Raw genomic sequence first — 72,089 nt, 5'->3', positions numbered from 1 at the left:
AGCTCCCATCCAGCAATATTGGATGAGCATTAAAGGACATGGCTTTTCTGTGGTCCACAACAGATTCAAACTGGTACATATAGGTTTATATTTCTTTGATACTCAAAGCTGTTTCAAGAATAAGATTTTGGACCTGTAGGATGGATGATTTTTGTTTCATTCCATTTGGACTATTTATATAGAGATAAATAAGGTATATGTACCCAACTTAGGAAAACTTTGTGTGACATGATGTATAAATGAATATGAAAGGATATTGTTCCTATTGGCCCAGAGATTTTCTTTAATGCCTCAAATCTGAAGACGAGTCCTGCACAAGGCATAGTCCTCCAAAGACTTGCTAATACATAAATATAGACTAATTTGTCCTTCAACTATCCACTCAATTTCCAGAATACATATGAGAAGGTCAGAGAGTCACTAGTATCATGTTTGGATGGAATTTTCTGAAAGAAAATGGCATTTCCTCCTTTTGTGGATTGAGATGGAGCTTCTCTCCTGCCCAATCAAATTTTGAGTGAGTCCCAGGAGAAGCACTCTTAAAAGGAGAGCCACAGAATCACACAGACATGCTTGATGTTGTTTCTGGAGATTTTAAGCAATGTTGTAATAGTGTTTAACACCTAGCTCTGGTGGGTGGGGTGTGTGTGCTGATTTGTAACACTTACTAATTTCTGTGGTGTATATATGCCCATCATGGCCAATTTCAATTACAAGCCTAAAGTCACTCAGTGTGGAGTTGGGAAGAGATGTAAATTATCAACTCTCATGGGACAGTCTGGCCTGGCTCCAGAACCCCATTGGTTTTAGGTAAACTCCATGTTGTTATAGTAATAGCCCCTAAGGAAAGCTTCCCTGAATCCATGCATTTTTGTAGACTCTCGGACCCTGACTCTGGGCTTGACTATGCAACTTGCTTTCAACCATGAAAAATCAGCAAACATGAAAAAGTATAGGCTTAAAAAGTGCTTGTACTTTGATACTTTCCCTTTTGAAATGTTGCATCTTGTGAAGAAGACTGATATAGCCTGCTGGAGGATGAAAGGTCATTTGCAGATATGTGGTCCAACCAACACACAGCATCAACTGCCAGACATGTGAATGAGGTCATCTTAAGACCGACCAGTTTCAATCAAAATACCAGATGCCTCCAGCTGTAGCTATATGACATACAACAGACCGGAACAGCAGAAAAAAATGCCTATCTGAACCCATCCTAAAGTGTTGAGCCATAGAATTTAAACAAAATGATCATTGTTTTAACCTACTAAACTTTGGAGTGTTTGAGGATTGGTGCTGGTACTGTATCCCATGATGGCCTGACAAGAAAGAAGGGCTGGTATTGGATAAAGCTACACTGTTATTTTTTGGAGGGCCATGTCAAGTCCTTGCTATGAATGTTTTTCTTGAAGAAGACCCCATTAAAAAAAAATACCCACTTGGATGAAGGGTCCCTACAAGAAAAGAGGCTGTGAGCAGTTCCCTTGAAGCAGGATTGAAAGGGTGTTGCACTGAGACATCTGCTAGACAACTTATTGCCCATATCTGAAGGAAGGTATACTCTGGTAGCTTCCACCAATGCACCTCATGAAAGAGTTAGAGTTTGGCTGCCTACCATTCAACACTCAAGAGAAATATGAACACTCCAACTCTAAGCTTTCTCCATTCCTTACTTAGAGGAGCCACTAAAGCTATTTCCTTTTTGTATTCTACCAGATACATCCAGTTTCACAACTTGGTAACATTTACATTTAAAGAATTCTGAAATAATATTCTATGCATAATCAATGGGTTATGAATATCAAGCAAAAATTAAATAATACTACCTCATTCATTTACTAGATACAAATTGAGGGTTAATTTCTGCCGGATAAATTGTAGTACCTAAAAATTCAACAATGAATAATGCAAAGTTTTTATGCTGAGAGAATTTGCATTCTACTGTGGGAGACAGATAAAAAAGTTAAATATATAATCAAGTATCATTAGGAAGTGCTAAGATGCAAATAAAGCAGAGTGATGGATCAAGAATGACTAGTTGTGGGAGAGCTATTTTAGATGGGGTGGCCAGGCAAGGTTTCTCTATAGAAATAACATTTGTACAGAGATATATATTCTGAACATTTATAATTGCATTTATTCATTCATTCATTCATTTATTTTTGTACGGGCAGGCACCAGGAATCAAACCTGGGTCTCTAGCATGGTAGGTGAGAACTCTGCCACTGAGCCACTGTTGCCACCTCTATAATTGCATTTATATGGCAAATCTTAGGTGACACAAGTTTTCATGTACATTGCTCATGTATTTCACATATATTGTTGCTTCTTGCAACAAACATCCCCTCAAGACAGGCAGGACTAAAGGCCTCAGAGCTGTTTTTTCTTTTTAAGATAAAGGAAATTCAGGTCCAAAAACATCTCTAACTTGGATAAATCAGTTGACTAGGAAATGATGAAGCCAGTATTGAAATCCAAGCTCTTAGTCCACTACTCTTTAAACTATTGAGAGTGGAGAGATTCCCAAAGAACTACTGTCAAGTAAAGGCATGATTACTGAATGTTGATTGTAGGATTCAGATATCTAATCTCCTAGGCCCAACTCTTAACTTAGCATTCATCTGTTATTTAGGGACCAACACACATCTTTTGTCTTGGTTGCTCTAAGGATGTTAAGGTCATGCAATTAAAACCAGGGAAACATCAACCCACTAATTAAGTGGTAGGGGAACAGGCCTGTAAAATCACTTGAAAAATACAGTTCCATGCTGGGACAGCTTTGTTTTATCTTTGAAATTTTAGGTAAATCTGATTTCAACTCATTATAACAATATGGAATCTAATTGGCTATGAACATTACAAAAACCTTTTGTCTAAGTGTGTAAGTCTCCTGGTGATGTTGGCAGGTGTATATAAAACCCTTCTGAAATTATCCCTAAATTGAACACATCTCTGTCATGGAATGATGCCCAGTCAATATGTGGGTGGCCTCCAACAGCTCAAATAATGAACTTCATTTTGATGTTCCTCATTTCACAGTTATTTCAATACCTTGTATAAGCAAGCTATTTTTTTTAAGTTTTAAAAATTGATTCTAAGATGCTCTGCCATACGAATACTTCAGTTTTGTAATCTGAATGCTATTTCCCATATGTCAGATTTTATTTTTTACTTGCTTACATTTTAGAGGGAAGGAACAAATGATAAATAATTGATAATTGGTCATTCAAATACACACACAAACATGCAAACTCTAACAACTTCCAGTAGTGTGCTGGAACTGATTATTAATGTTCCAACAATATTATAAGCAAGTTAAAGGTCACATTGGTAGCCTGAAATTGGCCATGCTGAAAGTAATTACACTACAGAAATCAGCAAACACTACAATCAGATATTATTACTCCCTAGAAAGATCGTCATCAAACATTTACCAGCAGACAACCGGTTATGATCTTAGGTTAATATCAGGGTCTGCAAAATCCTCTCTATATATGTTTTTTTTTAATTTCTAAAAAACTGAGCAGTGAAAACAAACATACAGAATAATTGCAGGAAGGTATTGTGATATAATCGGCAATTAAAGAAATGTTATTTATTTTCTATACTTACTAAAGCAAGATGATTCATGCAATAAAGGTTTTTTTTTTACATTTTTAACTTTTTATTTTGAAATAATTACAGATTCACAGAAGGCTGAAAATATAATGCAGAGAGGTCTCATGTAGCCTTCAACCACTTTCTCCCAATGGTTAAATTTTACATAATTATAGTGTTAAATCAAAATCAGGAATATGACACCAGCCCAATTTGTATGTATAAACTTAGTGATTTTGATCATATGTATAGATTTGTGTTACCATAACTGCAAAAACCCTCAAGCTAATCACACTTATCTTCCATACCCTGTAGCATCACTAACTTCTGGCAACCATTGACCTGTTTTCCATTCTTGACAATTTTGCCACTTTTAGAATATTATATAAATGGAACATATATGTGATCTTTTGAGATTATTTTTTTATTCAGCAAAATGTCCTTGTGATCCATTCAAGTGGTTGTGTGTATAAATAGTGTTTATTTTCCTTTTAATTGCTAAGTAATATTCCATGATATGGATGTACCACAATTCATCTAAACATTCATCTATTGAAGGATATTTTTGTTGTTTCCAGTTTTTAGATATTACAAATAAAACTGCTATGAATATTCGTGTACTGATTTTTGTGAGGACAGGAGTTTTCATTTCTCTTGGATCAATGCCCTGGATTGAAATTGCTGGATTATATGATAAATTTATATTTTAATTAAGAAACTACCTAACTACTTCCCAGAGCAGCTGAACCATTTTACAAGCATGTATAAGGGATCCAGCTTCTTTGCACCATTTGGGCATCTGAAATTGTCACACATTTTTATTTTTGCTCTTTGAAGAGCTGTGTCAGGATATTTCAATGTGGTCTTGATTTGCATTTCCCTAATGGCTAGTGATGTTGAACAACACTATTTGTCATCCATATATTTACTTCAGTGAAATGTTTTTTACCCATTTTCTAATTGGATTTCTTAAATGTTGAGTTTAGAGAGTTTTTTTTTTATATTTTCTAGATATTAGCCTGTTACCAGAATGTGGTTTGTAAATATTTTCTTTCATTCTGAATCTTGTCTTTTTACCCACCTTGTCAAAGTCAATTTTGATGAGATCTTTACCTAGATCTAGACACAGAAGATTTTCTCCTATCTTATCTTCTAAAAATTTTATAGTTCACAGCTTACATTTAAATCTATAGTTCATTTTTAATATATTTTTGCATAAGGTATAAGCCTCAGCTTTAGGTTTATTATTTTTTTATCTGTGTATATCCAATTGCTCTAGGACTATTTGTTGAACAGACTTTCCCTCCTCCATTAAAATACTTTTTTAAATTTGTCAAAAATCTGTTGATCTTACCTGTGTTTCTAGTTTGCAAGCTGTGAGAATGAGATATACCAGAAACAGAACAGCTTTTATAAGGGGGAATATATTAAGTTGCAAGTTTACATCCTAAGGCCATGAAAATGTCCAAATTAAAGCAAGTCTATAAAAATGTCCAAATTAAGGCAACCAACAAGAGGTTACTGTCACTCAAGAAAGGCCAATGAAATTCAGGGTTTTTCTCTCAACTGGAAAGGCACATGGTGAACATGGTGATGTCTGGTAACTTTCTTTTCAGAGAAAGTTTTCTCTTCATGAAGCAAGAAGTTTCATGAAATTCCCCTGGAGATGTATTCCTTCCTCATCTCCAAAGGTCTCTGGCTGTGTTGGCTTTCATGGTTCTTATGACTCTTTTGTGGCTCTCAATCTTTTTCCAAAATGCTTCCACTTTTAAAGGATTCCAGTAAACTAATCAAGACCCACCCGGAATGGGTGGAGTCATATCTTCCTCTAATCAAAAGTTAATGCCCACAATTGGGCATGTTACATTTATGTGGTGATAATCTAATCAAGTTCCCAACATACAGTACTGAATAGAGTTTAAAAGAAATGGCTGTCTCCACAAGATTGGATTAGGATTTGGATGAGGCTTTTCTGGGAGTATATAATCCTTTCAAACCAGCACATTGTGTAACTCAATATTTCTGGGTTATCTATTATGCTGCATTGCTTTATGTGTCAATCCTGCATATTTCACTAAGTCATTATTACTGTAACTATATTATAACCTCTAATATTGAGCAGAGTGATTCCTTGCACTTTATTCTTCTTTTCTAAAATTGTTTGGCTATTCTAATTCTTTAGGCTTTCTATAAAAATTTTAGAATAATCTTCTCTACATCCACAAAAATCTTGCTAGGATTTTGGTAATTCAGGGGAAATTGAAATCTTTTACGATATTGTATCTTCCAAACCATGAATGTGGTATTCTTCTCCATTTATTAGATCTTTTCTATCAGTGTTTTGCAGTTTTCAGCATACAAGTCTTCTGCATGTTTTGTTAGATTTACACATAAGTATTTTATTTTTTAAGTGATTGCAGCTGGTATTTTATTTCTAGTTTTAGTTTCCACACGTTCATTCCTGGAATTCAGAAATAAAATTGATTTTATATGTTAATATATCCTGTGACCTTGCTGAATTCATTTATTAGTTCTAGGAAGTTGTTTATTTATTTTGTAGATTATTTGGGTTTCTCTACATAGAAAGTCATGCTATCTGCAATAAGGAACAATTTTATTTATTTATGATCTTTGTGACTTTTATTTCATTTTCTTGCCTTACTGTATTAGAACTTCCAGTTCTGTGTTGAAGAGCACTGGTGAGAGTAAACATCCATTCTTTTTTCCAATATTAAGGAGAAAGCATTCAGTTTTTCAGCATTAAGTATAATATTAGCTGTAGGGGTTTTTTTTTGTGGATGCTTTTTTACAAGTTGATAAAGTTCCCTCTATTCTTAATTTTCTGTGAGTTTTTATAATTAATGTGAATTGAATTCTGTCACATGCTTTTTTGCAACAATGGATATGATGATGTGATTTTTCTATTTTATCCTATTAAATGGAAGATTACATTGAATTTGCATCTCTGAAATAAACCTCACTCCATCACGGTATATAATTTGTTATATATATTGCTGAATTCTACCTTCTAGTATTTTGTCAAAACAACTTTTTGCATCTAGATTGATGAGGGATAATGGTATGCAGTTTTCTCTTTTGTACTTTGGTTTTGGTATCAGAGTAATATTGGCTTCATAGGATGAGTTGGGAAGTGTTCTCTTTTTTTAAATTTTCTGTACAAAATTATGTAGAACTGGTGTTAATTCTTCTTTGATTATTTCATAGAATTCTCCAGTGAACCCATCTGGGCCTGAAGATATCTTTTATGGAATATATTAAATTCCAAATACAATTTCATTTCCTTAATTATTATAAGGCCATTTAAATCATTTTCTTCATATTGGATGAGTTATGGTAGTTTGCACTTTTTGATGAACGGATTCATTTCATTCAAATTGTCACAATTTTGTATATAGTATTAGTCTTAGTATTCCTTTGTGATGTCTTTTTTTCCATTTGATGTCTGTGGGGGTCTATAGTGATATTTCCCATTTCATTTGTGATATAGTAGTTTTTGTTTTCTGCCTTTTTTTCTTTGTCAGTCTTACAAGAAATTTGTTAATTTTATTGATTTTTTTTTTGACCTGTCACTTGTATTTATTGTTTACTCAGTAGGAAGCATTTACACACTATTTCACTGAAACTCTCAATGCTCCTAATGTATTTTTTTATGCAAGAACTTATTTATATTTGAAGTGTTAATCAGTGGAACACATAGGTTTATACAACCTCTTTCAATCATGTTCACCTTGAATATGGTAATATTACTTACAGACCCAGTAGTTAACTGTCTTCACTTCCATCTATTTCCTTACATTTGAGTTCAATCTCATTACCTAACTGTTCACCATCTCTAGCTTCTATGTGTCTCTAAGACCCCTATATTTTAAGACTAGATTTTGGGGTTTTTAAATTGTTTTTCTGTTTGCAATTTCATTAATTTCTGCTCTTATACTTATTATTTTCTTCTTTCTGCTTGCTTTGTTTTATTTCTTATTCTAGATTTTTGAGCTAGTAGCTTAGATGATTGATTTAAGACTTTTCTAATGTTAACTTTCAGAGTTATAAGTTTCCCTCTCAGCACTGCTTTAGCTGCATTCCACAAATTTTGGTATGTTGTGTTTTCATTTTCATTCATTAAATTTATTTTTTTATTTCCCTTGAGATTTTTTATTTGATCCATGAAATATCTGGAAGTGTGTTGTTTAGTTGTCAAGTGTTTGGAGATTTTTCTGTTATCTTTCTGTTACTGAGTTCTAGTTTGACTTCCCTGGAGTCAGAGAACAAGACCCTGCATGATTTCAAATATTTTCAATTTGCTGAGGTTTGTTTTTATGGCCCAGGATATTGTCTCTCTTGATATATGTTTCATAGGCACTTGAAAAGAACTGTTTCTTATTATCATTGGGTGGGGTGTTTTATAAATGTTGATTAATTTTTTTTTAGTTGTGATAGTTTTGTTCTGTTCTTCTATATATTTACTGATTCACTATTTCTTCTATCAATTTCTGAAAGTGTGGTATCAAAGTCTCCAGCTATAATTATGGATTAGTCTATTTTTTCTTTCCACTTTTGCTTCACATATTTTGTAGCTTTGTTGGTTGGTTTTGCATACACAATTAGGATAAAATGGTGGATTGACCCCTTCATCATTTTGTAATATTTCTTTCTGTCTCTGGTAGTATTTCTTTGCTCTGAAGTCTACTTTATCAGACATTAATATAGTCACTCCTGCTTTCTTTTGGTTAATGGTTACCTGTTACACTTTTTCCATCATTTTGCTTTCAGCTTATATATAAAGTTTAATTTGATGTGAGGTTCTTTTAGTTGGGACATGACTTTTCTAAATCCACATTGCCAATATCTGTCTTTCAGTTGGTGTATTTTAGAAAGTTTATATTTAACATGATCATTGATATTTTAAGAATTAGGTATGAAATTTTATTTATTGTTTTCTGTTTGTTCTCCCTGATTTCCTTCCTTCCTATGGTTTACTTAAACATTTTTTAAGAATTATTTTGATTTAGCTATTGTTCTTTTGCGCATATCCCTTTGTATATTTTTAAAGTTTGTTCTTGTTTTTTAATTATATGTACATATTTTATCAGGCTCTACTGGAGTCAACATTTTACTAATTCAAGTAAAGTATAGAACTTAGCTTTCTTTACATTCCTTTATTCTACTCCATTTATAACAGAATTGTCTTAAATATTACCTCTGCATACATTCAAAACCACATTAAAGAGTGTTATAATTTTTCCTCAACCATCAGACATAAGCTAAAAAACTCAAAAAGAGATTAAAGGCCTAGTTTATTTACCCATATATATATATTATTTTTTTAATTTAAATCAGAGAAGTTGTGGATATACAGAATAATCATGCAGAAAACACAGAATTCTCATACACTGCATCACCACCAGCACTTACACTGGTGAGAAAAATTTCTTACAATTGATGATAACACTTTTTTTTACAATTCTACTATTTTTTAACAGTAGTTACATTTGTTACAATTGATGAAATATATTAAAATAGCACTATAACTGTTGTCCATAGTTTACATAGAGGTATTTTCCCCATATTTGCAGCCTATCATTATTATTATTTCATACACTTCTTTATTTTATTGCTCCTCTACCCATACACTGGATGAAGGGGGTATCAACCACAAAGTTTTTACAATCACATGGTCATAGGATGAAGGCTATATAGTTATACAATCATTATCAAAAATCAAGGCTGCTGGATTACAGTTCAACAATTTCAGGTCTTTCCTTCTGTCTATTCTAATACACTAGAAACTAAAAAGTAATATCTCTATAATGAGTCAATAGTCATAATCATTTGTTAAATCCCTACTTCTCAGTTACACCTACTAACTCTCATTTGATCATTCTCTCAATATTCGAGGATACACGGGCAATGACCATTCTAACTTCTTTGTGCTGAAAAGGGATGTCAATATTATGGACTAGAGGAATGAATCTTGTTGATGATCTTGAGAGACTTAAATCTTTGGGTTTCAGGACATCCAGAGTATGAGCCATCTGGAGGCTTTAAATTTCTTTAAAAGTAAATGTACTTGGTAAAACCTTTATAGAGTCTTATAGCACCCAGAGTGTTGTTTAGGGTTTTCAGGAATACAGTTGGTTAGGGTTTGGCATACTGTGGCAATTTGCAATATCTGGTTGAAGCTTGCATAGAGTAACCCCAAAAATGACTTCTTGACTCTATTTGAGATCTCTTAGCCACTTAAACTTTATTTTATTTTATTTCACTACCTCATTTTAATCAAGAAGGCATTGTTGGTCCCACGATGCCAGGGTCAGTCTCATCCCTGGGTGTCATTTCCCACATTGGTAGGGAGATTTACACTCCTGGGAGTCATGTTCCATGTGGGGGGAGCAGTGAATTTATTTACAGAGTTGGCTTAGAGAGAGAGGCCACATCTGACTAACAAAAGAGGTTCTTTGGGGGTGACTGTTAGGCACAATTATAAGTAGGTTTAGCTTCATCATTACAGAAATAAGCTTCATAAGGGCAAGCCTCAAAATCAAGGGCTTAGTTTATAAAACCCAGAGTCCCTAATGCTTGAGAGAATATCAAGAATTCCCCAGGTAGGGAAGTTTAATATTTATACATTTTTTTCTCCAGTCCCTCAAGGGACTTTGCAAATACTTTTTTACTTTCTGACCAAATTACTCTGAAATGTATTAGGGTATTACATTAACCTGTTCAAAATAACATGTTCTCTTTCCCCATCCTAGGTTCCATGTAATTAGGTTGTTTAAATAAACTGACCAGACAGGCTAAATTAGACAATGTGCTACAGAACATTTAAATTTTGAGCAGAATAAACATCTCTTCCCTTGGACTCACACAGAAGTTGAAATTTTAAAATGCAGACAATAGCATCCTTTACCCTGTATTCTGACTAACCTTATTCCTAACCAAGATCAGCTTCATTCATATCTCTAGTTGAAGTCTGATCTCTTTTTCAGATTCTTAAACAGTGGCTGTGGGGGTAATGCTGACTTTCAGGGCTGCAGAACTCTAGCTCTGAGTTTCAGGTGTTACAGAGATACTCAAAGTTCCAGAGAATGATAAAGTTATACACAAAGAACTCAGCATCTCAGAATTTAGAGATAATAGTTAAAACTCAGAAATAAATGTGACCAGTGTAACAGTTTATAATCTAGGAATCTTTACAACGAACCTTATTGAACATTCTGTACTCCTTAGTCATCAACTGCCCAGTCTCTGCCAATATTCCATCATATGTACACACCATAGTTCATCCTTCTGCTCATCAGTTGACATACCCTTAGGCCAAGCCATCCATTGGCAACCGTGAATAATGCTGCCATAAACACCAATATGTAAATGTCTATTTGTATCCCTGCTTTCAGTTATTCTGAGTATATACCTAGTAACTGAATTGCAGGATCATATGGCAACCCTATACTTCACCTCCTGTGGAACCACCACACTGCCTTCCAAAGGAGCTGCACCATTCTACATCCCTACCTACAGTGAATAAGTATCTCTATCTCTCTCCACATCTTCTCCAGCACTGTATGTTTCTGTTTGTTTTTAAAACCATTTTATTCACACACAGTACAATCCATCTTAAGTGTACAATTAATGGTTCCCAGTATAATCACATAGTTATACACTCACACCACACTCTAAATGAGAATATTTCCATTTCTTCCACAAAGAAAGAAGGTGGGGGGAGGGAGAAACAGAAAAATAAGAAAAGGGGAAAAAATCCCATACCCCTCCCTTATATCCTCCTCTTTCTGACATTTAGCTTTTGTATATTTCCTTTGTAATAATTAATGACAGAATATTACAGTGTTACTGTTAACTACAGACCCTAGTTTGCATTAATTGTATTTTTCTATATACCATCTCATTTTAACACCTTGCAATGGTGACATACACTTGTTCTCATGCATGTAAAAACTTTTTTTTTGTATATTTAATCACCATCATTGTCCACTCTAGGTTTCACTAAGTTTAAAGTCCCAGATTTTATCCTCTATCTTTCCTTCTAATGCAGTACATGCCCCTAGTTTTTTCATTCAGTCATACTCACATTCAGCTTTGTTTATTATACTTGCAATGTTGCACTACTATCACAAAGTATTGTGTTATCCATTTATGCATCTTTACAATCAATCTTATAAAACATTCTGTAATCCTTAAACATCAAATGCCCAATATCTACCCTCTTTCTATCTTCTATTAACCTATGTTCTTAAGTTCAACTCTCAGAGTTTGCTCATTAATGTTAGTTCATATAAATGAGATCATTAAGTATTTGTTCTCTTGTTTCTGGTTTACTTTGCTCAATGTAATGTCCTTAAGCTCATCCACATATTTGCATATGTCATGATTTTATTCCAACCTACAGCTGCATAATATTCCATTCTATGTATATACCACAGTTTGTTTATCCACTCATCAGTTGATAGACATTTGGACTGTTTCCATCTATTTATTTACTCATATTTTTGCCCTTTCTTTGTGTTTTCTTTTCTTTATTAATATTCCTTATTTTATCATTTCCCTTCTGTTTAGAGAACTTATTTTAGATATTATTTTATGGTAGGTTTTCTGTCAACAGGTTTTCCTAGTTTTTCATCATCTGAAAATGTCATTATTTGGCCTTCCTTCCTGAGGGATATTTTCACTAAAAATAGAACTCTAGATTGATATTTTCTTTCACCACTGGAAAAATGTGTCATTTCCTGCTGGCCACCATGGTTTCTGATGAGAAATCTTCTGACATTCAGATTTTTTTTCTCCACAGGTAATGGATTGTTTGTCTCTGGCTAATTTCAAGATTTTTAATTCACATTTTGTTTTCAGAAATTTGACTTTGATGTGTCTTGGCATAGATTTCTCTGGGTATATCCTCTTAAGGATACACTCAGTTTTGTGAATCTTTAGGTTTATGGGGTATTCCCCCAAATTTAGGAAATTTTAAGACACCATTTCTTAGAATACTTTTTTCAGCTCCATCCTCTATTTCTTGTCCTTTTGAACGCCAATGACATGAATGTTAGGCCTTTTGTTACCGTCACATACATCTCTGAGGCTGTATTCCTTTCATCATTCAGTCAATTTTTTATTTTTTGTTCAGATTAGATAGTTTCTATTGTTCCATCTTCCAGTTCATGAGGGTTTTTCTTTCTCCCTCAATTATGCTGTGAGTCCATCCCTTGATTATTTATTATTGTGTCTTTCAGTTTGAAAATTTCTGTTTAGTACTCCTTTATATCTTCTACATCTTAGCTAAGACTTTTTATTTATTTGCTGAGACTTTCTATTTTTTCATTTGTTTCAAACATTCATAATCTCAATCAATTTCCCATTGGCTGATTTAAAATCTTTGTTAGATAATTTCAACATCAAGTTGTCTTCTAGGTTTTGGCATCTGTTGATTGTTTTTTATCAGTCAGTTTGAGATCTTCTTGGTTCTTTGTATGGCAAGTTACTTTCAACTGAAAATTGGACATTTTAGATATTATGAAATTCTGGACCTTGTTTAAATATTGTATTTAGTAAACTTCCTCTAATACCACTCCAATGGGTTAAATGGGTGCCACCTCATTACTTTTGGGGGGGGGCTAGAAGTCCAGGTTCTCTACTCAGTCTTCTTTGACCTTTGATGGGGAAGGATTCCTTGTTACTCTTAGGCTGGGGTGGGAGTTGGATATTGCCTGCAAGGATATGATGGCAAGAAAGCAGCAAAGGGTAGAGGAGATACCTTTCATCAAGTGCTGACCCTTTCCAAGAAATCAGTGATGCTCTCAGTATATAGCTACTTGGAACAAACTAGATATTCAAAAACAGGACAGTGATAATTGTGACATTTTCATACAATGGAATACTGAGCACCAATGACCATGAATGAATGATAGCTACATGCATCAACACAGGTGAATTTCAAGAACATAATTGGGCCAGAAAAAAGCAAGTCATAGAAAAAAATATTGCATGTTTATATTTATATAAAGCTTGAAAACTGGCATAACTAGGCAAAATATTGTTTAGGGATAATTTTCTGGGTAGAATAATGAAAAACTGTTAAATAATGATTGACAAAATTTAAGATAATAGTTGGTTCTGGGAGAAGGAATGGTGTGTGATTGGGGGTAGATATACAGCATCCTTCAAAAATAATGATAATGTTCTAGTTCAGCAGTTCTAAAACTTCAATCAGCATCAGATTCAGCTAAAGAACTTGGTAAAAATAAAAATGTCCAAGTCCTATCTTACTCCCAAAAGTCTGGGACTCTGGGTTCCTTATTATAACTTACATTTATTCTGATACAGAACCACTATTTTGAAAGTTTGAGAACCACTAGCCTAGTACTTAGGCTGGGTGGTGTTTAAACAGAAGTTTAGTTTATAATGATCACTTAACTCTATATATACATTATATATACTCTTAGATATGTATGATATACTTCATTTAAAAATTCTGTGTATTTGCTTTAACAGCTTTGCCCATAATTTTTAGACATAAAAATTCTCAGAAGAGTTCCTGGAAGATGGCAGAGTAGGATAGGTTGAATTCACCCCTGCTCCAAGGAAAAGCCAGAGAAGGGATGGGAGGGTGACTGAGATGACAATTCCTGGGTGTAGGTGACCTGGGAGGGTCTTTCTACACCACATAAGGAGGTCCTGTTTGCAAAAGCTGAAGAACTGAGACACAGAGAACCAGACACCATCCAGCTGGTGCAAACAGCCTAATGTGCCCCCTTCCAAATGGAAGCCCAGAGCCCTCAGGAGTGGACAAATGGGGAAATAGGGACTAGGAAGTAAGTCAAGCCATGTTCCTCGAACAATCTACCCTCACAAGACCAACCCCATGACCTACAACTCACCCAACCCACCTGAATGCCATCACACCCCCACCCCGTGCTCCAAGTACCTCTGCCCTTCCACACCCAGCCTGCGTGTACCATCTCCACACCCCCACACCAAGCATGCACATGCTTTATCCAGCCCAACCCACCTCTCCTGCACAAGCACAGTCTTGTTACTATCCTTTGAGACCCACCTCTCCCTCCTTGTCCCCTGCAGGGGGTCACCAGTGCATAAAGACTGTGGGCACTCACCTTCATACTCAGGCTACACCTGCTCCCAGATCATACAGTCACACAATGCCCCTCTGCTTCCCCACTTGAGGTCTGTGCATGTGTACATGAGTTTATGGCCCTCCCAGAGCCACACATGCACACAGAATCCAGTCATGGCCCCCAGCTCAGGGCAAGTGCTGACCTGTGCAGCTGAGCCACACCAACCCCCAGCCCACACACACACAACCCAGCTCACTGACCCTGAGCTCAGGGCACATGCGCACAAGGGCCTCACCTGGAGACCAGTGCACACCAAGGCCCTGCCCCCCAGTCCCACAGAACCACAGAGCAACATCCTCCCTGTTGCCAGGCCCCTACACATTTATGCACTGACTTCTCAACCTTAATGCATCACCAGTTCTGCCCAACCCTGCCCTCTGAATCTTGCTCCACATCCATGCTGCAAATGCAAAGCTTTAGACAACTGAAGGAAATCAACTTCCAAATTAAATCAATCAAGATATTTACATGCCATGAAGAAAACAAAAGATCACTAAACATATAAATATGCAAATAGATATAGCCCAGTCTAATGGCCAAATTAAAACACTGGAGGAGACACAGACACGGGAACAACTAATCAAAGATGTTCATATAATTCTACTAAATAAAATAAGTGGGGTGGCTAATGACATAAAGGAGATCAAGAAGACACTAGAAGACATAAAGATGAATTTAAAAGAATAAAGAGAAAAATAGTAGATACCACAGAGATTAAAGAGGCTGAGAAAAATCAGAAATATACTAGAGACACATAAAGCAGACTTGAAGAGGCAGAAGAAAGAATAAGTGAACTAGAGGGCAGGACAACTGATATCAAACCCTCAAAAGAGAAAATGGCACAAAAGATGGAAAAATTTGAATTGGATCTTAAGGAAATGATGAACAAAACAAAGCACACAAATGTAAGAATCATTGGTGTCCCTGAAGGAGAAGAGAAGAGTAAATGGCTAGGAAGATTAGTTAAGGATATAATAAGGGGAAACATCCCAATCTTCACAAGGGACATAAATATGCAAATGAAAGAAGCCCAATGAACTCCACACAGAATAAATCCAAACAGAACCTCCTCAAGACAATAACTAATCAGTCTATCAAATGTTGAAGAAAAGCAGAAAAACCTGAAAACAGCAAGAGAAAAAAAACTGCTACATACAAGGGAAATCACATAACACTGAGTTCACACTACTCAATTGGCTTATGGAGGTGAGAAGGCAGTGGTAGGATATATCAAATGTCCTAAAAGAGAAAGATTTCCAGCCAAAAGTTCTGTACCCAGCCAAATTATCCTTCAAAATTGAGTAAGCGATTAGAATTTTCACGGAAAAACAAATCCTGAAAGAATTTGTCAACAACAGACTGGCTCTACAAGAAATACTAAAGGAAGTTCTGCCACTTGAACAAAAAAGACAGGAGAGGAAGATCTGGAGGAGGGCACAGAATTGAAGAGTACCAGTAAGGGTAACTGAAAGGATAAAAAGAGAAAGAGGGAAAAGAATATATAGATCTGCCAAATAAAATTCAAAGTATAAGATGGTGGATTAAAGAAGCATCTTTTCAAAATTATTATTTTGAATGTTAACAGACTAAATTTACCAATTAACAAATACAGATTGACAGAATGGGGTAAGAAATATAATCCAGTAATATGCTGCTTACAAGAGACTCATCTTAGACACAAGGGTGCAAAGAGATTGAAAGTGAAAGGATGGAAAAAGATGTTCCACACTAATTATAATGAAAAGAAAGCAGGAGTAGCTATATTAATATCAGACAAAATAGACTCTAAATGTAAAGACATCATAGGAGACAAAGAAAGACACTATATATTAATCAAAAGGACAATTCACCAAGAAGAAATAACAATCATAGATGTTTATGCTCCCAATCAAGGAACTCCAAAGTACATGAGACAGACACTAGGAAAACTGAAGGGAGTGATAGATGTTTCAACAATAATAGTAGGAGACTTCAATACACCACTCTCTTCTATAGACAGAACAACCAGAGAGAGAACTTACACAAATTGATAAATGAATTAAACCTAACAGACATATGTAGGTCATTGCACCCCAAAGCACCAAGATATACATTCTAATCTAGTACTCATGGAATATTCTCCAGAATAGATCATATGCAGGGGCCAAAACAGGTCTTTGTAAATTTTAAAACATTGAAATTATTCAAAGCACTTTCTCTGATCACGACGGAATGAAGCTGGATCTCAATCACTACCAAAGAATGAGAACATTCATAACTATAGGGAGATTAAATAATACACTCCTAAACAAGCAGTGAGTCAAAGAAGAAATTCCTAGAAAAATCATTAGCTATTTGGAGATGAATGAAAATGAGAATACAACTTATCAGAACTTATGGGATGTGGCAAAGGCTGTGCTGAGAGGGAAATTTATGGCCCTAAATGCCTATATTAAAAAACAAGAAAGAAGAAAACGCTAGGAATTAACTGCTCACTTGAGGAAATTTCTTTCACTTGAGAAAGAACAGCAAAATAACCACAATGAAAATAGAAGAAGAGAAATAACAAAGATCAAAACAGAGTTAAATGAATGGGGGGGACAAAAGAACAATTGAAAGAATCAGTAAAACCAAAAGTTGCTTCTTTGAGAAAATCAATAAAATTGATGGACCACTAGCAAGGCTAACAGAGAAAAAAAGAAAGAAAATGCAAATAAACAAAATCAGAAATGAGAAGGGGGTTGTTACCACAGACCCTGAAGAAATGAAAGCAGTCAGAAGATGATACTATGAACAACTATATGCCAACGAACTAGCAAACTTAGTTGAAATGGGCAAATTCCTGGAAAAGCAAAGCAAGCTACACTAACTCAGGAAGAAATAGAAGATCTCAACAAACCAATAACAAGTAAAAAGATTCAATCAGTCATCAAAAATCTTCCTACAAAGAAAAGTCCAAGACCAGATGACTTCACAGGGAAATTTTGCCAAACGCCAATCCTGCTCAAACTTTGCCAAAAAATTAAGGAAAAAGGAATACTACTTAACTCATTTTATGAAGTTAATATTGCTTTAATACAAAAATCAGGTAAAAATGGTGTAAGAAAGGAAAACTGGATTTCCAGGAAGATGTTGGTCCAGAGAAGCTCAAGATTAGCTCTGCTCCATGGAAAATTTAGAGAAGGGACAGGAGGACAACTGAGGCAGCAATTCAGGAGTGCGGCTGGCCTTGGAGAGACTTCTGCACCACATACAGCAGCCCTGGTTGCAGAGGCTGAGGAACTGAAAGGCAGAAAGCTGGAGCTAGGCCACCCCTGCCCACCACCCATAGTGTTGTACAGCCTCATCCCACCCTCCCTGAGCTCAGTGCACCCATTTATGGCACTCCCAGACCGTGCATGTGCACAGCCTTCAGCCTCACTTCCCAGCTCAGAGAAAGTGCCAACCTGCACAGCCAGGTCACATCTGCCCCCAATCCATGAAGGCATAATGCCAACCTGCTGCTGCAGCTCTACCCATGCACACAAAGGGCCCCAAGACTTAGACCAGTGCACCCCAGGGTTATGGCCCCCAGATTGGTGCACTCACACAGCGACAATCCTGGCTGCTGGGCACCCACGTTCACAAGCATAAGCAACATCCCCAACCTGTGCCCATATCTGCCCTGAAAAAATCACCATGCTGAGTGCTCCACCCTGTGCCCTGCTCCCTGCTGTACAACCATCCTACAAACACAAGGCCTTAGGCTACTGAAAGAAATCACCTTCCAAAGTAAATCAATCAAGATATTTACATGCCACGAAAAGAGCAGAAGATCATTAAGCATATCATAATGCAGACAGATATAGCCTTGCCTAATGACCAAATTAAAACACCAGAGGAGACACAGACATTAGAACAACTAATCAAAGATGTTTATACAAATTTACTTAACAAAATAAGTGGATAGCAACTGATAAAAAGGAGTAGAAGAGCATAAAGAGGAATTTGAATGAATAAATAGAAAAATGGTGGAATTCACAAAGCTTAAAGACTCTGTTGACCAACTAAAAAGCACACAACATCAGATTTGAAGAGACAGAAAAATGGAAAAGTGATATGGAGGACAGGATAATTGACTTTGAAGACTCAAAACAGCTAATGCCAAAGAAGATGGAAAAAAAATGAATGGGAACTCAGGGAAATGATAGGCAAAACAAAGTGCACACATCAGTGGGACCATACAGTATTTGTCCTTTAGTTTTTGGCTAGTCTCACTCAGCATAATGTTCTCTAGGTCCAGCCATGTTATTACATGCTTCATAAGCTTATTCTGTCTTAAAGCTGCATAATATTCCATCGTATGTATATACCACAGTTTGTTTAGCAACTCATCTGTTGATGGACATTTTGGCTGTTTCCATCTCTTTGCAACTGTAAATAATGCTGCTATAAACATTGGTGTGCAAATGTCCGTTTGTGTCTTTGCCCTTAAGTCCTTTGAGTAGATACCTAGCAATGGTACCCACATTAGAGAATAAACTTTGAATATGTCATTGGTAACAGAGACCATCAGGAGTTAGAAATAGGGTAAGATAATGGGTAATTGGACCTGAAGGGATACAGACTGTGCAACAGGACTGGATACAAAAACTCAAAAATGGACAGCACAATACTACCTAATTGTATTGTAATTATGTTAAAACACTGAATGAAGCTGCATCTGAGCTATGGTTTATATATATATTTTTTTTTTTATTTTTTATTTTTATTTTTTTCTCTATATTATCATTTTATTTCTCTTTCTGTTGTCTTGCTATTTCTTTTTCTAAATCGATGCAAATGTACTAAGAAATGATGATCATACATCTATGTGATGATATTAAGAATTACTGATTGCATATGTAGAATGGAATGATTTCTAAATGTTGTTGTTCTAGTTTGCTAGCTGCCGGAATGCAACACACCAGAGACGGATTGGCTTTTAATAAAAGAGGATTTATTTTGTTGGTTCTTCAGAGGAAAGGCAGCTAACTTTCCACTGAGGTTCTTTCTTACGTGGAAGGCATAGGATGGTCTCTGCTGGTCTTCTCTCCAGGCCCCTGGGTTCCAACAACTTTCCCGGGGTGATTTCTTTCTCCATCTCCAAGGGCCCGGGCTGAGCTGCAAGTGCTGAGATGAGGAATGCCAAGCTGCTAGACTGTGCTACATTGCGTTCTCTCATTTAAGCACCAGCCAATTAAGTTAAATGTCACTCATTGCAGCAGACACACCTCCTAGCCGAATGCGGATGTAATTAGCAACAGATGAGATTCACCTACCATTGGCTCATGTCCACAGCAACAGAACTAGGTGCTTTCACCTGGCCAAGTTGACAACTGAATCTAACTACCACAGTTGTGTTAGTTAATTTTTTTTAATTAATAAAAAAAAGTGCACAAATATAAGAACCATTGGTGTCCCAGAAGGAGAAGAGAGGCGTAAAGGGCTAGGAAGAGTAGTTGAGGATATAATGGGGGAAAACTTCCCAACCCTCATAAAGGACATAAATATACAAGTCAAAGAAGCCCAAAGAACTCCAAACAGAATAAATCCAAATAACCTTTCCCAAGGCACATACTAATCACACTGTCAAATTTGAAGAGAAGCAGAAACTCCTGAAAGTGGCAAGAGAAAAACAATCTACTACATACAAGGGAAATCCAGTAAGACTGAGTTCAGACTACTCAACTGGCACTATGGAGATGAGAAGACAGTGGTATGATATATTCAAGATCCTGAAAGAGAAATATTTCCAGTCAAGAATTCTGTACCCAGCCAAATTGTCCTTCAAAATTGACAGAGATTAAAGTTTTCATAGACAAAGAAGTCCTGAAAGAATTTGTCAACAAGAGACCAGCCCTCCAAGAAATACTAAAAAGAGTTCTGCCAGCTGAAAAAAAAGACAGAAGAAAGGGGTCTGGAGGAGAGTACAGAATTGAAGAGTACCACTAAGGGCAATTTAAAGACTACAAAGAGAAAGAGGGCAAAGTATATATAGATCTGACAAATAAAACAGATAATATGGTGGATACAAGAAACGCTTTTTTCAGTAATAACTTTGAATGTTAACAGACTAAAGTTACCAATTAAAAGACACAGATTGGCAAAATGGATTAAGAAACATAATCCAGTCATATGCTGCTTATAAGAGACATATCTTAGACACAAGGATACAAATAGCTTGAAAGTGAAAGGATAGAAAAAGACTTTCCACACAAGTTGTAACCAAAAGAAAGCAGTAGTAGTTGTATTAATATCAAACAAAATAGACTTTAAATGTAAAGATATCATAAGAGACAAAGAAAGACACTATATATTAATTAAAGGGTCAATTCACCAAAAAGATAGAACAACCATAAATGTTTATATTCCCAATAAAGGCACTCCAAAGTACATGAGACACACATTGGCAAAACTGAAGGGGGTGATAGACATTTCAACAATAATAGTAGGAGACTTCAATACACCACTCTCCTCTATAGATTGAATAACAAGACAGAAGATTAACAAGGAAATAGAGAAGTTAAATAACTTGATAAATGAATTGGACCTAACAGACATATATAGGTCATTGCACCCCAAAGCACAAGGTTATACATTATTCTCTAGTGCTCATGGAACATTCTCCAGGATAGATCATATGCTGGAGCACAAAACAGGCCTTTATAAATTATAAATTTTTGAAATTATTCAAAGCACTTTCTCTGATCACAATGGGATGAAGCTGGATCTCAATAACCACTAAAGAATGAGAACATTCACAAATATATGGACATTAAGTAACATTCTCTTAAACAACCAGAGGGGAAAGAAGAAATTGCTAGAGAAACTAGAAGCTATCTGGAGATGAATGAAAATGAGAATACAACTTATCGGAACTTATGCGATGTGGTAAAAGCTGTGCTGAGAGGGAAATTTATTGCCCTAAATGCCTATATTAAAAAAAAAAGAAAGAAAGAGCAAAAGTCGAGGACTTAACAGAAAACCTAAAGGAACTTGCAAAGAACAGCAAAGTAACCCTAAGGCAAATAGGAGATGAGAAATAAAAAAAGATTAAAGCAGAGATGAAGGGGAGAACAAAAAAACAATAGAAAGAATCAGTAAAACCAAAAGTTGGTTCATTGAGAAAATCAATGAAATTGATGTACCACTAGCAGGACTGACAAAGAAAAAAAGAGAAAGAATGCAAATAAACAAAATCTGAAATGAGAAGGCATGTGTTTCTACAGATGCTGAAGAAATATAAGAAATCATAAGAGGGTACTATGAACAACTAAATACCAACAAACTAGAGAAATCACGTGAAATGGAAAAATTCCTGGAGACACACAAACAAGCTCCAATGACTCAGAAAGAAATAGAATATTTCAACAAACCAAATGAAATACAGAGATTCAATCAGTCACCAAAATTCGCCCTACAAAGAAAAGTAACAAAAATGTTACTGATTTTTGCACATTAATATTATATCCTACCACCTTGCTGAATTTGTTTATTAGCTCAAGTAACTTTGCTGTAGATTTCTCAGGATCTTCCAAGTATAGTATCATATCATAAGAAAATGTAGGGCCAGATGGCTTCATGGGAATTTTATTAAACATTCCAGAAAGAACTAACATGAATCCTACTCAAATTTTTCCAAAAATTGAGGGAAAAGGAACTCTACCTAACTCATTTTATGAAGCTATATCATTTCAATACCAAAATTGACTCAAGATGCTATAAGAAAGGAAAACAACAGACCAATCTTCCTAATGAACATAGATACAAAAATTCTCAATAAAATATTAGCAAATAGAATCCAAAATCACACTAAAAGAATTATACACCATGACCAAATGGGGATTATATGAGGAATGCAAAGATGGTTAAACATGAGAAAATCAGTTCATGTAATACAGTACTTTAACATATCAAAAGGGAAAAATCACATGATGATCTCGATTGATACTGAAAAAGCATTCTCAAAATTCAGCATCCCTTTCTGATAAAAACACTGAAAGACAGGAATCAAAGGTAACTACCTCAATATGATAAAGGAATATATGAAAAACCAATAGCCAGCATTGTACTTAATGGAGAGAGACTGAAAGCCTTCCCTGTAAGATCAGGTACAAGACAAGGATGCCCTACTGTCACCACTATTATTCAAAATTGTGCTAGAAGTTCTAGTTAGAGCAATCAGGCAGGAAAGAGAAATAAAAGGTATTCAAATTGGAAAGGAAGAAGTAAAACTCTCATTATTTGTAGATGATATGATACTATACTTGGAAGATCCTGAGAAATCTACAGCAAAGTTACTTGAGCTAATAAACAAATTCAGCAAGGTGGTGGGATATAAAATTAATGTGCAAAAATCAGTAACACTTCTATACACAAGCAATGAGCTGGCTGAGGAGTCAGTTAAGGAAAAAATTCCATTCAAAATAGCAATTAAAAGAATCATGTACTTAGCGAAAAGCATCCTAAAAAAGAAGAATGAAGCAGGAGGATTAACATTCCATGAACTTAAAACCTATTATAAAGTCACAGTGGTCAAAACAGCATGATACTGGCATGAAGATAGAAGCATTGATCAATGGAATTGAATCAAGAGTGCAGAAATAGACCACCAAATCTATGGTCAACTGATTTTTGAAAAGGCCCCCAAATCCTATGAACTGGGACACAATAGTCTTTTCAATAACTGGGCATGGAAGAACTAGATATCAATAGCCAAGAGAATATAAGAATATAAGAACTACCACCATAAAGCTTCTAGAAGAAAATATAAGGAAACATTTTCAAGACCTAGTAATAGGAGGTAGCTTCATAAACTTTACACCCAACGCACAAGCAACAAAGGAAAAAATAGATAAATGGGAACTGCTCAAAATCAAATGCTTCTGCACCTCAAAAGGCTTTGTCAAAAAGGTAAAGTGGCAGCCAACTCAATGGGAAAAAAATATTTGGCAATCACACATCAGACAAAGTTTTGATATCCTGTATACATAAAGAAATCTTACAACTCAACCCAAAAGAACAAACACCCCAATTATAAAATGGGCAAAAGTATGAATAGGCATTTTTCTGAGTAGCAAGTACAGATGGCTCAAAAGCACATCAAGAGATGCTCATTTTCATTGGCTAAAAGGGAAATGCAGATCACGATTACAATGAGATAGCACCTAGCACCTATAAGAATGGCTGTTATTAAACAAACCGGAAACTACAAATGTTGAAGAGGATTCGGAGAAATTGGGACACTTATGCATTGCTGATGGGAATGTATAATTGTACAGCCATTATGGAAGGCGATTTGATGGTTCCTTAGGAAACTAAATATCAAGTTGCCTTATGACCTGGCAATAGCTCTACTTGGAATATACCCAGAAGAGCTGAAATCCGTGGCACAAACAGACATTTGCATACCGATGTTCATAGAGACATTGTTAACAATCACCAAAAGATGGAAACAGTCCAAGAGCCCAGCAACAGACGGGTGGCTTAACAAAATGTGATATTGTGATACATGCATATGATAAAATATTATACAGCAGTAAGAAAAAATGACTTCCTGAACCACATGACAAGATGGATGAGCCTTGAGGACATAATGCTAAGTGAAATAAGCCAGACACAAAAGGATACGTGTGACTCCAGTTTTATGACCATGGTAAAAGTAAAATTCTAGGTGTGTAATACAGAATATAGGGGACTTAGAAATACATAGAAGCTAAAGATGGGTGAACGGTAAGCTAATAAAGTTGAATTCAAATGTAAGGGAATAGATGGAAGTGGAGGCAGTTCATTTGTAAGTCTATAAGTAATTTTACCACATTGAAAGTGAACACGATTGAAAGGGGTTGTATAGACCTATGTATCCCACTGATTAACACTACAAATGTAAATAAGTTCTTGCATGAACCACTTCAAAGGCATGATTCTTGTACAAAGAGTGTTTAAATTCAGGGTATGGGGGACAATTGCTATTGCATGTTGTGGGCTATGTTTAACAGGAAAATATCAGCAGAACCATAGCAACACTAGGGGTAAATATTAGGGGGAGGGACAAGAGTTAAGGGGAGGTTTAGATTTCCTATTTGTTGAAGGTGTATTTATTGGTTGTCTTTCTCTTGGGAACAATGGAATTAACTAAAATTGGGAGTGTTGATGGACTGTGGATTTTGGATATTATACATGACGCCTAATGAATGCAGGTGGCTGAAGGATACACTGACTGGAAAGTAGATTGTCAAATGATGGTGAATACATATGATCAGATACTGTGCTGCTACAAAAAGGAATGAAGTTTTAAGGCATGCAACCTTGTGAATGAACCTGTGGGGCATTTGGTGAGGCAAAATAAGCCAGAAACAAAGCAGCAACTATTGTGCAGTCTTCTTTTAAAAATGCCTGTAGGAAAACAGGGGCCTAGATTGTAAGCTTTTATAGCAGTCACATTTAGTCTGGTTTAGTAATTGTTATTTCTGGATTTTGAGAGGCTCTTTTATAAATGTATAACCTGATATTTAGAGATAAGAACAAAGCTGATCAGGTAGGGATTATGGTAATTCAGAACAGAGGGGTAAGGAAAACAATGTCCATATTTTAGAACCTCACCTACTCTTTGAGCCCAAAGAAAGAAAAGATTATTTCATCTACAACCTAAATTTTCTGTAGCACATAATCTAATTCAACCTATGTGTATAGCTGATTTAAACAATTGAAATACAGGGAGCCAGAATAAGAAAGAGGTTCTTTAATCCTGTATAGCTTAATGTAATGCCTGGATACATCTTAGAAAATATTAAGCAGGTAATCAAAAAGTATTGGCAACGTCCTTTGAAGGATAGGAGAAAAAAATATGGAACTATTAATCTTTACCACTGGGAAACCCCTGATACTGTGTCAAACACTAGGGGCACTCAAATCAATAAGTCAAGCCCTTGATATTGAGGCTTGCTTTTATGAAGCCTATGTATAGAGTGGAAAAGCTTAGCCTATTATAGGTATGCCTAAGGGTTACTTCCAGAGGACCTCTTTTGTAGCTCAGATGTGGCTTTACTCTCTCTAAGCTCAACTCAGCAACTGAAATCCTTATCCTCCCTCCAACATGGGACATGACATCTGGGGGTGAAATTCTCCCTGGCAGCATGAGAGATGAGCCTCAGGGATGAGTCTGGCCCTGGCACCGTGGGATCAACAATGCCATATTGGCCTAAAGTGGGATAAAAACGATAAGAAATAAAGTATCAGTGGTAAAGAGGGTTCAAATAGAATCAAGAGGCTACTCCAGAGGTCACTCTTATGCAACCTTCAGTTAGACATTGCTACCTATCCCAACTTGCCAAACTCCAACCAAAACCATTCCAGCCAATCCTAAACAACCCTAGGGCAATATATAAGATTCTACAAAGGTTCCTTCCATGCATTAGAATAACTTTCCAGAAACCTGCAACTTCCAGCTGGGGCCCTGGACCAGATAAGTCCTGAAACCTAGAGGGACCAGTTTCTGCAGTGAGCCCTAGTGAGCCCTCTTTTCTGAAATCCCCTTGGGGAGGATACATCTCTATTCTGAGTACCATAAGATTACCAGGAACTCTCTCCCATAATGCTATAGCCATCTTACCATTTAGGAAGCCCTACTGGTGACTGCACATAGCTTCTCTTTCTCTCATCAGCTAGACTCATCTCCTTACCCCATATTATAGACAGCCTCTTCCAACAAGAAAAAGGTAGAATGGGCATAGTCCAAATACCCTTACAAAGTTGGATAGAAAGATCAAAGGTGATGTTGGAGTTATACAGAGAAGGTATGGTTTACAAATTAGTATGATTGCTGAATAATTATACTGATATTTCTGTCTCAAATATCTTAGAGCAGCTAGAAATAAAAATCTGAAATTATGGAATTATAACCCATGCCAAACTCTGAAATCTGTCCTACAACTAATGTAGTGATGTGCTTTGAAATTCATTGTTTCTTTTGTTGTTATGTGTTATTTTTCACAAAAATATTGATCATGATGATAAAAAAATATTTATTCCTTCTAGCCTCCAAAGTTCTGGAGCAGCTAGAAGGAAATATCTGAGAGGACCAAGTGGTAGCCCATGACAAACTCTGGGATCTGATCTGTAATACTTGTTGAAGAGTGCTTTGAGAACTACTGCTTTTTCCTTTCTTTGCTTTGTATATATGTTATATTATACAATAAAAAATAAAAAAGTAAATCCCAGCAGTCCAAGTCTCCTGACCTTGGCTGAACAGACATCAGTATACTTTGGTTGTAAGTATCCATTCACAAATTAGATTGTTCAGTCTTGCTTTAATGTCAAAACTCCAAATTTAACTTCGTATTAATTGTCTTCCTCTCCCAGTTATTACCTGCATCAGATTGGAAGCCTGCAATGGTTGACATAGCACATTTATTTTCCTCCCACTCAAATCCCCCTCTACCTGCTGCTATGACCAAGATGGATGAGGAAGAGAGATGAGCGGAAGAGCCATTTCCACTGGGAAAAGTAAGCTGGCTTTAAGACTCTGGTCCTGGCAATATCTTAGCTTTGGTCTTTTCTCTGGTAGGGACTGTCAAGCCCCTAGTGAGCCCTCTTTTCTGAAATCCCCTTAGAGAGGATATATTTCTATTCTGAGTATCATAAAATCACCAGAAACTCTCTCCCATAATGCTATAGCCATCTTACCATTTAGGAGGCCCTACTGGTGACTGCACATAGCTTCTCTTTCTCTCCTGCATGAGCCACATATGGTACATGGAAACACTCTTACATTCTTTGCACTAAAAAAAGCACTCCAGGATGGTGCAATGGTGGCTCAGTGGCAGAATTCTCGCTTGCCATGCCAGAGACCTGGGTTCAATTCCTGGTGTCTGTCCATGCAAAATAAATAAATAAATAACTCCAGAAGTTCAGACCATTCTCAACATAACAGCCTCCCCTGAATCCATCAACAAAGCACTGAGTTAACCTACCTTCATCCTCTAAATTTCCCTAGGTCAGAGTCAGAGACAGGGTGCATTGGTGTTTCGTACAGAAATCATGGACTAGAGATTCCGGGAACATATTTCAAAGTTCTTAGAGTCATTCCAATGGAGCCACTTCCATTAGACTTAGAGTCAGAAGGCTGCAACCCATACTCGTGAGGTGGTGACTCATAGCCAGTCATTTCTCTCTGAACCCAAATCCCTCTTTCTCTACATCCCTAATCCCTTCTTATTTCCCTGACATGCTGAGCGATCCAAGCGTTGTGGAACTGGTTTTCAGACAATTCCTTTTGAAAATCTTTAAATATATATTTGCCTCACACTCATTCTAAACAAAAGCAATCCTATTGGCACCTCAAATGAACTGAAGAGCCTTATCTTAACATCCTTTTACAATTTCTTCTTCCTCTTCTCTTCCTATCCCAACTCCAATTACATAAGCTAGAAACCTGGAATTTTTTTTCCTAATTCCTCCAACTCCTTCACTCTCTCAAATCCAATACATTAGTAAGTATTGTTTCTTTTGTTGAAAAATTACTGTTTGTCCTGGATCCTTACACATTTTTTCATCTCCTTTGTCAGAATGTTGATCCAAGCCATGGCCATAATCTATAAAAAAAATTATTGTGTTACTCTTCTAACTGGTCCACCTTCTTTCATTTTTGCCCTCCATACAACTCTTCTTTCCCGCACAGAGCATCATGAAACTTCATTAACAAAAAACAAAAGCCCACCTTTTTATTTTGAACTATTCTTAGACTTTCAGAAAAGTTGCAAAAATAACAGTAGTTCCCTTATACACTTCACTCTCATTTCTCTAATGTTATCTTACATAACCAGTACACTTATCAAAACCAGGAAATTCACATTGGTACAATAGTGTTAAACTACAGGCCTTATTCTAATTTAAGTAGTTTTTCCACTAATGTTCTTTTTTCTGTGCCAGGATCCTATCTAGAGTCTCACATTACATTTAGTCATTATTCCTACTTAGTCTCCTCTAATCTATGAATGTTCTTCAATCTTTCTTCTTCTTCCATGACCTAGACACTTCTGAAAAATATTAATCAGTAACTTTGTCAAATGTCCCTCAATTGAGGTCTGTCTGATATTTTCTCATGACTGGAATTAGGCATTGCAGTACACATTTACTTAAAAATATTCAATGGTCTCCACTACACTAAGAATAAAATGAAATGCTGCATCATCTGACCTCTGATTTTTGCTTTTAATTTAGCTTAAGTCACTCTGGTCAGGCCACAATGGCTGGTGTAGTTTGAATTTCCCAGGAAGCAGATTCTGAGCTGAAGATTAGCTTTCAAGATGTTTATTAGGGGGTGCTATTGATACCAACCACTTTTGAAAGAAGGTTAATGAAGCACAGTGAGCATTTGGAGAAACTGAGCTGCAGTCCTTGCCAAACAGCAGACTCTGCTGACCCTAAGAGGAATTCTGGGGCTAGAATGGCCTTTCTGAAGTACTCCCTTTTGAAATGTGATTACTGAGCCTATCATGTCCACATATATCTATCACTGGATGTGGTGCATTTTGGGAAGGGTTTGACCTTGGTGAGTTGACTTTCTACATTTGAAATAACCCCTAAAGATGCTGACATTGCAGGCTGTCTGCCCTTAGCATTCCCAGAAGCTGGGGCAACAAGTCCTTGACTGAAAAGGACTTAAATGGCACATCACTTTCTTCTACCACACTGTCTTAATTCAAAGTCTTTTTCCCTTTAGAAAATTTCACACACTTTTATTTTAGCTGGAATGCTTCTTTCTGCTAATGGTTCTTTGCGTGGGTGACTAATCTTTCAAAACTCAGCTAAAATATCAGTCCCACAGTGACACCTTCTTGGATTCCTTCTCTCCAATTCATGATTTATAACTACATATGTGTTTACAGATTTACTGTCTCCCCATTAGGCTGAAAGCTCCATAAAACCAGGAAGCACACTGAGTTGATTCACCTCTTTTTACCACCATTTAACATGGGGCCCAGCCCATAGCAAGCCCTCAATAAATTTTCTAAAAATGGGGTGGGCAATGGTGGTGCCATGGCAGAGTTCTTGCCTGCTGTGCCAGAGACCTGGGTTCAATTGTGGTGCCTGCCCATGCAAAAATAAAAAAAGAATGCATAACAGAATTAATGTGTGCATTGAAATGAGTGCATTGAACTGTAATAAATCTGAGTTTTTTTGTATAGAACATCACAGTGTAGTAAATAGTCACAGAACAATGAGTGAACAACCAAACTAAGTGGTGTGATGCAATTGCTTTTAAACAAGGGGTTCAGGGAGTGGAAAATATCATGAGAGATGCAGATGTCAGGGGATGGTAAACTTGTAGTTGAAGTTGCAACATATTTTATATAATAGGGGTGGATAGGGTAAAAATATTTAGGTAGGTTGAAATACTAGTGGTCAATGTGAGGAAGGGGTAAAGGGTATTGGATGTATGTGTTTTTTCTCTTTTCCTTTTATTTCTTGTTCTGGAGTGATGCAAATGTTCTAAAAATGATGATGGTGATGAATACACAACTATGTGATGATATTGTGAGCCATTCATTGTATACTCTGGATGGACTGTATGTGTGTGAATATTTCTCAATAAAAATATTTTTAAAAATGCTTTTGCATGGTTTGTCTAAAATTCTTAATATAATTGCTCATTATCCTTTGCTAAAGTGTGTAGTCACAACATTATTCCTTCTTTGAAATACTAAAGACATACTCCTTAAGACAACTTGTGCTATTGGTAATTTAGTATGAGCAACGTATCAACCTTTAAAGTAGCAATTTTCAAATGTTTGTGTGCACTAAAATATTCTAGGGATCTGGTTAAAATCCATAGCTGACACTTCTGATTTGGCAGGCTAAGAGTGGGAAACTGCCTTTTTAACAGACTGCCAGGCGATTCTGCTGCAGATGAGTGATGATTACATTTTGAAGAATACTTGACTAAGTAAATTAGCAAAAATTATCCTTCAAATTGAATTTGACCTTCTGCTGTCTCCTTTCTTGGCATGAGAAGCAAGGGCATTGCAGCATTTATAGGGGTCTGGTGAATGTTTACAGTTGTGTTAGGTACTGAAGCAAAGGGGAAGAGTAAAGTGACAGCCATCAATCTACTTACCTCTCCCGACTACACATACACAAACACCCACACACACACTCACACTGTTCAACATCTTCTCTCTACATAGATGCCATCACATCTCATTCATCACACTCATTCTCCTCCCTCCTGGTGAAAAAACTGGCAAAGGAGCCTATTGAAGCCCAGAGAAGTCTTGAAGACGCATTGGTTTGGAATGAAATGCCCTCATAGGTATTGAAATTTAGCTATAACTAAGGGTTCCTCAGTTCCAAATATTGCAGCAGCCAGTGTTATGTAGGGTATTTTACACAGGGCATCATTTGCACTTCAAAAGGAGGACCAGCAAGGGAAGAAACATTTCAAAAGGATTTGCTTCAGATTGAAGAAGAGGCTGGTAGATAGCCTTGGAAGAGTCACAGGTGCAGCTTCACCCAGCCCTGTCACTGAGTGGATAAGGGTAACAACTACCTTATTAAAAATGAATAAGATAAATGAAGGAAGACAGTTAAATGAAGACATATTATTTAATTCTGGCTTAGCCCAGCACAGCAGAGCTCAGGCTTCTTAAAAAATGGGAGCTAAAGGATCACATTTTTACCTCTAGTGGATATTTAACAGACTTCACTTCTTTCTATACCCAAGAGTACTCATAAAAGGCAGTGACAGGTTTAGCCAGAGCAAGGCTGGAACCTGGGTATCATAAATTTTAAAAGAACCACCATAGACACTGTGTGCAAATTGTAAGACTGAAACAGGGGAGATACAGTTTGGCCTCCATTATGATTAGCACTATAAAGATTATACTTCTTATTTATTATTATTTTTCAAGTATTAGTGCATATGTTTTTAGACCCCATCTAATTTCATAATAGCGCAGACCATGGAAAGGGATATTACTTGTATTCTCACTTTACCTATTTATATTATGACTGAAAAGTTACACTATTTCACTTAAAACTAGGGGTTAAAATAAAGATTAAATAGCCTGAATCAAATATAAAAATGAGGGGGGTGTGCAAGGGTAGTTCAGTGGTAGAATTCTCACCTGCCATGAGGGAGCCCCGGGTTCGAGTTCCGTACCATGCACTTCCCCCTAAAAAACAAACTAACAAGCAAAATAAACAAAAATTCATCAAATGGTGCTGCAATACTGGAATACTCACATAGAAAAATAATAAAATGTGACACCACTATACAGTAAACAAGAGAAAAAAATGGAGGGGGAAGATTAAAAACTAAACAAATCTGTTTTGTATTAATCATTTAACTACTTTCCATTTCATTTGCATTGAAGTGAAGAGAAAGTTAACTATATTTCCCATTCTCAGGTATGATTTCACAGTAGGTTGAAAGCTGATAAATAGCTGCTGGGTCTTTTTTTGTGAGAAGAGAGCTTTTTTTAAAAAAAGAAACTACTGTTTAAAATATCTTTCTCTTGTATGAAGAACAAATATAATAGAACTCAATGATTAGACTATTCTTGCAAAAGTTGTTTGTTAAGCCTGGGACTTTTTTTTTTTTGTATGCTGTATGATGGGGTCGCATTTCATTTTTTTTCCATGTATCAAGTCTGGGACTTTTTAAAGACAAATATACTCTTATTCTTCTAATCTAAACCTTGTATTTCAGGACAAACCACAAGAATTTGAGGTCTAATTTTGATGGAACACCCAGATGTCCTCAGTTGCCATGGAGAATACTTACCATATTTGCTTACATATTTTCCCCATTATATTGGCAGATACTTAGTTACTAACATAGAGGAAGGAGGTGAATTAGGGAATGAACTTATTAGTCACTGTATGACTGTATCATTATATCACTAAGAGTGATATAGATCCTACTTTGGCTTGGGGTCCAGATCACACTTAACATGCCCTAAGGCTTTCAACTTTGTGTATCCTTTCAGGAATAGGCTATGTTTCACATGTGGCTAATAATAAAAACAAGAATGGTAATAAGTAGAAAAAGAAGTGACATTTCTTGAGCCACTACTGTGTTCTAGGCTGTCTATTAATATATTTCATCCTCCCACTAATCAAACATTATTCTTATTTCTAGGCCATTCCACAGATGGGGTAACTGATGCTTAGCCATGTTCAAGTCAAATGGTGGTAAGTATCGAGGCAAGATTCAAATGCAAGACTCTATGATCCTAGAAAGGATTTTCTTGCAATGACATGCATTTATTAAGTTCCTTCTATACCCAAATATTCTAAATTTGTTACCTTGTTTAATCATCACAATAATTCAGAAAATACTCCTGTTCTCATTTATAAATAAGGTTGCCAAACTTCAGAGCAGTTTAAGTAACTTAAAGCCAATCTATAAAATGTGGAACAGATAAGAGGCAGAACAAAGATTTGAACCAGATCTGTGTCATTCCAAAGTCTAAAATCTTCCCATCAAACCATACTAATATGCCAATGAAATTCTACTTCTAACCCCCAGCTTACGATATAAGGACTGTTAATGCTATGGATAAGAAAATCAGGCTTTTAAACCTGTAACACTGTTTTAAAATAAACTTTTTACTTTAAAATAGCTTTAGATTTACAGAAAATTTGCAAAGAGAGTACAGTTTTCCCATATATCCCACACTCAGTTTCCCCCATTTTAAACACCTTACATTAGTGTGGTACATTCATCACAGTTAATGAACCAATGTGAATACAATTAATATAATATTAATTGTTATTAACTAAAGACCATACTTTGTTCGGATTTCCTCAGTTTTTACCTAATGCCCTTTTTCTGACCCAGAAACTCATTTAGGACACCACATTACATTTAGTCTTCATGTTTTCTCAGGCTCCTCTTGATGGTGACAGGTTTGCAGACTTTCTTTGTTTTTGATTACCTTGACAGTTTTGAGGAGTACTGGTCATGTATTTTATAGAATGCCCTCAATTGGGATTTGTCTGATGTTTTCTTCATGATTAGCCTGGGGTTTTGGGTTGGGGGAGGAAGACCAACAGAGGTAAAGTGCTTTTCTCATCTCTTCATTTCAAGGTTACATAGTACTTTCAAAATTATTTATCATCGTTTGATGTTAACCTTGATCACTTGACTAAAGTAGTGTTTGCCAAGTTTCTCCACTGTAAAGTTACCCATTTTCACCCTTTTAATACTATAATCTTTGAAATGAAGTCACTATGTGAAGCCCACACTGAAGGAGTAGCGAGTTAGGGTCCACCTCCTTGAGGCAGAGTAATTACATAAATTATTTAGAATTCTTCTGCAAGGAAGATTTGTCTCTATTTCCAGATTGATTCATTTATATCAGTATGGACTTATTTATTCTAAACTTTGGGCTTGAGCCAATGCTACATTAATTAGTTTTTGCTCAAACAGTTCTATCTTTGGCCATTGAGAGTTCTTTCAATTGATTCCTATGTCCTTTGACATATCCCCATTCTTTTGGTTTTTGAGTGCTTCCTTACTTTCTGGCACTAAAAGATGTTCAAGGCTCATCTTGTATATGTCCTGCCCCAGTCCTAGAATCAGCCATTTCCTCCAAAGAGCCCTGGTTCCTTATGTTGGAGAATGGCATTAGAAGCCAAGATCTGGCATTAAGTGATCTTGTTGCTACTGGAGAGTCATTTCATTTAGATCCCCTCAGCTGACAGAGAAAGAAGATATATGTGTGTATAGTAACCCATATGTCCACATATCTATAAATGTTTCTATATGTAACTATCTGCATCTATATTAAGCTAAAGATGAGTTCACACTAATGTCTCTACCTCTAATCCACTACCATATACCCAACAGCTCTTGTAAACTTACATCAGAATTGGAAGAAATTTTTAATTGGAAAATGTATTTTATTCATTTAACAGCAAAGGAACATGCCATATATTCTTTTGTCTTTATACAATCTATTAACACACACACACATACATGCCATGAAAGCCATCTTACATGTAACATGGTCAAGAATTAAAACTGTGTTAAGAAAGCCAGAAGAAATGTTGATGCTTGTGGGGGAAATTTCCCCTATTAGTTAGAGACCTAACTTCTCTCCTAAACAGGAAGAACAGAAAATAAGAACCGTGTGAATTAAAACAAATGTGGAAATACCACCATGACTGAAAATTCTAGCACAGAGCAGCTGCTAGTCTTGGGCAATTTCCATGGGTCTTGGAACTCTTGCTGTTTGCCTCAAGCAAAACTTAGGAGGAAAAATGTTCCCTTACCTGTTAACTGCCAAAGCATGTGTCAAGCCTTCTTTGATGTAACAGCTTCTTGTGAAGTTTACACATGAATGAAGAGAGAAAGGAGGGAATAACAGGTTTTTGTTCTCTTTTACCTCTTGTAACTTTCTCAAGCATAACAAATGCTAAATTCATCAGAGACATAAACTTTGAGGTAAGGAAAACTGGATAATGACTACATGTGTTCCAAATAGCACTTTCTATTTGAAATAACTGTGGATGTCCCTGAATAGTCAGACTCAAGTGGTGATGCCTAGATAGAGCTGATTGTGTCACTGGACCTGGCAAAACATTCCCGTGGAGTCATAAGCTGTGTTCCATGGTTTCTATTGGTAAAAGGAGGTGCAATCTTAGTCAGTCAATGTACTGATCAATGTAGCCAAACAATGCCTCTGTTTTTTAACTGAACTGGCTGGATACTTAATTGAATTGATTAAACCAACTGACTACATTGGGGCCAGAGGGGAGAGGTTGTGTGCTCATGTAGAAGAAAATGTGGGGAAAAGTATAATATTCTCACAATTGAATAAAAGCATCAATTTTTTATATGAGAAATTTATGCAATTTCATTTTCTTTCTTTTTTTTTTTGCATGCTGTATGGCAGGGGCACATTTCATTATTTTCCATGTATGTGTCCCATTATTGCAGCACCATTTGTTGAATTTTTGTTTGTTTGTTTTATGGGACGTGCATGGTGCAGTTTTGTTTCCTTCAAAATGACTGTATATTAAACGTTTTTAACTACCCATATTTATTATGCTCAGCACTGGATAAGGGGCAGGTATGTGAAAGTGGACAAACCATGGTGGTTTCTGCCCTCATATAGGTTACAGCTCAGATAACAAGAGTTTTTGAAGAAATAATTACACAAATAAATAAAAACATACAAATAAGCATTTTTTACTCTGTATTTAAAAGTGAAGAAATAAAGCATGGCAAAAAAAGTAATGCAAAGTGTCATAAGGAACATTGTCTTCCTTCCCTTCTTTGTTTCTTTCTTCTTTCTTGTTACTATGTGAGAGAATGTGTAGGCTGAAGAAGGTTGGAATATGTAAATATGTGATAAACCTAAGAGACAATATGAAAAGTTTCCTTGAGTATAATGCATAGGAAAAAAAAATAGCAGGATTTAAGAAAGGGGGTAGCAGAGGGAAGGAAAGTCCTCATGAGTCCCTTCCTAAATACAGAATAAAGGAAATCAATGACTTAGATTGGTTTGCTTAGCAAAATAAATCCAGAGGAAGGAAAGTGCTTAAGGAAGAAGAATTTTCTTCCTTTCTCTTCAAAGTGGAGGTGACAGTGCTTTTTTTTTTTTAGCTATTCTCCCAAAAGATATTTTATTGGTAGAATTTTTGATAGAGCAGTTAATTACTGGCTCAAATAAATGAAATCCAATGCCCATGTTCACACAATGGGCAGAGCTGGGTTGGACACTTTCCTAGTGTCTAAGCCAGGGTTCTTAGCACTGTATTACACAATTTTAACTAGAGAATGCTTTTCAATGCAATGCCTCACTGTTTTTAAATGATATATTAGTCCCCATATAATTGAATTGTCTGCTATTTGGCTAGAGGGAGGATATTTATTCCCTACCTCCCCTATTTGCCTATGGTCACATTCTTAGCCTCTCTTCAGCCCTCATCAGTCTTGCCTGGTGGGTGAGATTGTGAGAAAATCCTGGGCAAGTACCCCTCTGTCCCTTCTTCTCTCTGGGATCTGCCTGCTTACAGAGAACTATGGGTCTCCATCTGAGAGGGCAGTGACTGTCCAGTGGGCCTGTGACAGGCAGATAAGTCTCCCTAAGCCAGTGATTCAGTATCAGGAATCCAAGTGTCACAGACTTATCAGTTTTAGCAATAATAAAGCTGATATCTTTATCTCATCTTTTGAGTCCTGCAAGCTCAGATAAGAAAGAAGGGTGTAAATTATGGGGAGTCCTCAAAACTCAACATTTCTATTGACAGACACATTTCATAGTGGTTAAAAACATGGACACTGGAGCCAGACTAACTGTGTTCACATCCCAGATCTTCCACTTACTAGCTGTGTGGTATGGGCAAATTGCTTAACTTTTATGGGCCATTTTCAATTGGGATAATAAGAATACCTATTTTAATGTGATTTGTGACTAATTTAAAACATAACAAAAGAAGTGTCTAACATACTAAACAGCATATAAAGGTTAGCTCTTAATTTTCTACAAGATAATCTTAACTAGACAGCAAGTTTTCAACAGTGGTGTGGGGATCCAGATACCAGGATTCCCCTCCATATTGAGAGTAGGTCATTGCACATAGCCGCCTATGTGACCAGGACAGACATTAAAGGTCTTAAGACCTCCTCAGAGGGGAAAGAATATACAAATGGTTTCATAAATAAGGCCTTGAAACTTCCCTCCCCTGTTCAGTGCTGATTACAAATGTCCAAACCCTTATGTCACAAGACCATGCTGAATCTTTGTTGTCAAAATCTATGAAAATTCATTGTCTTAAATCTTTATAAGCCACCTCTGGCACTCCCCACACTTTGTGGAGTGCTAATCTTCATTTTCCATGGCCAGCCAGCATCATGGAAGATCCTCTCCTGTTTGTAAGTCCTAATAAAAATTCATGTCTAACTCTCTGCCTAGAATGTTTTTTGGTCTTGAGGTTGCCCCAACACAAGTCCTGTATGGGTTGGGTTGGAACAAGTGATTTTTTACTATATAAAAGGGACAATCTTATGGGTTGGGCTTGCGGAATGGGATTGCATCTTGGCTTTGCCTTGTGAGTGAGCATCTGAGTAGCCAGATCTGAAGCAACATGACAGCAATATTTAGGTGAAGCTGTGGGGTCTTCAGAAATATTTCTCATTTTTACAGGAGATCACAACATTCAAAAGCTGTCCTATAACATGAACCAGGATTCTGTTTTATTTTTGAACTTACTGAACAGCAGAAGGAATTTCAAGCTACTGCTCATAAGTTTGCATGAGAGGAAATAAACCCTGTTGCTGCAGAATATGATAAAACTGGAAAGTTCCTTGTTCCCCTAATTAAAAAGAGCATGGGAACTAGATTTGATGAATATCCACATTCCAGAGAGTTGTGGGGGCCTCAATGTTGGATGTTTGGATGATTGTTTAATTATTGATGAGATGGCTTATGGATGCATAGCAATTATGATCTTTATTAATGCAAATTCATTGAGACAAAGGCCTATTATAATTGCTGGAAATGACCAACAGGAAAAGAAATATTTGGGGAGGATGATTGAGGAACCTCTTATATGTGCCTGTTATGTAACAGAACCTGAAGCAGGCTCTGATGTACCTAGTATAAAGACCAAAGCAGAAAAGAAAGGAGATGAATATATTATTAATGGTCAGAAGATGTGAGTAACCAGTGGAGGAAAAGCTCATTGGTATTTTTATTGACTCATTCTGACATAGATCCTAAGGCTCCTCCTAGTAAAGCAGTTACTGGATTTATTGTGAATGTAGATACTCCAGGAATCCAGATTGGAAGAAAGGAATTAAACATGGGCCAGTGATGTACAGATACAAGAGAAATTGTCTTTGAAGATGTGAAAGTGCCTAAAGAAAATGTTTTAATTGGTGAAGAAGCTGGTTTCAAAATAACAATGGGAGTTTTTAAAAAACCAGACCTCCAGTAGCAGCTGGTTCTGTTGGGCTAGGACAAAGGCTTTGGATGAAACTACCAAGTATGCCTTGGAGAGGAAATGTTTTGGAAGGCTACCTTTAGAGCACCAAGGGATATCTTTCTTACTGGCTGAAATGGCAATGAAAGTTGAACTAGCAAGATTGAGTTACCAGAGAACAGCTTGGGAGGTCAATCCTGATAGCCAAAATATCTTTTTTGCCTCTATTGCAAAGGCATATTCTGCAGATATCCCAAATCAGTTAGCTACTGATGCTGTGCAGATTTTCAGAGGCAATGGAATACTGAATATCCTAGTGAGAAACTAATGAGGGATGCCATGATCTATCAGTTTTATAAAGGTACTGCACAAATTAAAAAGCTTATTATTGCCCATGAACACATTCGCAAGTATAAAAATTAAGATCTCTGTAGAAAACTGCTGAACTGTTGAATGTTAGAACATGATATGGAATTTAAGCTCCAGAAAAGAAAAAGAGGTTTAAAGGTTTTATACAGTGAAATTTTAAATTAATAGTCTTATGCCATACTGATTGTTACAGTAGTTTTATGCTTTTGTTTAATGTGACTTGCCTTTTCTCCAATAGGTTTGGTTTCTTTAAAATATGTGTGTTCAGGTGCCAAGATGGCAGCTTAGCAAGGTGCGTGATTTAGTTCCTCCTCAAAAACAGCTACTAAAGAGCCAGGAACAGTACAGAACAGCTCCTGGGGCCACATCAGTGACCAGACACACAGCCTACTCCAGTCTGGACCAGCTGGACCAGCTGTGAGCCCCCCCAAAACTGTGAGTGCCCTAAGCTGTGGCAGCCGGCACCCCTCCCCCACAGGCTGCTTGACAGAGGGGAAAGGAAAGAGACTTTACCAACAGCAGGGGCTGAGCAAAACCAAACGCCAATTGTGGAATTAATTAACAAATCCTGACAACTAAAAATAGGCCCCCAGCTCAGATGACCCTGAGGTCAAAACAGAGGTCACTCATCTTTGCCCAAGTGCCAAGGTGGCAGGGTGCACAGAAGAAAAAAAATGAAACAGAAGTTTTTGTGGCTGTGTTTCTACAAAGCCTTAACTGCCTTTGGATACAGCAACAGGGCTTCTCAGGCTGCAACTGCCCCAGATATATGCAGAAATAAGCTCATTTGAGGGCTTGTCTGGAGCCTGTACCTTCCCTAGGGGAAGGGTGAAGCCCAACTCAGGTGGAATCCTTCCCTCAATGAATTCAGACACCAGGGCTTGGTAATTTGAAGCCATTAAAACCTACCTACAGCCTACAACCTCTCCTCTGTTCCCACCACGCCTTCAGCAGGGAGAGTCTGCCAAAGTTAAAGGTATCGCATCATCTTATGCTGGTGGGACCTGCAGGCAGACAAGCACCACATACTGGGAAGGATAAGAAAAACAGAGTCCAGAGATTTCACAGGAAAGTCTTTCAACCTGCTGGGTCTTACCCTCATGGAAAGCCAACACAGGTGACTCTTTCCTGCTGATAGGAGGCCAGTTTGGTCTGGGAAAATCCGGCTGGGGACTATAATACCTAAATAGACCCTCCTAAGTGTGTGTGGGGGGGGAAAGTACCATACAAGCACGGCTAGAAACAAGAAAACAAGAGCTAAAAATTCTCCTCTGTTAAGCAAAACTTAAGCTAGAGGTCCAGATAAAGCTGAACTGAATGTCAAAGAACAGACAACAAATTCATTCAACAAGAAAACCATAGGTAAAAGACGTGAAAATAATCTCCAGAATAAACCAATTAAGGTAATTAAATGCTTAGATACCAGCAAAAAATAACAAATCACACTAGGAAAATTGAAGATATGGTCCAGTCAAAAGAAAAAACCAACAATTCAAATGGGATACAGGAGTTGAAACAAATAATTCAAAATATATGAACAGACATGGAAAACCTCATCAAAAATGAATTCAATGAATTGAGGGAGGATATAAAGAAGGCAAGAAATGAACAAAAAGAAGAAATCAAAAGTCTGAGAAAACAAATCACAGAAATTATGGGAACGAAAGGCACAGCAGAAGAGATGAAAAAACAATGGAAACCTACAATGTTAGATTTTGAGAAGGAGATGACAAGATTAGTGAACTGGAGGACAGAACATCTGAAATCCAACAAGCAAAAGAAAATATAGGGAAAAAATGGAAAAATAAGAGCAGGGACTCAGGGAATTGAATGACAATATGACACACACAAATATATGTGTTGTGAGTGTCCCAGAAAGAGAAGAGAAGTGAAAAGGAGGAGGAAAACTAATAGAGGAAATTATCACTGAAAATTTCCCAACTCTTATGAAAGACTTAAAATTACAGATCCAAGAAGTGCAGCATACCCCAAAGAGAACAGATCCAAATAGACATATTCCAAGACATTTACTAATCAGAATGTCAGAGGTCAAAGAGAAAGAGAGACTCTTGAGAGCAGCAAGGGAAAAACAATCCATCAAACACAATGGAAGCCTAGTAAGACTATGCATAGATTTTTTGGCAGAAACCATGGAGGCAAGAAGACAGTGGGAGGATATATTTAAATTAATAAAAGAGAAAAACTGCCAACCAAGAATTCTATAACCAGCAAAATTGTCCTTCAAACATGAGGGAGAAATTAAAACATTTTCAGACAAAAAATCACTGAGAGAATTTTTGACCAACAGATGAGCTCTGCAAGAAATGCTAAAGGGAGCACTAGAGACAGATATGAAAGAAAGAAGAGAGAGGTGTGGAGAGGAGTGTAGAAATGAAGACTATGAGTAAAGGTAAAAAGAAGGAAAATTAGACATGACATATAAAATCCAAAAGGCAAAATGATAGAAGAAAGTACTACCCATACATTAATAACACTCAGTGTTAATGGATTAAACTTCCCCATCAAAAGACATAGACTGGCAGAATGGATTAAAAACCAGGACACATCTATATGCTGTCTACTGGAAACACATCTTAGACTCAAGGATAAACATAGGTTGAAAGTGAAAGTTTGGGAAAAGATATTTCATGCAAATAACAATCAGAAAAGAGCAGGAGTAGCTATACTAACATCCAACAAATTAGACTTCAAATGTAAAGCAATTAAAAAAGAAAAGGAAGGATACTATGTATTAATAAAAGGAACAATTCAGCAAGAAGACATAACAATCATAAATATTTATGCATCGAGCCAGAATGCTCCAAAATACATGTGGCAAACACTGAAAAGAGAAATAGACACATCTACCATAATAGTTGGAGTCTTCAATTCACCACTCTCATCAATGGACAGAACATCTAGACAGAGGATCAATAAAGAAATAGAGAATTTGAATAATGCAATAAATGAGCTAGATTCAACAGACATTTATAGAACATTACACCCCACAACAACAAGATATACCTTTTTCTCAAGTGCTCATGGATCATTCTCAAGGATAGACCATATGCTGGATTACAAGCAAGTCTCAATAAATTTAGAAAGACTGAAATCATACAAAACACTTTCTCAGATCATAAACGAATGAAGCTGGAAATCAATAATAGGCAGTGTGCCAGAAAATTCACAAATATGTGGAGGCTCAACAACACACTCTTAAACAACCAGTGGATCAAGGAAGAAATTGCAAGAGAAATCACTAAACATCTCGAGGCAAATGAAAATGAAAACACAACATATCAAAACTTATGGGATGCAGCAAAGGAAGTGCTAAGAGGGAAATTTATTGCCCTAAATGCCTATATCAAAAAAAGAAGAAAGGGCAAAAATCAAGAAATTAACTGTCCACTTAGAAGAACTAGAGAAAGAACAGCAAACTAACCCCAAAGCAAGCAAAAAGAAAGAAATAATGAAGATTAGAGCAGAAATAAATGAAATTGAGAACATGAAAACAACTTAGAAAATCAACAAAACCAGAAGATGGTTTTATGAGAAAATCAATAAGATTGATGGACCCTTAGCAAGGTTGACAAAAAGAAGAAGAGAGAGGATGCAAATAAATAAGATCAGAAATGGAAGAGGAGACATAACCACTGACCCCACAGAAATAAAGGAAGCAATGACAGGATACTATGAAGAACTTTATGCTGATAAATACAACAATGTAGATGAAATGGACAACTTTCTAGAAAGGCATGAACAACCAACTTTGACAGAGAAGAAATAGACGATGTCAACAAAAAAATCACAAGTAAAGAAATTGAATCATTCATCAAGTAACTCCCCAAAAAGAAAAGTCCAGGACCAGATGGTTTCATATGTGAATTCTAGCAAATATTCCAGAAAGGATAAGTACCAATCCTGATCAATCTCTTCAAAATAATTGAAGAGGAGGGAAAGCTACCTAACTCATTCTACAAAGCCAATACCACCCTCATAACAAAGCCAGACAAGGATATTACAAAAAAAAAGAAAACTACAGACCAATCTCTCTAATGAATATAGATGCAAAAATCTTCAACGAAATTCTAGCAAATTGAATCCAGCAACACATCAAAAGAATTATACACCATGACTAAGTAGGATTCATCCCAGGTATGCAAGGATGGTTCAACATATGAAAATCAATTAATGTAATACACCATATCAGCAAATCAAAGCAGAAAATTCACATGACCATCTCGATTGAGGCAGAAAAGGCATTTGACAAAATTCAACATCTTTTCCTATTGAAAACACTTCAAAGGATAGGAATAGAAGGGACCCTCCTCAAAATGATAAAGGGAGTATATGAAAAACCAACAGCTAACATCATCCTCAATGGAGAAAAACTGAAAACTTTCCCCTTAAGGTCAGGAACAAAACAAGGATCTCCACTCACCATCACCACTGTTATTCAACATTGTGTTGGAAATTCTAGCCAGAGCAATTAGACAAGAAAAAGAAATACAAAGCATCAAAATTGGAAATGAAGAAGTAAAACTCTAACTGTTTGCAGACAATATGATACTACATGTCAAAAACCTTGAAAAATCCACAACAAAACTACTAGAGCCAACAAATGAGTACAGCAAAGTGCAGGTTATAAGATCAACACTCAAAAATCTGTAGTGTTTCTATACTCTAGTAATGAACAATCTGAGGGGGAAATCAAGAAAATAATTCCATTTACAATTGCAACCAAAAGAATAAAATATTTAGGAATAAATTTAAGTAAAGGGACAAATGAACTATACAAAGAAAGCTGCAAGAAATTGTGAAAAGAAATCACAGAGAACCTAAATAGATGGAAGGGCATACCGTGTTCATGGATTGAAAGACTAAATATTGTTAAGATATCAGTTCTACCTAAATTGATTTACAGATTCAATGCAATACCAATTAAAATCCCAAAAACTTACTCTTCATAAATAGAAAAACAAATAACCAAATTTATCTGGAAAGGCAGGGTGGCCTGAATAGCTAAAAGTATCCTGAGGAAAAAAATATGAAATCAGAGGTCTCATGCTACCTGACTTTAAGGCGTAATATGAAGCTACAGTGATCAAAACAGCATAGTACTGGCATACAGGTAGATATATTGACCAATGGAATCGAATAGAGTGCTCACATATAGACCCTCTCATCTATGGACAATTGATCTTTATTAAGGCAGTCAAGCCAGCTCACCTGGGACAGAACACTCTTTTCAATAAATGGTGCCTAGAGAACTGGATATACATATGCAAAAGAATGAAAAAGGACCCATATCTCACACCCTATACAATAGTTAACTCAAAATGGATCAAAGACCTAAATATTATATCTAAGACCATAAAACTGTTAGAAGAAAATGTAGGAAAATAACTTATAATTCTTATACTTGGAGGCGGTTTTCTAGACCTTACACCCAAAGCAAGAGCATTGAAGAAAGAAAGAAAGAAAGAAATGTGAACTCCTCAATATAAAACACTTCTGTGCATCAAAGAACTTCATCAAGAAAGTAAAAAGACAGCCTACACAATGGGAGACAATATTTGGAAATGATATATCAGATAAAGTTCTACTATCCAGAGTTTATAAAGAGATTGATCAACTCAACAACAAAAAGACAGACAACCCAATTACAAAATGGGCAAAAGACTTGAACAGACACTTCTAAGAAGAGGAAATACAAATGGCCAAATGGCACATGAAGAGATACTCAACTTCCCTGGCTATTAGAGAAATGCAAATCAAAACCACAATGAGATATCATCTCACACCCACCAGAATGGCCATTATCAATAAAACAGAAAATGATAAGTGCTGGAGAGAATGTGGAGAAAGAGGCACACTTACCCGCTGTTGGGGGGAATGTTAAATGGTACAACCAGTGTGGAAGGCAGTTTGGCAGTTCCTCAAAAAGCTAAATATAGAATTGCCATATGACCCAGCAATACCATTGTTAGGTATGTATTCACAGAACATGAGGGCAAGGACACAAATGGACATTAGCACACCAATGTTTATAGCAGCATTATTTAGAATTGCCAAGAGCTGGAAACAGCCAAAACGTCCATCAACAGACAAGTTGCTAGACAAACTGTGGTATATACATATGGTGGAATATTATGCAGCTGTAAAACAGAATAAAATTATGAAGTATGTAACAACATGGACGGATCTTTAGGACATTATGCTGAGTGAGATTAGCCAGAAACAAAAGGACAAATACTGTATGGTCTCACTGATATGAACTGACGTTAATGAATAAACTTGGAGAATATCATTGGTAAAAGAAACCATCAGGAGAAATAGGGTAAGATATTCGGTTATTGGAGCTGAAGGGTTACAGATTGTGCAACAGGACTAAAACTCAGAAATGGACAGCACAATACTACCTAACTGTAATACAATTAGATTAAAACACTGAATGAAGCTGAATGTGAGAATGCTAAAAGGAGGAGGCCTGGGAGCACAAATGAAATCAGAAAGAAAGATAGATGATAAAGACTGAAATGGTATAATCTAGGAATGCCTAGAGTGTATAATGATAGTGACTAAATATACAAGTTTTAAAAATGTTTTTGCATGAGGAAGAACAAAGGAATGTCATTCCTGCAGGATGCTGCAAACAGATGGTAATTAATACTTTAAAATTCCAACTTATGTGTGAGACTAAAGCAAAAAATGTTTAATTGTGAAAACCTTCTGTCTGATGCTCCTTTTATCTACCTTATCAACAGACAAGTAAAATATATGGAATTAAAATAAATAATGGGGGAACAAAAGTTACAAGAAATTTAGATTGAAATGCTAGTGATCAATGAAAGGGAGGGGTAAGGGGTATGATATGTATGAATTTTTTTTCTGTTGTCTTTGTATTTCTTTTTCTGAATTGATGCAAATGTTCTAAGAAATGATCATGATGATAAATGTCTAACTATGTGATTATATTGTGAATTACTGATTATATACGTAGAATGGAATGATCATAAGTTAAGAATATTTGTGTTTGTTTTCTGTTATATTTTTGAAAAAAATAATAAAAAATGAATAAACAGAAAGCATAGTTTAAAAAAACAATTATGTTCACCTTGTCAATTTCTATTAAAAATATTTGTGAGTATTTTGGCTGGAATTGTATTGACTCTATAGATCAGTTTGGTGGGATTTTTCATCTTAACAATGTTGAATGTTTCAGTATATGAACATGGTATACCTCTCCATTTATTTGAGTGTTTTAAAACTTCTCTCATAAATATTTTTTATTTTTAGTGCACAGATCTCATACATATTTTGTTAAATTTAGGTGTAAGTATTTCATGCTTTGTATGCTGTTCTAGTTTGCTAGCTGCCAGAATGCAATATACCAGAATCAGAATGGCTTTTAAAAAGCAGAATTTAATGGATTGCTAGTTTACAGTTCTAAGGCCAACAAAATGTCCCAATTACAACAAGTCTATAGAAATGTCCAGTGAAAGGCACCCAAGGAAGGATACCTTGGTTCAACAAGGCCAATGAAGTTCAGGGTTTCTCTCTCAAGTGAGAAGGCACATGGCGAACACAGTCACAGTTTCTCTCTCATCTGGGAAGGCACATGGTGAACACGGTCAGGGTTCCTCTCTCATCTGAAATGGCACATGGCAGACATGGCATCATCTGCTAGCTTCTTCTCTTGGCTTCCTGTTTCATGAAGCTCCCCGAGAGACATTTTCCTCCTTCATCTCCGAAGGTCACTGGCTGCTGGACTCTGCTTCTAGTGGCTGTATCATTCTGCTTTGCTCTCTCTGAATCTTCTTCATTCTCCAAATATTTGAAATTTTATAGGACTCCAGAAAGTTATCAAGATCATGTTATCATGACATGTCGTCACCTAAACCAGCTTAACAACCACTCTTGATTAAATCACATCTCCAGGGAGATGATCTGATTACAGTTTCAAACATACAGTATTGAATAGGGATTATTCTGCCTTCATGAAATTGGATTTTGATTAAAACATGGCTTTTCTAGGGTTCATAGATCCTTTCAAACCAGCACATATGCCATTATGAATGGTATTTTTTAAATTTCATTTTTCAAATGTGTGTTACTAGTATATAGAAGTACTATTGATTTTATTATATTAACCTTGTATCCTGCGACTTTGATAAGTGTACTTATTAGGTATATTAGCATTTTGTGCATACCTTAGGATTTTTAAATACATCATCATATAACATACAAATAATAAGTTTTCTTCTTCCTTTCCAATCTGTATAACTTTTATTTCTTTTCCTTGCCTTATTGTCCAGCTATTATCAATAATATATTATTGAATAGAAGTGTTAAGAGCAAACATCTTTGCCTTATTCCTAATTTTCGGGGTATATCATTCAGTCTTTTATCATTAAGGATAATGTTGAAGGTTTGTTTTAAATGTTTTTTTTTAACAGGTTGAGACATGTCCCTCTATTCCTAGAGTGCTGAGAATTTTTAGCATGAACATATTTGTCAAATGCTTTTTCTGAATCTGTCAAGGTGACAATATGTATCAGGAATGAAAGGGGTCATCACTATAGAGCTAAAGACATTAAAAGTATACTAGGTGAGGGGCACGGTGGCTCAACAGGCAGAGAGTTCTCACCTGTCATGCTGGAGACCCGGGTTCGATTCCTGGTGCCTGCCCATGCAAAAAAAAAAAGTATAATAGGAGAATACTATGAAAACTCTATACCATTAGGGAAATTCAAATAAAACCATAATGAGACCACTAAGCACTATAAGGATGGTTATTATTAAAAGAACAGAAAATAACAAATGTTGGTGAGGATGTGGAGAAATTGGAACACTGGTATATTATTGCTTTGGGTGAAAATGATGCATCCACTGTAGAAACAGTTTGGCAGTTCCTCAAGTTAAACACACAATTAACATATGACCTGGCAATTCCACTCCTAGATACATACCCAAAAGAATTGAAAGCAGGGACTCAGCAGATACTTGTATACCATTGTTCATAGCAGAATTATTCACAACAGCCAAGAGGCGGAAACAATGCAAGTGTCCATTGAGAGATGAATGGATAAACAGTATGTGGTATATATATATACACAGTAGAATATTACTCAGCCATTAGAAGAAATGCAAGGTCCAAATAGCCAAAACAATCTTGTAAAATTGGAACAAAGTTGAAGGGCATAAACTGTCTGATTTCAAAACTCACAACAAAACTACAGTAATTAAAACAGTGGGTCCTGGTGTAAAAATAGACATATTGACCAATGGAATAGAATTGAAAGTCCAGAGATAAATCCACACATTGATGGCCAGTTGATTTTTGACAAGGGTGCCAAGTTCATTCAATGGGGAAAGATTAGTCTCTTCAAGGAATGGTACGTGGACAACTGGAAATCCACATATACATTCAAAAGAATGAAAAGGTTCCCTACTTCTTACCATATACAAAAATTAATTCAAAATGGATCAACAACCTAAATATAAAAGCTAATACCATAAAAACTCTTACAGGAAAACATAGAGAATTGTCTTCAGGACTTTGTATTAGGTAATGGATTTTTAGATTTTACCCCAAAAACACAAGCAATAAAAGAAAAAAAATAGATTAAATGGACTTCTTCAAAATAAAAAAAGTTTGGGTATCAAAGGATATTATCAAGAAAGTGGAAAGACAACCTATAGAATGGGAGAAAATATTTGGAAACCACATATCTGAAACGGGCTTAATAGCTAGAATATATAAAGAATTCCTACAACAAAACAATGCAGAAACAAATAACACAATTTTAAAAGTGGATCAAGGATTTGACTAAATATTTCTCCAAAGAAGATATTCAAATGACCAGTAACTATATGAAAACATGGTCAACATTATTAGCAAGGATCTAAAAGACAAATGAAAAAAATGTAATGATAAGTATAAACATGTAATGTGTAAGAAGAACTACTTAAAGATGGAGGGATAGAGGAGTATAGGAACATAGTTTGTTTATACTATTGAAATTAAGTTGATATCAAAACAAACAATGTTGTTTATAGAGTTAGGACGTTAAATTTAAGCCCCATGGTAATTACAAAGAAAATATCAGAGAATATGCAAGATCATAGAAACAGAAGTTAGAGTACAGATTACAAGGAGCAGAGGGAAGGGAGAATGGGAGTTAATGCAAACTGGGTATAAAGTTTTTGTTGGGAAAGAGGGAAATGTTTTAGGCACAGAAGGTGGTGAGAGTACCATGATATAGTGGATTTGATAAATACCACCGAATGATGCTTGGATGGTCAAAAAAGGAAAGTTTATGTTGTACATATGTTTCCACAATAAAAAAAGAAAGGAAGCAGAGAAGCTTAGACTACCTATAGGTGTGCCTAACAGTTACTTCTGGAGGACCTCTTTTGTTGCTCAGATGTGGCCTCACTCTTTCTAAGTCCAACTCTGCAAGTGAAATCATTGCCCTCCCCCCCTACATGGTACATGACATCCGGGAGTGAAAGTCTCCCTGATGACATGGGAGATGACTCCCAGAGGTGAATCCATCATGGGATTAACAATTCCATCCTGACCAAAAGGGGGAAAAGAAATGTAACTAATAAAGTATCAGTGGCAGAGAGAGTTCAAATAGAGTTGAGAGGCTCCTCTGGAGGTTGCTGTTATGCAAGCTTCAGGTAGACCTTGCTATTGATCATAACCTGCCAACCCCCAACTAAGACCATTCCAGCCCACGCTAAAGAACACCTAGGGCAATATAGAAGATTCCACAAGTGTTCTATGCACTAGAGTAACTTTCCAAAAACCTACAACCTCCAGATGGGTCTTGGTCCAGATAAGTCCTGAAACCTAGCCCAGCCTCTCCAGAACATCAGATAGTCCCATCTCCCTATCCCATATTAGTGACAGCCCCTTCCAATATCAAAAATTTAGAATTGCCATAGCCCAAACACCCCTAAAGAGAGGGATGGAAAGATCAAAGGTGATGATGAAGTTATACAGTGAAGATAGGATTTAACAAATGAGTGTGAATGCTTAATCATTAAATTGATATCTCTTTTAGTCTCCAGCGTCTTAGAGCAGCTGGAAGTAAAAACCTAAAATTGTAACCCATGTCAAACTCTGAAACACGTTTTACAACTAATCGTGGCGCTGTGCTTTGAAATTTATTGTTTTGTATATATACTATTTTTCACAAAAAAAGAAAGAAAAACATCTATTGTGATGATAAAAAATATTTAAACCTTCTAGACTCTTATATTCTGGAGCAGCTAGAAGGAAAAATCTGAGAGGATTGTATGGTAATGACAAATTCTGGGATCTGTCCTGTAACTACTTGTTGAAGAGTGCTTTGAAAACTTGCTTCTTTATTTCTTTGCTTTGTGTATATTATACCATACAATAAAAAAGTTTTAAAAAAATTTTTTAAATGTGTGCTTCTCTGTACCATTGTACTTTAAGTACATTAACCTAGAAAAATAATTTGTTATTTTGACCTTTTAAAATTCCTTGGAATTTCAGTATTTTTTCATTGATAGGAAAGTGAGCTTATGAAAGAAAGAATGTTTCAAATGTAAATGTTTCAAAATTTTCATTGAGGAAGCATTGTAAAATTTAGATGTCACCAAATAACTTTCCAATGACTTTAAAAATTTTATGGTATTGCATTAGAAGAGCTCATTTTAATACAATTTGGAAAGCATTTGCTTTCAATTTTGCACATTAAAACAGTCAGAAATTTATGTTCATATTCTCCTGTTATATACTTCCCAGAAGTTACCTGAAAATCTTGTTGAATTCTGAGCCACATTTCACTTGCCTTGTTTAAAACAAATCAATAAAGCTTGCCTCAAATTAATTAAATCAACAAATTAAATTTTGCCTGAAATTAATTTTATATGACTCCATTTGTCTATAGGTAGCCTTTCATCTATTAAACTCAATGTCATGATTTCATGTGCATGCTTTCTAAAAAGGAGTTAAAGTAAAATTATCTGCTTAATTCTTATTAGTGCATTTGTTTATATTTTTTCCAAGAATCTTTAATTACTTCATGCTAATAGTGTGTCCTTGATTTATTTTACCATGGTTAAAAAAAAAAGTCATGTTTTGATTTTGAACTGCATAAAGTCCCTGCTCATTTTTCATTAGAAACTGTTACCTTGGAAAACAAAGATATCAAATAATATGTAAAAAACAACTTTTGTGAATTTAATATTTTTTCATATTTCTAAACATCAGATAGTGCTATAATCTGCTATATTAAATTACTCAAATAAAAGCTAAACTTTTACAAAAATAAAATATTTAAATGACAAAAAGGGACAATCTTTCAAGAAAACTAATTTTTATTACATAAATATTTCAAATATTTACTTTTATATGGAAGACAATATAGTTTACAGTTAAAAACAGGGACTCTCAAGTCAGACCTGGGCTCAAATCCCAGGCTCACGTCTGAACCATTGTATGACTACAGGGAAGATACTTAACCTCCCTGTGCTTTTATTTTCTCATCTATAATATAAGGATGAATATAGTACCAAACGTAAAGGATTGTTGTAAAAACGACAATATTTATGAGGTAATTAGAAGAGCATTTGGTATTCCATACATTTTTGTTAAAGGAAATAAATTAAAATGAAGTGAAATTATGAGAAACTACCGAACTGTTTTCAAAGCAGCTGCACCATTTTACATTAACATCAGCAATATATAAGGTTCCTATTTCTCCACATCTTTAACACGCTTATTCTTTTCTATCTTTTTGATTATAGCCATTCTAGTGGGCGTGAGGTGGTATTTAATAGTGGTTTTGATTTGCATTTCCCTGAAATTTAATGATGTTGAGAATCTTTTCACATTTATTGTCCAATTTCTCATCTTTAAAATTCTATTTTAAATGTCTATTAAAATCCTTTGCCCATTTTAAAATTCATTTGACTTTCTATTGTTGAACTGTAGGATTTCTTTAATCTGGATACAAGTCCTTTATTAGATATATGACTTACAAACATTTTCTACCATTCTATGGGTTGTTTTTTCACTTTCTTTTTTTTAAAACATCTTTATTGAGATAGTCACATTGTGTATAATTCACATTACATAAAATTCACCTTTTTTCGCCAAACACTCACCCCTCTCCCCTTTCCTCATCATCTGGTAACCTCTAATCTACTTTCAATCTCTCCAAATGTGCAATTTCTAGTCATCTATTTCAATTGATATTAAACAATATGCACCCTTATATGACTTGTTTATTTCACTGAGCATAATGTTTTCAAGGTTCTTCCATGTTGCAGCATGTTTCATAATTTCATTCTTTCTTATGGCTAAATAATATTCCATTGTGTTTAGGTGTCACATTTTGTTTAACTGTTCATTTGTTGATGGCCACTGGGTTGTTTCTACCTTTTAGCTATTGTTAATGATGCTACTATAAGCATTGGTATACAAGTATCTATCTTCTCCTACACTTATTTTCCATTTAAAAATTATAGCCATCCTTGTGAGTGTGAAGTGGTGTATCATTGGAGTTCTGATTTGTATTTCCTTTCATATGCTTATTGGCCATTTGTATATATTTGGAGAAAATGTCTATTCAAGTCTTTCATCCATTTTTTAAAATTGGGTTGTTTGTCTTTTTTTCTTGTTGTATTGTAAAAGTTTGTTACGTGTCCTGGAGAGTAAGGCTTTATACAATATATGGTTTCCTGCCATTTTTTCCCATTCTTTAGGTTATCTTTTAACTTTCTTGATAATCTCTCAATGCACAAAAGTTTTTAAATTGATGAAGTCCTATTTACCTTATTTTATTTTGTTACTTGTACTTTTAAAATATCTAAGAATCCTTTGCCAAATTCCAGGTCATGAAGATTTGCTCTATACCGTTTTCTAAGAGTTGTATTGTTTTAGGTCTTATATTTACATTCTGGGTCCATTTTGAGTTGATTTTAGTAAATGGTGTGAGGTAGGGGTCTAACTTCACACTTTTGCATTTGAATATCCAGTTCTTTGTTTTTCACTTTCTTGATGTATCTTTTGAAATACAAAAGTTTTTTTTTTACTTTTGATGAACTCTGTTTTATCTATTTTTTTCTTTCATTGCTTGTGCTACAAGTGTGTGTTGTCATATTTAAGAAGGTCATGAAGATTTACTCCTATATTTTCTTCTAAGAGTTTTTTAGTTTTTTTAGTTATAGCTTTTACAATGTAGGTCTATGAATCATTTTGAGTTAATATTCATGCATGGTGTGAGGAAAAGATCCATCTTCATCCACTCTTTTTCATATGGATATCCAGCACCACTTATCAAAAAGATTATTCTTTCCTCCATTGACTTGTCTTGTCACCCTTGTTGACAATCAAATGACCATATTTCACTGATCTATGTCTTGTCTTAGGCCATTGGCATATTTTTAAAATTACCATAGCTTTGTAGTAGGTTTTGAAATGGATAAGTGTGAGTCTTCCAACTTTATTCTTCTTCTTCAATATTGACTGCTTGGGTTCCCTTAAATTGCTGTATGAATTTTAGGATTAGATTGTAAATTTCTGTAAAGAAACCAGCAGAGATTTTGATAGGGATTGTGTTGAATCTGTAGATCAATTTGGGAAGTATTGCCATGTTAACAACATTAAGTTTGCTCTAATCATAAACATGGGATGATTTTTTTTTCATGTATTCGCTTCTTTAATTTCTTTCAGCAATGTTTTATATTATTTTCCTTTATTAGAAAAGTTGTGGGTTTACAAAACATTCATGCATAAAATACAGAAACCCCGTATCTCACCTCACCACCAACACCTTGCATTGCTGTGGAACATTTGTCACAATTGATGATAATTCAATAGTATAATCCCACTATTAATTAAAGTCCATGCTTTTACCTAGGGTTCACTGTTTCTAGAATGTGAACTATTTAAAAATATATATTTGGTTACCATATATACAATCTAACATTTTCCCTTTTAATCCTATTCAGATATATATTTCAATGCTGTTAATTATCTTTACAACGTAGTGCAACCACCACCATTATCCATTACCAAAACATTTGCATAATTCCAAATAGGAACCATATATAATTTTTTAAAACACAGTTTTATTGAAATATATTCACACACCATACAAACCATCTGAAGTATACAATCATTGACTCACAGCATCATCACATAGTTGTACACACAACCTAATGATCAATTTTAGAACGTTTTCATCACTCCAGAAGAGAAATAAAAATAAAAAAGAAGGCCCAAATCTTCCCATACCCCTTAACCACCCCCATTGTTGACCCCTAGTATTGATGTAGTATATTTGTTACTCTTGATTAAAGAGTATTAAAATATTACTGTTAATTGTAATACAAAGTTTGCAATTGGTACATTTTCCATATACCCCTCCTTATTAGCTACTTGCAATAGCGTTGAACATTTTTTTCTACTTCATGAAAGAACTTTTAATATTTGTACAGTTTATTGTGGACGTTGTGCACCACAAGGTTCATTGTGTATATGTTCCCATGTTTTAACCTCTGTTTTCATTTGCTAAAGCTTCCAGAATGCAGTATACCAGAAATGGGTTGGCTTTTTCAAGGGGGATTTATTAGGTTACAAATTTATAGCTCTTAGGCCTGAAAATGTCCAAATTAAGGCATCAAGAGGAAGATACTTTCTTGGTGGAAAAGCTAACAGCATCCAGAGTTCCTCTGCCACATTGGAAGGCAAATGGCAATGTCTGTTGGTCCTTCTCTCCTGGATTGGTTTCAATGGTTCTCTCTCCTCTGGAGATTTTTCTCTGGATTTCATCTCTTAGTTTCTCTGAGCTCTCTGACTTTCATCTGTTTTTCATCCTCTTATAGAGGGTTCCAGCAAGGGGATTAAGACCCACTTTGAATGGACAGGGTCACATCCCCATGAAAACAACTTCATCAAAACTTCCCACACAACAACAGGCTTTCTCCCACAGGGATAGATTAAGAGAACATGACTTTTATGGGGAAAATAACAGCTTCAAACCAGTACAACCTCCGACTCTCCTTCTGGTGACATAATGACTCTAAGCTTTCCCTTCCCACCACATTCATACACCATTCAGCACTGTTAATTATTCTCACAATAACGTGCTACCATCACCTCTGTCCATTTCCAAAAGTTTAAATCCAAACTAGTTAATTATTCTGCCTATATTAAACAACTGCTTTCCATTCTTTAGCCTCATTCTATATCCTCATAACCTGTATTCTATATTTTGTCTCTGTGAGTTTACGTATTATAATTAGTTCATATAAGTGAGGTCATACAATATTTGTCATTTTTTGTCTGACTTATTTCACTTACCATAATGTCTTCAAGGTTCTTACATGTTGACGTGCTCCAGGACTTCATTATTTCTTGCTACTGAATAATTCCATATATATATGTATATACATATCACATTTTCTTTATCCATTCATCTGTTGAGAGACACTTGGTTTGTACCCATCTTTTAGCAATTGTGAATAATGTCCCTATTAACATCTGTGTGCAAATGTCTGTTTACATCCCTTCTTTTGGGTCTTCTGAGAACCCCAGCCATTTTAAGCCTTAACTTCTGATCCCGTATCCACACCCTGCTCCTAGTAACCTATATTCCACATTCTGACTCTATGAGTTTGCTTATTGTAATTGTTTCAAAACAGCGAGATCATACAATAATTGTCCTTTTGTGTTTGTCTTATTTCATCCAACATGATGTCTTCAATGTTCATCCATGTCGTTACATGTATTCTTCTTTACAGATGAATAGTATTCCATATATTCCATATATATATATAACATTATATACATATATATAATTTTGTTTATCCATTCATTGGTTGATAGGCGTTTGTGTTACTTCTATCCTTTGGCAATTCTTAATAATACTGATAGAAGATCTGTGTACAAATACCTGTTTTAGCCCTTTTTCAAAGCTTTGTGGTATATACCTGGAAGTGTGATTGACAGGTGATATGATAGTTCTACAATTAGCTTTCTAATGAGCCACCAGATTGTCTTCCATAGAGAAAACACCATTATACACTGCCACCAGCAAATGAATGAGTGTTCCTTTTTGTCTGCACCCTCTCCAACGCTTGCTGGTTTTCATTTATTTGATAGCAGCCATTCAAATGGGTTTGAAAAGGTATCTTCATTGTGGGTTTGATTTGCATTTCCCTGATGAATAATGATGTTGAGCATCTTTTCATGTGCTTTCTGGCCATTTGTGTATCTTCTTTGGAGAGCTGCCCATTCAAGTCTTTAGCCCATTTTTTACTGGTTGTTTATCCTTTTGTTGTTAAGTTGAAGAACTTATTTATATGTACTGGATATTAATCCCTTATCAGTATGTAGTTACCAAATATTTTGTACCATTGTGTAGGTTATCTTTTTATTTTCATAATAATGTCCCTTGAGAAACAATATTTTTTATTTTGATTAGGTCCAAATTAACCATTTTTTCTTTTCATTCTTGTGCTTTGGGTGTAAACTTTAAGAAACCATTGTCTAACACAAAATCCTGATATGCTTCTATACATTTGTTCTAGGAGTTTGATAACTCTAGCTCTTATATTTAGGTCTATGATACATTTTGGGTTGATTTCTGTGTATGGTGTGAGGCAGGGGTCCCCTTCTTTTTTTTGAAATTGGAGATCCAGTCTTCTCAGCACTATTTCTTAAAGAGACTATTCTTTCCCAATTGAGTGATTTTTTGGGGGGGTGCATGTTCTGGGAATTAAATGTGGGTCTCCCATGTAAAAGGTGAGCATTCTACCACTTAACCACCCATGCACCCCTGATTGAGTGATCTTTGCCATCTTGTCAAAAATCAGTTGGTCATAAATATGAGGGTTGATTTATGAGCTCTCAATTTGATTCCATTGGTCTATTTATCTGTCCTTGTAACAGTATAATGCTGTTTTGGTTACTGTGGCTTTGTAATAAGTTTTAAGACGTGGAATTGTGAGTCTTACAACATCAGCCTTCTTTTTCAAGATGGCTTTAGCTCTTCAGGACCCCTTACCCTTCCATATAAATTTGATGATTGGCTTTTTCATTTCTGCAAAGAAGGTTGTTGGAATTCTGATTGGGATTGCATTGCCTCTATAAATTGCTCTAGGTGTTACTGACATCTGAATGATATTTATTCTTCCAATCCATGGATGGAGGATACCCTTCCATTTGTTTAGGTCTTTCTTAATTTCTTTTAGCAAGGTTTTGTAGCAATGTTCTGTGTACAAGTCCTTTACATCCTTGGTTAGATTTATTGCTAGATATTTGATATTTTTTGTTGCTATTGCGAATGGATTTTTTTTCTTGACTTCTTGTTTCAATTGTTCACTGCTTGTGTGTAGAAATACTACAGATTTTTGGGTGTTGACCTTGTACCCTGCCACTTTGCTGAATTCATTTATTAGCTCTAGGAGGTTTTTTGTGGGTTTTTCAGGATTTTCTACATATAAAATCCTATCATCTACAAATTGGAAAAGTTTTGCTTCTTCTGTTTGGATGATTTTATTTATCTTTCTTCCCTAATTGCTCTGGCAAGAACATCCAGTACAATATTGAACAACAATGGTGGCAGTGGGAATCTTTGTCTTGTCCCTGATTTAAAGGGAAAGCTTTCAGCCTTTCCCCATTAGGTAGGATGTTAGCTGTAGGCTTTTAATACATGTCACTTATCATGTTGAGGAAGATTTCTTCTATTCCTAGTGTTCTAGGTGTTTTCATCAAGAGGGGATGCTGTGTTTTGTCAAATGCCTTATCTGTGTTGATTGAGATGATCATGTGGATTTTGTCTCTTCATTCAGTTAATGTGGTGTATTAATCAATTGATTATTTATGTTAAACCAACTTTGCATAGAAGAGATAGATTCCACTTGATCATGTTATATAATTCCTTTAATATATGGTGAATTCAGTTTGTTAGTATTTTATTGAGGATTTTGGATCTATATTCATAAGAGATATTGGTCTGTAAGTTTCTTTCTTTGTTGTAGTTTTATCTGGCTTTGGTATGAGGGTGATGGTAGCCTCATAGAATAAGTTAGGGAGTGTTCTCTCTTCTTCAATGTTTTGGAAGCTTTTGAGCAGAATTGTAGTTAAATCTTCTTGGAATGTTTGATAGAATTCCCCCTGTGGAACCACCAGGTCTTATTACTTTTTTAGGTGGTTTTTTTATTATTACTTATTGAATCTCTTTACCAGTAATTGGTTTTTTGAGATCTACTATATCTTCAAGAGTCAATGTAAATAGTTTGTGTATTTCTAATAATTTGTCTATTCATTTAGGTTATATAATTTGTTGGCATACATTGCTTATAATATCTTCTTATATTTCTTTTTATTTCAGCAGGATTGGTAGTAATGTTCCCATTTTCATTTCTAATTTTTGTTATTTGTATCCTCTCACTTTTTTCTTTGACAGTCTAGCTAAAAGTTTGTCAATTTTGTTAATTTTTTCAAAAAACCAACTTTGGTTTTGTTGAGTCCCTCCATTGTTTGTTTGTTTGTTTTCTATTTCATTCATCTCTGCTCTAATTTTTGTTCTTTCCTTCCTTCTGCTTGCTTTAGATTTAATTGCTCTTCATTTTTAGTTTTTCCAATTCTGATGTTAGATTTCTGATTTCAAAACTTTCTTCTTTTCTTCATGCATAACATAAGTTTTGGCATGTTGCATTTTCATTTTCATTTGTCTCAAGAATTTCCTTTGAATTTTTTCTTTCTTTTGATTTCTACCTTCATATATTGTGGTCAGAGAATATGTATTGTATGATTTCAAAATTTTTTAATTTCTTGAGACTTGTTTGTGATCCAATATATGATGCATCCTGGAGAATGATCCATGTGCACTCAAGAAGAGTGTTTATTCAGTTTTCATTGGGTGCAATGTCTTATACATGCCTGTTAAGTCTATGTGATTTAGTGTATCATTCAAGTCCTGTAATTCTGTTCTTGTTTGCTAACTGCCAGAATGCAATATACCAGAAATGGAATGGCTTTTAAAAAGGGGAATTTAATAAATTCCTAGTTTACAGCTCTAAGAAATCTGAGAAAATGTCCCAATTAAACAAAGTGCATAGAAATGTACAATCTAAGGCATCCAGGGAAAGATATCTTGATTCAAGAAAGCTGATGGAGTTCAGGGTTTCTCTCTCAAGTGGAAAGGCACATGCTGAACACAGTCAGGGTTTCTCTCTCATCTGGAAAGGCACATGGTGAACACAGCATCACCTGCTAGCTTCCTTTTCAGCTCCCCAGGATACATTTTCCTTCTTCATCTCCAAGAGTCGCTGGCTGGTGGACTTTCTGCTTCATGGTTCTGCATCATTCTCTGCTGTCTCAGAATCTTGTGGCTTTCTCTCTTGTTGTTCTTTAGCTTTTCCAAAGTGCTTCTTCTTTTAAAGGATTCCAGTAAAATCAATCAAGACCCACATAGAATGGGTGGAGACACGTCTCTACTTAATTAAATTTAATACCAACACTGATGGAGTCATATCTCCATGGAGATAAGCTAATTAAAGTTTCCAGCATACAGTACTGAATAGGAATTAGAAGAAATGGATGCCTTTATAAAATGGAATTAAGATTAAAATATGGCTTTTCTAGGGTACAAGCATCCTTTCAAACCAGCACAACTTCTTTATTGATCTTCTGACTAGATATCCTATCCATTATTAAGACTACTGTGTTAAAATATCCTACTATTAATGTAGAACCATTGAACTCTATCTTCAAATGTGTCAATATTTGCTTCATATATTTTGATGTTCTGCTGTTAGATGTACATATGTTTATAATTGTTACATCTTCCTGTTGAATTGTCCCCTTTAACACCATGAAATGAACATCTTTGTCTTTTATATCTGCTTTTTAAGAAGTAAAGTTTATTAAAAGAGAAGTTTATTACGAAGAGAGAGTTTATTTAAAAGGTTAACATGGGAATCCCAAGGGAGGGACATGCACTGAATGAAGTGAGTCAGCTTGTTTTATAGGAATGTTTTACCAGTGGCAAGTTTCCATAGTAACTTTGAATACCAGGTGTCTCCTTTGTCCTAGTAGGAAATAGCTAGCAGAATTCATGTTTTGTTGTCACATGCTTGAAATTTGTCTTTGGGCAAATGGTTAACAATCTTTAGGACACTACGCTTCTTATTATTCACTAAGAGTTTGCCTTGGGCCCAGAATTTTACAAGCTTTTATAGTTTAGGAAGGTTTTAGTGGTTTGGGGAGGTTTGGGAGCTTTAGGGAAATTTTTGTCCCAGGAAGTTTGCAGCTGAAGTTTGCAATTCTGTATTAGTTCCTTTGGAGCTAGATAAGAAACAAGGGACTTGGAGTTATCTGTTAACTCTTTCAGAGCTGAATAGGAAATCAGGAGCTATTAACTCTAAAAAAATGATATTTTTATATAGTTGAGAGAGGACATGCATATATGCATAATTGCTGATAATGTTGGAATGGTTGGAGGATGTTGGAAAATGCAAAAATACTATGATGTAACAATCTACCCCATCTCACCACTCTTACAATCTTTCCATCACCTCTTCTGCATGAGTCCCTGAGTTCTTGCCCCACTGTTCATTTAATTTTCCATATAATGATGTCCTGGTCACACTTGAATGTGAACAGTCATCATTTGGGCTGGTGTGTTGTTGAATTAGAGGAATTCTGTGCTTAGAATGCCACCTTTAGTAACTATCCAGATTGAGCTGTCCCAAACAGATGTCACAGATGTGCAGGTCCTGTTTAGATGTACTCTGGTTTTCTTTTGTTTTAAGTTTTTTTTTTTTTAACTTTTTTATTGTGAAATATATACAAAAAAGCAACAAAATTCCAAGTGCATTTTAACAAGTAGTTATAGAACAGATTTTAGAATTTGATATGGGTTACATTTCCACTGTTTTTTGTTTTTTCTACTAGCTTCTTCAAGGCACTGGAGACCAACAGAAATATCAATATAATGATTCATCAGTCATACTCATTTGTTAAGTCCTATCTTCTCTGTTATACTTCTTCTTCTCTTTAAATAACATATAAACATAAAGCAATAAATTTCAAAGTACTCTGCAGTAATTAGTTGCAGAACAGATTTCAGAGTTTGGTATAGGTTACAATTTTAAGTTTTTATTTCTAGCTGCTCTAAGGCACTGGAAGCAAAAAGAAATATCAGTATAATGATTCAGCACTCATACTCATTTCTTAAACCTGACCTTCTCTGTATAACCCCACCACCACTTTTGATTTTTCTCCTGTTCTTTGGGGGGTATTTGGGCTATGCCCATTCTAATTTTTTCATGTTAGAAGGGGCTTTGATAATATGGGATAGGGTATGGAACTACTTGATGTTCTGGAAGGGCTGGCCCCCCTGCATTTCAGGACTTATCTGATCCAGGGAAAACATCTGGAGTTTGTAGGCTTTTTAGAGTTACCCTAGTGCATGGAACCTTTGTAGAATATTAACATAACACCTTAGCTATTCGTTAGGATTGGCAGGAATGGTCTTGGTTGGGCAAGTTATTATAGATAGCAATGTCCAATTGAAGCATGCATAACAGTGACCTCCAGTATAACCTCTCAACTCTATTTGAACTTTCTCAACCACAGATACCTTAATTACACTTCTTTTCCTCCTTTTGGTCAGGATGGCATTGTTGATCCCATAGTGTCTGGCTTTCCTTTAAAAGTTATTTTGTTGAAAATAAAATTCTGATTTTTAGTTTACTGCAAACATAGTCACATCCAGAGACACATTTGGGGCTCCACGATTTCAATATCCTTTGATGAAATTCAGGAAGCCATTGGCCCTGGGCCCATGCAATCCTGGTTGGGGGCAACCAGAAGGACTTTTGGAGAGGCTTTGCTCTCCCTTGGGGGCTTGATGTACTCTTGGGCCAAGTGTCCTGCCTTCCTGTCTCATGGACAGGGCCCTGGAATTTCTTTCCATCTTTGGGATTCTTTTGGTCTTTGGGGGGCAGTCCTGCTTCTGGTGACCCAACTCCCCACATGAAAGACAGGTTCCTGGTGACTTCTGCCCTGAGTGGCCCTGACGTGGCTGGTTACCATTCATAGCCAAGGTTATAAACTTTGCCTTATTACAGTTTCTTCTTGCTTTCTTCTCCCCTGTAACTGAAATGCAGGTCTTGAAGGTCAGTGTCTTATGTGGAAGATGATGCTCTCCTGAGATCTTTTGAAATCACTCTTACCAGGCTTGTCATAATATGTAACTAGTGCCCTGCTGGCAATGGTGGATCCAGAGTCTATGGTCTCGAAACTAAAAGAATTTAGAGATGAGAGGGCCTGTGGGCATACATAATAAAGTTTGTTAAAAGAGAAGTTGATTAAAAAGAAGGAGTATGGCTCCAATATGGTGGCTTAGTGAGGTGTGGAAATTAGCTCATCCTCCAGAGCAGCTAGTAAATAGCCAAGAACAGTACAGACAACTGTCAGGGTCACATCAGTGACTGGGCACACAATGTACACCAGTCTAGACGAGCTGGACCAGCTACAATCCCACCCAAAACTGTGAATCCCCCAAGCTGCAGAGGCTGGTACCCCTCCCCCACAGGTGGGTTCACAGAGGGGGAAGGAAAGAGACTTTACTAAGAGCAATGGGCTGAGTTCAACCAAGCTCCAAATGTGGAATTAATTAACAAATTCTGACTACTAAAAATAGGCCCCCAGCTCACATAAACCTTGAATAAAAGCTAAAGTTACTAGTTATTGCCCAGGCATAAAGAGGGCAGGGCTGATGGAAAAAAAAGAAAAACAGAGGTTTTTTTGGTTCAGACAGCACAAAATACTTGCAAAGGTCTGGATTCTAAAAAAAAAAAATAGGAGGCACATAGGACCTGGAGATACATAGAGCAATGTACCAACTTAAGCTTTTGATTAACAAACCCAAGGAATAGGGGTCCTCCTCTGAAAGTGATTTTTTGCTTTGTTTCTACTGCTTAACTTCTCATTAGATACAACTGCAAGGCTTCTCAGTCTCCAACTGCCTCATGAAAGGGTGGAATTAAGCTTATCTGAGAGACAAAGAGGCTGGCCAGGTGAAAGGAGGTAATTCCCTGGAGGTTGTGCCTTCCCCAGGAATGGGGTGGGGCCAAGCTCAGGTAGAATCCTTACTCAAGGAAACTGGACTGGAAAACTGAAGCAATTAAAACCAGCCTAAAACCACTCCTCTGTCTCAAGAATGCCCCCAGCAAGGACAGTCTGCTGAAGTTAAAGGTACCACATAATTTTATGCTGGTGGGACCTGAAGGCAGACAAGTGCCACACACCAGGCAGAATGGGAAAACACAGAGTCTAGAGGCTTCATAGGACAGTCTGTCAACCTGCTGGGTCTCACCCTCAGGAAAAATCAATGCAGGTGACTCTTATCTCCTGAGAGGATGCCAGTTTGGACTGAGAAAATCTGACTGGGGTATATAATATCTAAGTAGACCCTCCTAAGAAAAGAGAAAAGGCTCCATACATGCAGGGCAAGAAACAAGAAAACAAGAACTGAAAAATTCTGATCTGTTAAACAAAACCTATGCTAGAGGACTAAAATAAGCCGAACTGAATGTCAAAGAACAGATAGAGAACAAAGACCCAGCAAGAAAATCCTAGATAAAAGAGTGAAAACAATCTCCAGAATAAACTAATTAAGGAAGTTAAATGCCTAGACACCAGCAAAAAATAATGAACCATACCAGGAAAATTGAAGATATGGCCCAGCCAAAGTAACAAACCAACAATTCAAATGAGAAACAGGAGTTGAAACAATTAATTCAGGATTTTGGAACAGACATGGAAAATCTCATCAAAAATCAAATCAATGAATTGAGGGAGGATATAAAGAAGGCAAGGGATGAACAAAAAGAAGAAATCAAAAATATGAAAAAAACAAATCACAGAACTTATGGGAATGAAAGGCACAATAAAAGAGATGAAAAAAAAACAATGAAAACCCACAATTTTAGATTTCATGAGGCAGAAGAAACTGGAGGACAGGACATCTGAAATCTGACAAGCAAAAGAAAATATTGAGAAAAGAATGGGAAAATATGAGCAAGGACTCAGGGAAATTAATGACAACATGAAGTGCATGAATATGTGCGATGTGGGTGTCCCAGAAAGAGAAGGAAAGGGAAAAGAAAGAGAAAGATTAATGGAGGAAATTATCCCTGAAAATTTCTCAGTTCTTATAAAAACCTTAAAATTACAGATCCAAGAAGTGGAGCATACCCCAATCAAAATAGATCCAAATAAACATACTCCAAAACACTTACTCATCAGAGAGTAATCAGATGTCAAAGAGAAAGAGAGAGTTTTGAAAGCAGCAAGAGAAAAGCAATCCATCACATACAAGGGAAACTCAATAAGACTATGTGTAGATTTCTCAGCAGAAACCATGGAGGCAAGAAGAGAGTGGGATGATATATTTAAGATTCTAAAAGAGAAATATTGCCAACCAAGAATTCTATATCCAGAAAAATTGTCTTTCAAAACTGAGAGGGAAGAGTGGTGCCACAGTAGCTCAGTGGTAGAATTCTCACTTGCCATGCCAGAGACGTGGGTTCAATTCCCAGGCTGTGCATGTGAAAAAAAGAAGAAAAAAGTGAGGGGGAAATTAAAATATTTTCAGACAAAAAATCACTGTGAGAATCTGTGATCAAGAGACTGGCTCTGCAAGAAATACTAAAGGGAGCATTAGAGACAGATAGGAAAATACAGAAGAAAGAGGATGGAGAAGAATGTAGACATGAAGACTATCAGTAAAGGTAAAAAGAGGAAAAAATTAGATATGACATATAAAATCCAAAAAGCAGAATGGTAGAAGAAACTACTGCCCTTACAGTAATAACACTGAATGTTAATGGATTAAACTCCCCAATCAAAAGATTTAGACTGGCAGAATGGATTAAAAAATAGGACCCATCTATATGCTATCTATAGGAGACACATTTTAGACCCAAGAACAAACATGGTTGAAAGTGAAAGGTTGGGAAAAGATATTTCATGCAAACAACAATGAGGAAGAAGCAGGAGTAGCTATACTAATATTCAACAAATTAGACTTCAAATGTAAAATAAAAGAGGCAAAGTAGAACACTATGTATTAATAAAAGGAACAATTCATCAAGAAGACATAACAATTATAAATATTTATGCATCGAGCTAGAGTGCTCCAAAATACATGAGGCAAACACTGAAAAGAGAAATAGACACATCTGCCATAATAGTTGGACACTTCAATTCCACACTCTCATCAATAGACAGAACATCTAGACAGAGGGTCAATAAAGAAACAGAGAATTTGAATAATACAATAAATGAACTAGACTTAACAGATATTTATAGAACATTACACACCATAACAGCAGGATACAACTTTTTTCTCTAGGGCTCATGGATCATTGTGAAGGATAGACCATATGCTGGGTCACAAAGCAAGTTTCAATAAATTTGAAAAGATTGAAATCATGCAAAACAACTTCTCAGATCATAAAGGAATGAAGTTGGAAATCAATAACAGGCAGAGGGCCAGAAAATTGAAAAGCATCTGGAGGCTAACAACACACTGTTAAACAACCAGTGGGTCAAGGAAGAAATTATAAGAGAAATCAGTAAATATCTCGAGGCAAATGAAATTGAAAACACAACATATCAAAATTTTATAGGATACAGTAAAGGCAGTCCTAAGAGGGAAATTTATTACCCTTAATGTCTATATCAGAAAAGAAGAAAGAACAGAAACCAAGCAATTAACTGTTCACTTGGAAGAACAGCAAACTAACCACAAAGCAAGCAAATGGAAAGAAATAATGGAGATTAGAGTAGAAATAAGTGAAATTGAGAACATGAAAGCAATTGAGAAAATCAACAAAACCAGAAATTGGTTCTATGATAAAATCAAAATTGATGGACCCTTAGCAAGTTTGACAAAAAGGAGAGAGGGGATGCAAATAAATAAAATCGAAAATGGAAGGAGAGCTATAACCACTGACCCCATAGAAATAAGTAGGTAATGAGAGGATACTATAAACAACTTTATGCTAACAAACCAGACAACATAGATGAAATGGACAATTTCCTAGAAAGGCATGAACAATCAACATTGACTCGAGAAGAAATAGGTGACCTCAACAAATCAATCACAAGCAAAGAAATTGAATCAGTCATTAAGAAGTTCCCCAAAAAGGAAAGTCCAGAACAATATGGCTTCACATATGAATTCTGCCAAGTATTCAAGAAAGAATTAGCACCAATCCTGCTCAAACTCTTCAAAAATTTGAAGAGGAGGGAAGGCTACCTAAATCATTCTATGAAGCCAACATCACCCTCATACCAAAGCCAGATAAAGATACTACAAGAAAAGAAAATTACAGACCAATCACTCTAATGAATATAGAAGCATAAATTTTTGCAAATCGAATCCAGCAGCACATCAAAAGAACTATACACCATGAACAATTTGGATTCATCCCAGGTATGCAAGGATGGTTCAACATAAGAAAATAATATAATACACCATATCAACAAATCAAAGGAGTAAAACCACATGATCATCTCAATCGATACAGAAAAGACATTTGACAAAATTCAACTTCCTTTTCTGTTGAACACACTTCAAAGGACATGAATAGAAGGGAAATTCCTCAACATGATAAAGGGAATATATGAAAAACCCACAGCTGACATCATCCTCAATGAACAGGAAAAAGACAAGGATGTCCATTATCACCATTGTTATTCAACATTGTGTTGGAAGTTCTAGCCAGAACAATTAGGCAAGAAAAAGAAATCCAAGGCATCAAAATTGGAAAGAAAGAAGTAAAACTCTCAATGTTTGCAGATGATATGATACTATATGTAAAAAACCCTGAAAAATCCACAGCAAAACTATGCGAGGTAATAAATGAATACAGCAAAGTGGCAGATTACAAGATCAACACTCAAAAATCTGTAGTGTTTCTATACACTAGTAATGAACAATCTGAGGGGGAAATCAAGAAAAAATCCATATACAATTGCAACCAAAAGAATAAAATGTTTAGGAATAAATTTAACTAAGGATACAAAAGACCCATACAAAGAAAATTGTAAGAAATTACTAAAAGAAATCACAGAAGACCTAAATAAATGGAAGGGCATACCATGTTCATGGATTGGAAGGCTAAATACAGTTAAGATGTCAATTCTACCTAAATTGATTAATAGATTCAATGCAATACCAATTAAAATCCCCCAAATTTACTTTGCATTAATGGAAAAACCAATAACCAAATTCACCTGGAAGGGCAGGGTGCCCCAAATAGCTAAAAATTTCCTGAGAAAGAAAAATAAAGTTGGAGGTCTCACACTATCTGACTTTATGTCATATTATAAAGCTACAGTGGTCAAAACAGCATGGTACTGGCATAAAGAGAGATGTACTGACCATGGAATCAAATAGAGTGTTCAGGTATAGACCCTCTCATCTATGGACAATTGATCTCGGATAAGGCAGTGAAGCCAACTCACCTGGGACAGAACAGTCCTTTCAATATATGATGCCTGGAGAACTGGATATCCACATGCAAAAGAATGAAAGAGGATCCATATTTCACTCATACCCTATACAAAAATTAACTCAAAATAGATCAAAGACCTAAACATTAGATGTAAGACCATAAAACTTTCAGAACAAAATGTAGGGAAATATCTTCTAAAACTTGTAATAAGAGGTGGTTTCCTAGATCTTACACCCAAAGCATGAGCATCAAAGGAAGAAAGATACATGAGAACTCCTTAAAATTAAACACTTTTGTGCATCAAATAACTTCATCAAGAAAGCAAAAAGGCAGCCTACACAATGGAAGACAATATTTAGAAATGACATATCAGATAAGAATATATAAAGAGATTGTTCAACTCAACAGCAAAATGACAAACAACCCAATTACAAAATGGGCAAAAGACATGAACAGACACCTCTCAGAAGAGGAAATACAAGTGGATAAAAACACATGAAAAGATGCTCAACTTCCATGGCTATTAGGGAAATGCAAATGAAAACCACAATGAGATATCATCTCACACCCACCAGAATAGCCATTATCAATAAAACAGAATATGACAAGTGCTGGAGTGGATGTGGAGAAAGAGGCACACTTATCCACTGTTGCTGGGAATGTAAAATGGTAAAACTGCTGTGGAAGGCAGTTTGGCGGTTCCTAAGGAAGCTAAGTATAGAATTGCCATATGATCCTGCAATACCATTGCTAGGTATCTATTCGCAGGACATGAGGGCAAGGACACAAATGGACATTTGCATACCAATGTTTATGCCAACATTATTTAGAATTGCCAAGAGATGGAAACAGCCCAAATGTCCATCAACAGATGAGTGACTTACCAAGCTGTGGTATACACACATGATGGAATATGACACAGCTGTAAGATAGAATAAATTCATGAAGCATGTAACAGCATGGATGGGCCTTGAGGACATTATGCTGAGTGAGATTAGCCAGAAACAAAAGGACAGATATTGTATGGCCTCACTGATATGAACTAACATTAATGAATGAACTTGGAGAATTTCAATTAAGAACAGAGGTCATCAGGAGATAGAAATAGGGTAGAGATTGGGTAATTGGAGCTGAAGGGATACAGATTGTGCAACAGGACTGATTATAAAAATTCAGAAATGGATAGCACAATACTACCTGGTTATAGCACAATAATATGAGAACACTGAATGAAGCTGAATGTGAAAATGATAGAGGGAGGAGGACTGGTGGCATATATAAAACCAGAAGGAAATATAGATGATAAAGACTGAGATGGCATAATCTAGGAATGCCTAGAGTGTACAATGATAGTAATTAAATGTAAAAAAATTTTTTAAAAAAATGTTTTTGTACGAGGAAGAACAAAGGACTGTCAGTATAGCAGGGTGTTGAAAATAGATGGTCATTCATGTTTTAAAACTTCAACTTCTGAGTGAGATTAAAGCAAAAAGTCTTTATTTGGTACACAATTTATATTTTGATTAGTGTATTTCATAATTCAACTTATATGTACAGTTTAATTGAACACCATAAGTACATGGAAACTTGAATACGGCATGAGACTTTGTAGATTTGTCCAGTGTGATGCCCCAATAAAACCCAGAGTGATTTGTATAGTGAATAAGGAAGTGTTTGTAAAGTCCTCTTAGGGGAATGGTGAGAAAGGGGGAAAGTTCAATTTCCCCATTGGGAGAATTCCTGATATTCTCATAAGCTTTGAGGACAACCAAATCAATAGGCCGAGCCCTCAATCTTGGGGTTTGTTCCTATGAAACTTATCCGCACAAAGGATAGGCTAAGCCTACTCAAAATTAGGCCTTTCACAGAGTCTGCCTATGCCAAAAACAAATTAGGCCCAAGAGTCACCCCCAGAGAACCTCTTTTGTTGCTCAAATGTGGCCTGTCTCTCTCACCCAACATGTCAAGGAAATTCACTGCCCTTCCCCTCTCTATGTGGGAACATGACTTCCAGGGATGTAAACTTCCCTGGGGATGTGGGACAGAAATCCTAGAATGAGCTGGGACTCAGCATCAAGGGATTGAGAAAACCTTCTTGACCAAAAGGGGGAAGAGAGAAATGAGTCCAGATAAAGTATCTGTGTCTGAGAGATTTCAAACTAAATCAAGAGGTTATCCTGGAGGTTATTCTTACACATTATATAGATATCCCCTTTTTAGTTTAAGGTGTATTAGAGTGGCTAGAAGGCAGTACCTGAAACTGTAGAGCTGTGTTCCAGTAGCCATATTTCCTGAAGATGAATGTATAATGATACAGCTTTCACAATGTGACTGTGTGATTGTGAAAACCTTGTGTCTGATGCTCCTTTTATCTACTGTACAGATTGATGAGTAAAAAATATGGATTAAAAATAAATAAATAATAAGGGGAACAAATGTTAAAATAAATTGAGTAGATTGAAATATTAGTGATCAATGAAAGGGTGTGGTAAAGGGTATAGGGAAAAAACTCAAGGGAACAAAGGTTAAAATATATTGGGTAGATGGAAATACTAGCAGTCAATTAGAGGGAGGGGTAAAGGGTAAGGGGTATGGTATGTATGAGTTTTTTCTTTTTTCTTTTTATTTCTTTTTCTGGAGTGATGCAAATGTTTTAAGAAATTATCATGGTAATGAATATACAACTATGCGATGATATTGTGAGCCATTGATTGTAAACCAAGTATGGAATATTCATATGTTAAGAATTTTCATATTTGTATGTTGTTTTGTCAATAAAAATATTTTCAAAAATTGATGTTTAGCAAAAATTCAACAAATGGTGCTGCAATAAAGGGATACTTACATGGAAAAAGACAGAAATGTGACCCCTGCTCTACAGCATACAAAAAAAAAAGAGAGTACATGTTAGAGAGGTTAATGCAGGCATGCCTTCATATATGTTTTTTATTTAAAGTGTATTTTAACTGATATTAGTACAGCCACCACAGCCCTCTTTTACTCAATACTTGTGTAGTACATATTTTTTTCCCATCCTTTCACACTCAACCTATTTGTACATTTGAATTTATGGTGAGTCTCTTACAAACAACATATATATTAGGCCTGGAAAACAGGACCCCTTTCCCCTATGATGTGACCTACCTCTGGCAAATGTTTCAAACAGCTCTCCCACCCTAGCTTGCACTTCTTCATGCTCTTGCAACTGACCTCTTATAATAACCCCCATTACTCCACTTCCACCACCACCCCAGCAGAAGACAATTGCAACCCTGCATGCTTCAAGCAGCACTTAAATTTTAACTTTACCTTTGAAGCACTGCTAGCTCCTAACTTATCCCCTAATTCTGAAAGCCAGGCAGTCTACTGTTACCCCACCTTGCCCCCAACCTCTCAAACTTAAGCCATAAAAACCCTATCCCCTGCCTCTTTGGTGCAGCTGTTTCTCTCTCAAAATGCTGCCTGGGCAGCTCTGTTTCTCCCTGAAATAAAGCTTTGCCTGAACTCCTCACCTTGCCTTGTTCCTGGTGAATTTGCTTTTTATCTGGCGCTGAAACCTGGAACTTAGAGCAAGGCAATCCCCAACCCCCTAACCTTGTAATCTTGGAGGCAGCAAGCAATGGCAGCTCATTCCAGGCTTACTCCCAGATCCTGGGTCAGTGGGTCCTGGGTGTGGCTCCCCCTCTGAGATTCCTTTGGCAGTCCTTGAGGCAGAAAACTCCTTGACCCACTCTGTTTTGCCCCTGGGGAAGCAACAGGCAGTGGCAGCTCACCCTGGGCTTATTCCCCAATCCTGGTGGTCCAGTCAGGAGCAAAGTCCCAAAGTACCACTCCGGACTCACCCTGCAAACTCCACCTCTGATGATGACTGTGCCATGCATAGAGGAAACTGGAGCTTCACCCAGCCAAGCTCACCAAATGTCCGGAACCAAAATCATAAGTCCACCCCAACTACCCCTATTGTCATGCAGTCCTGTTCCTGCTTGTCAGACTCTCATCTGTCCTCAAAAGCCCCTGTACCAGGATCCAACACAGCTATGGCAATCCCTCCAGATAAGGGTGCACCTAGTCTCTAGACTGAACCCAGGATGCCAGCTTCTCTCTATGAGGCCACTCTGATCTGTCTAGTTCCTTTCAAGATCAAGGATGCCCAGCTCTAGGGGAAATCTTTATCCAGTTCCTCTCAAGTTGGGAAAAGCCCAACTCTAAGGAAACCTTTTCTTCTTTTATGTTGGTGATATGGGCATGGAACACTCCCTTCCTTCAATGGTCAACACCCTGGGATGCCTACTTAAATAATACAAAACCTTAAGTAACCAAAACCAAATGCGACCTAAGTGTCTCGTATTTTATTGTAACACTTCCTGTCCACAATATAAACCAGAAAAAAATTCACAGTGGCCAGAAAGCAGAACTTCTGATCACAAAATGCTCTGTGATCTTGACAAATTTCATTTATTGAATTGGAAAATAGAGTTCCATATATTTAGGCCTTCT

The 72,089-nt window shown here is 36.1% G+C and overlaps 1 pseudogene; it reads left to right on the top strand.

Annotated features, from left to right (window-relative positions):
* The first annotated feature begins 37,856 nt into the window (after nucleotides 1–37,856).
* LOC143671066 (medium-chain specific acyl-CoA dehydrogenase, mitochondrial pseudogene) lies at nucleotides 37,857–39,116 on the top strand (annotated as a pseudogene).
* Nucleotides 39,117–72,089: the final 32,973 nt, after the last annotated feature.

Source organism: Tamandua tetradactyla, chromosome X (genome assembly GCF_023851605.1).
Source record: "Tamandua tetradactyla isolate mTamTet1 chromosome X, mTamTet1.pri, whole genome shotgun sequence".
In the NCBI taxonomy this organism is placed as follows: Eukaryota; Metazoa; Chordata; class Mammalia; order Pilosa; family Myrmecophagidae; genus Tamandua; species Tamandua tetradactyla.
The sequence above is the reverse complement of the archived record's forward strand: the minus strand, read 5'-3'. Positions and strand labels throughout refer to the sequence as shown.